At 39.8% G+C, this 61,407-nt stretch overlaps 9 protein-coding genes across 9 annotated transcripts in view; all 9 read left to right on the top strand.

Annotated features, from left to right (window-relative positions):
* The first annotated feature begins 2,519 nt into the window (after positions 1–2,519).
* Positions 2,520–5,913, top strand: LOC113109039 (cell wall protein DAN4-like). The gene is made up of 3 exons (XM_026272555.1): positions 2,520–2,965; positions 3,395–3,843; positions 5,903–5,913. The coding sequence occupies exons 1-3, from the start codon at positions 2,520–2,522 to the stop codon at positions 5,911–5,913; spliced, it is 906 nt and encodes a 301-aa protein (XP_026128340.1).
* Positions 5,914–13,006: 7,093 nt separating this feature from the next.
* LOC113109778 (cell wall protein DAN4-like) lies at positions 13,007–14,144 on the top strand (the record flags this gene model as incomplete). The annotated part of the gene is made up of 1 exon (XM_026273541.1): positions 13,007–14,144. A coding segment is annotated over exon 1 (1,134 nt), but the record flags the coding sequence as incomplete, so codon positions are not given.
* Positions 14,145–17,545: 3,401 nt separating this feature from the next.
* LOC113109036 (cell wall protein DAN4-like) lies at positions 17,546–19,216 on the top strand. Its single transcript, XM_026272541.1, has 2 exons — positions 17,546–18,700; positions 19,174–19,216. The coding sequence occupies exons 1-2, from the start codon at positions 17,550–17,552 to the stop codon at positions 19,214–19,216; spliced, it is 1,194 nt and encodes a 397-aa protein (XP_026128326.1). The 5' UTR covers positions 17,546–17,549.
* A 2,830-nt stretch (positions 19,217–22,046) lies between these two features.
* Positions 22,047–23,388, top strand: LOC113109033 (mucin-5AC-like; the record flags this gene model as incomplete). Its single annotated transcript, XM_026272526.1, has 2 exons — positions 22,047–23,239; positions 23,349–23,388. Coding segments are annotated over 2 exons (1,233 nt in total), but the record flags the coding sequence as incomplete, so codon positions are not given.
* On the top strand, positions 23,243–25,591 carry LOC113109028 (mucin-5AC-like). Its single transcript, XM_026272511.1, has 2 exons — positions 23,243–24,466; positions 25,549–25,591. The coding sequence occupies exons 1-2, from the start codon at positions 23,439–23,441 to the stop codon at positions 25,589–25,591; spliced, it is 1,071 nt and encodes a 356-aa protein (XP_026128296.1). The 5' UTR covers positions 23,243–23,438.
* A 1,944-nt stretch (positions 25,592–27,535) lies between these two features.
* On the top strand, positions 27,536–28,996 carry LOC113109021 (serine-rich adhesin for platelets-like). The gene is made up of 2 exons (XM_026272498.1): positions 27,536–28,514; positions 28,952–28,996. The coding sequence occupies exons 1-2, from the start codon at positions 27,597–27,599 to the stop codon at positions 28,994–28,996; spliced, it is 963 nt and encodes a 320-aa protein (XP_026128283.1). The 5' UTR covers positions 27,536–27,596.
* Positions 28,997–31,809: 2,813 nt separating this feature from the next.
* Positions 31,810–33,100, top strand: LOC113109013 (mucin-5AC-like). Its single transcript, XM_026272486.1, has 2 exons — positions 31,810–32,984; positions 33,077–33,100. The coding sequence occupies exons 1-2, from the start codon at positions 31,890–31,892 to the stop codon at positions 33,098–33,100; spliced, it is 1,119 nt and encodes a 372-aa protein (XP_026128271.1). The 5' UTR covers positions 31,810–31,889.
* A 902-nt stretch (positions 33,101–34,002) lies between these two features.
* Positions 34,003–42,329, top strand: LOC113109273 (serine-rich adhesin for platelets-like). Its single transcript, XM_026272903.1, has 8 exons — positions 34,003–39,651; positions 40,103–40,166; positions 40,272–40,450; positions 40,579–40,700; positions 40,830–40,891; positions 41,044–41,147; positions 41,242–41,405; positions 41,552–42,329. The coding sequence occupies exons 1-8, from the start codon at positions 34,257–34,259 to the stop codon at positions 41,642–41,644; spliced, it is 6,183 nt and encodes a 2,060-aa protein (XP_026128688.1). The 5' UTR covers positions 34,003–34,256; the 3' UTR covers positions 41,645–42,329.
* Positions 42,330–59,351: 17,022 nt separating this feature from the next.
* Positions 59,352–61,407, top strand: part of LOC113109348 (myb-like protein U) — a 972,647-nt gene continuing 970,591 nt past the window's right edge. Inside the window, exons 1-4 of the mRNA XM_026272968.1 lie at positions 59,352–59,545; positions 59,618–59,791; positions 60,878–60,999; positions 61,095–61,156. Of these exons, the coding sequence (XP_026128753.1) occupies positions 59,404–59,545; positions 59,618–59,791; positions 60,878–60,999; positions 61,095–61,156 (500 nt within the window). The 5' untranslated portion in view covers positions 59,352–59,403. The remainder of the gene's footprint in view (positions 59,546–59,617; positions 59,792–60,877; positions 61,000–61,094; positions 61,157–61,407) is intronic.

The following is a 61,407-nucleotide window of genomic DNA, read 5'->3' as shown; positions in this document are numbered from 1 at the left end:
CCACACCTCTGACATCGACAACTATAGCACCAGTATCAACAACTGATGCAGCAACCACAACTCTGTCTGGCACCACTACAACTACTGATGCAACAACATCTTTTGATTCCAAAACCAGCACTCTAATGTCAACCACTGACACATCGACTACAACTCTGTCTGACACAACTACAAATACAGATACAACTACAATTTTTGCTTCCACAACCACAGCTGTGAAACTGACAACTATAGCACCAGCATCAACATCTGATGCAGCAACATCAAGTATGCCTGACACCACAACAACTATTGATACAACAACAATTTGGCTTCCTCATCTAGCAACCCAACATCCTCAACTACAGCAGCAGCGTCAACAACAACTGATGCAGAAACAACAACTCTGTCTGACACCACTACAACTACTGATGCTACAAGTTTGACTTCCACAACCACCCCTTCAGCATCTACGACTGTAGCAACAACTTCAACAAAAATAGACGAATCAACTACAACTTTGTCTGAACCCACAACAGCAACTGATGCAACCACAATCTTGGCTTCCACAACCATACCTGTGACATCGACAACTATAGCACCAGTATCAACAACTGATGCAGCAACCACAACTCTGTCTGACACAACTACAACTACTGATGCTACAACAACTTTTGATTCCACAACCACCCATGTAATGTCAACCAATGATGCGTCAACCACATCTCTGTCTGACACCACTACAACTACTGATGGTACAAGTTTGACTTCCACAACCACCCCTTCAGCATCTACGACTGTAGCAACAACTTCAACAAAAATAGACGAATCAACTACAACTTTGTCTGAACCCCCAACAGCAACTGATGCAACCATAATCTTGGCTTCCACAACCACACCTGTGACATCGACAACTTTAGCACCAGTATCAACAACTGATACAGCAACAACAACTATGCGTGACACCACAACAACTATTGATACAACAACAATTTTGGCTTCCACATCCAGCGCCCCCAACATCCTCAACTACAGCTGCAGCGTCAACAACAACTGATGCAGAAACAACAGCTCTGTCTGACACCACTACAACTACTCATGCAACAACATCTTTTGATTCCACAACCACCACTCTAATGTCAACCACTGACTCATCATCTACAACACTGTCTGACACAACTACAACTACTGATGCTACAACAACTTTTGATTCCACAACCACCCATGTATTGTCAACCACTGAAGCATCAACCACATCTCTGTCTGACACCACTACAACTACTGATGCAACAAGTTTGACCTCCACAACCACCCCTTCAGCATCTACGACTGTAGCAACAACATCAACGAAAATAGACGAATCAACCACAACTTTGTCTGAACCCACAACAGCAACTGATGCATCCACAATCTTGGCTTCCACAACCACACCTCTGACATCGACAACTATAGCACCAGTATCAACAACTGATGCAGCAACCACAACTCTGTCTGGCACCACTACAACTACTGATGCTACAACATCTTTTGATTCCAAAACCAGCACTCTAATGTCAACCACTGACACATCGACTACAACTCTGTCTGACACAACTACAAATACAGATACAACTACAATTTTTGCTTCCACAACCACAGCTGTGAAACTGACAACTATAGCACCAGCATCAACATCTGATGCAGCAACAACAAGTATGCCTGACACCACAACAACTATTGATACAACAACAATTTTGGCTTCCTCATCTAGCAACCCAACATCCTCAACTACAGCAGCAGCGTCATCAACAACTGATGCAGAAACAACAACTCTGTCTGACACCACTACAACTACTGATGCTACAAGTTTGACTTCCACAACCACCCCTTCAGCATCTACGACTGTAGCAACAACTTCAACAAAAATAGACGAATCAACTACAACTTTGTCTGAACCCACAACAGCAACTGATGCAACCACAATCTTGGCTTCCACAACCATACCTGTGACATCGACAACTATAGCACCAGTATCAACAACTGATGCAGCAACCACAACTCTGTCTGGCACCACTACAACTACTGATGCAACAACATCTTTTGATTCCACAACTACCCATCTTATGTCAACCAGTGACGCATCAACTTCAACTCTGTCTGACACAACTATTGATGCAACAACATCTTTTGATTCCACAAGCACCCCGCTAATGTCAACAACTGATGCATCAACCACAACTCTGTCTGACACCACAACAACTACTGATGCTACGACAACTTTTGATTCCACAACCACCCCTCTAATGTCAACCACTGATGCATCAACTACAACTCTGTCTGACACAACTACAACTACTGATGCAGCAAGTTTGACTTCCACAACCACCCCTTCAGCACCTACGACTGTAGTAACAACACCAACAAAAATAGACGAATCAACCACAACATTGTCTGAACCCACATCAACAACGGATGCAACCACAATCTTGGCTTCCACCACCACACCTTTGACATCGACAAGTATAGCACCAGTATCAACAACTGATACAGCAACATCAACTATGCGTGACACCACAACAACTATTGATACAACAACAATTTTGGCTTCCACATCCAGCGCCCCAACATCCTCAACTACAGCTGCAGCGTCAACAACAACTGATGCAGAAACAACAGCTCTGTCTGACACCACTACAACTACTCATGCAACAATATCTTTTGATTCCACAACCACCACTCTAATGTCAACCACTGACTCATCATCTACAACACTGTCTGACACAACTACAACTACTGATGCTACAACAACTTTTGATTCTACAACCACCCATGTATTGTCAACCACTGAAGCATCAACCACATCTCTGTCTGACACCACTACAACTACTGATGCAACAAGTTTGGCTTCCACAACCACCCCTTCAGCATCTACGACTGTAGCAACAACATCAACGAAAATAGACGAAGCAACCACAACTTTGTCTGAACCCACAACAGCAACTGATGCATCCACAATCTTGGCTTCCACAACCACACCTCTGACATCGACAACTATAGCACCAGTATCAACAACTGATGCAGCAACCACAACTCTGTCTGGCACCACTAAAACTACTGATGCAACAACATCTTTTGATTCCAAAACCAGCACTCTAATGTCAACCACTGACACATGGACTACAACTCTGTCTGACACAACTACAAATACAGATACAACTACAATTTTTGCTTCCACAACCACAGCTGTGAAACTGACAACTATAGCACCAGCATCAACATCTGATGCAGCAACAACAAGTATGCCTGACACCACAACAACTATTGATACAACAACAATTTTGGCTTCCTCATCTAGCAACCCAACATCCTTAACTACAGCAGCAGCGTCAACAACAACTGATTCAGAAACAACAACTCTGTCTGACACCACTACAACTACTGATGCTACAAGTTTGACTTCCACAACCACCCCTCCAGCATCTACGACTGTAGCAACAACTTCAACAAAAATAGACGAATCAACTACAACTTTGTCTGAACCCACAACAGCAACTGATGCAACCACAATCTTGGCTTCCACAACCACACCTGTGACATCGACAACTATAGCACCAGTATCAACAACTGATGCAGCAACCACAACTCTGTCTGGCACCACTACAACTACTGATGCAACAACATCTTTTGATTCCACAACTACCCATCTTATGTCAACCAGTGACGCATCAACTTCAACTCTGTCTGACACAACTATTGATGCAACAACATCTTTTGATTCCACAAGCACCCCGCTAATGTCAACAACTGATGCATCAACCACAACTCTGTCTGACACCACAACAACTACTGATGCTACAACAACTTTTGATTCCACAACCACCCCTCTAATGTCAACCACTGATGCATCAACTACAACTCTGTCTGACACAACTACAACTACTGATGCAGCAAGTTTGACTTCCACAACCACCCCTTCAGCACCTACGACTGTTGCAACAACATCAACAAAAATAGAAGAATCAACCACAGCCTTGACTGAAACCACAACTGCAAATGATGCAACCTCAGCTTTGGCTTTTACAACCACCTTTCCAACATCCTCAACTGTTGAACCAACATCAACAACATCTGATGCAGCAACCACTACTCTGTCTGACACCACATCAACAATTGATGCAAACACAATCTTGGCTTCCACCACCACACCTTTGACATCGACAAGTATAGCACCAGTATCAACAACTGATACAGCAACATCAACTATGCGTGACACCACAACAACTATTGATACAACAACAATTTTGACTTCCACATCCAATGCCGCAATATCCTCAACTACAGCAGCAGCATCAACAACAGCTGATGTAGAAACAACAACTCTGTCTGACACCACTACAACTACTGATGCAACATCATCTATTGATTCCACAAGCAGCCCGCTAATGTCAACCACTGACACATCAACTACAACTCTGTCTGACACAACTACAAATACAGATACAACTAAAATTTTTGCTTCCACAACCACAGCTGTGAAACTGACAACTATAGCACCAGCATCAACATCTGATGCAGCAACAACAAGTATGCCTGACACCACAACAACTATTGATACAACAACAATTTTGGCTTCCTCATCTAGCAACCCAACATCCTCAACTACAGCAGCAGCGTCAACAACAGCTGATGCAGAAACAACAACTCTGTCTGACACAACTACAACTACTGATGCTACAAGTTTGACTTCCACAACCACCCCTTCAGCATCTACGACTGTAGCAACAACTTCAACAAAAATAAACGAATCAACTACAACTTTGTCTGAACCCACAACAGCAACTGATGCAACCACAATCTTGGCTTCCACAACCATACCTGTGACATCGACAACTATAGCACCAGTATCAACAACTGATGCAGCAACCACAACTCTGTCTGACACAACTACAACTACTGATGCTACAACAACTTTTAATTCCACAACCACCCATGTATTGTCAACCACTGAAGCATCAACCACATCTCTGTCTGACACCACTACAACTACTGATGCAACAAGTTTGACCTCCACAACCACCCCTTCAGCATCTACGACTGTAGCAACAACATCAACGAAAATAGACGAATCAACCACAACTTTGTCTGAACCCACAACAGCAACTGATGCATCCACAATCTTGGCTTCCACAACCACACCTCTGACATCGACAACTATAGCACCAGTATCAACAACTGATGCAGCAACCACAACTCTGTCTGGCACCACTACAACTACTGATGCAACAACATCTTTTGATTCCAAAACCAGCACTCTAATGTCAACCACTGACACATCGACTACAACTCTGTCTGACACAACTACAAATACAGATACAACTACAATTTTTGCTTCCACAACCACAGCTGTGAAACTGACAACTATAGCACCAGCATCAACATCTGATGCAGCAACAACAAGTATGCCTGACACCACAACAACTATTGATACAACAACAATTTTGGCTTCCTCATCTAGCAACCCAACATCCTCAACTACAGCAGCAGCGTCAACAACAACTGATGCAGAAACAACAACTCTGTCTGACACCACTACAACTACTGATGCGACAAGTTTGACTTCCACAACCACCCCTTCAGCATCTACGACTGTAGCAACAACTTCAACAAAAATAGACGAATCAACTAGAACTTTGTCTGAACCCACAACAGCAACTGATGCAACCACAATCTTGGCTTCCACAACCATACCTGTGACATCGACAACTATAGCACCAGTATCAACAACTGATGCAGCAACCACAACTCTGTCTGGTACCACTACAACTACTGATGCAACAACATCTTTTGATTCCATAACTACCCATCTTATGTCAACCAGTGACGCATCAACTTCAACTCTGTCTGACACAACTATTGATGCAACAACATCTTTTGATTCCACAAGCAACCCGCTAATGTCAACAACTGATGCATCAACCACAACTCTGTCTGACACCACAACAACTACTGATGCTACGACAACTTTTGATTCCACAACCACCCCTCTAATGTCAACCACTGATGCATCAACTACATCTCTGTCTGACACAACTACAACTACTGATGCAGCAAGTTTGACTTCCACAACCACCCCTTCAGCACCTACGACTGTAGTAACAACATCAACAAAAATAGACGAATCAACCACAACATTGTCTGAACCCACATCAACAACGGATGCAACCACAATCTTGGCTTCCACCACCACACCTTTGACATCGACAAGTATAGCACCAGTATCAACAACTGATACAGCAACATCAACTATGCGTGACACCACAACAACTATTGATACAACAACAATTTTGGCTTCCACATCCAGCGCCCCAACATCCTCAACTACAGCTGCAGCGTCAACAACAACTGATGCAGAAACAACAGCTCTGTCTGACACCTCTACAACTACTCATGCAACAATATCTTTTGATTCCACAACCACCACTCTAATGTCAACCACTGACTCATCATCTACAACACTGTCTGACACAACTACAACTACTGATGCTACAACAACTTTTGATTCTACAACCACCCATGTATTGTCAACCACTGAAGCATCAACCACATCTCTGTCTGACACCACTACAACTACTGATGCTACAAGTGTGACTTCCACAACCACCCCTTCAGCATCTACGACTGTAGCAACAACATCAATGAAAATAGACGAATCAACCACAACTTTGTCTGAACCCACAACAGCAACTGATGCATCAACAATCTTGGCTTCCACAACCACACCTCTGACATCGACAACTATAGCACCAGTATCAACAACTGATGCAGCAACCACAACTCTGTCTGGCACCACTACAACTACTGATGCAACAACATCTTTTGATTCCAAAACCAGCACTCCAATGTCATCCACTGACACATCGACTACAACTCTGTCTGACACAACTACAAATACAGATACAACTACAATTTTTGCTTCCACAATCACAGCTGTGAAACTGACAACTATAGCACCAGCATCAACATCTGATGCAGCAACAACAAGTATGCCTGACACCACAACAACTATTGATACAACAACAATTTTGGCTTCCTCATCTAGCAACCCAACATCCTCAACTACAGCAGCAGCGTCAACAACAACTGATGCAGAAACAACAACTCTGTCTGACACCACTACAACTACTGATGCTACAAGTTTGACTTCCACAACCACCCCTCCAGCATCTACGACTGTAGCAACAACTTCAACAAAAATAGACGAATCAACTACAATTTTGTCTGAACCCACAACAGCAACTGATGCAACCACAATCTTGGCTTCCACAACCACACCTGTGACATCGACAACTATAGCACCAGTATCAACAACTGATGCAGCAACCACAACTCTGTCTGGCACCACTACAACTACTGATGCAACAACATCTTTTGATTCCACAACTACCCATCTTATGTCAACCAGTGACGCATCAACTTCAACTCTGTCTGACACAACTATTGATGCAACAACATCTTTTGATTCCACAAGCACCCCGCTAATGTCAACAACTGATGCATCAACCACAACTCTGTCTGACACCACAGCAACTACTGATGCTACGACAACTTTTGATTCCACAACCACCCCTCTAATGTCAACCACTGATGCATCAACTACAACTCTGTCTGACACAACTACAACTACTGATGCAGCAAGTTTGACTTCCACAACCACCCCTTCAGCACCTACGACTGTTGCAACAACATCAACAAAAATAGAAGAATCAACCACAGCCTTGACTGAAACCACAACTGCAAATGATGCAACCTCAGCTTTGGCTTTTACAACCACCTTTTCAACATCCTCAACTGTTGAACCAACATCAACAACATCTGATGCAGCAACCACTACTCTGTCTGACACCACATCAACAATTGATGCAAACACAATCTTGGCTTCCACAACCACACCTCTTACATCGACAACTTTAGCACCAGTAACAACAACTGATACAGCAACAACAACTATACGTGACACCACAACAACTATTGATACAACAACAATTTTGGCTTCCACATCCAGCGCCCCAACATCCTCAACTACAGCAGCAGCGTCAACAACAACTGATGCAGAAACAACAACTCTGTCTGACACCACTACAGCTACTGATGCAACAACATCTTTTGATTCCACAACCACCACTCTAATGTCAACCACTGATGCATCAACTACAACTCTGTCTGACAAAACTACAACTACTGATGCAACAAGTTTGACTTCCACAACCACCCCTTCAGCACCCACGACTGTAGTAACAATATCAACAAAAATAGACGAATCAACCACAACATTGTCTGAACCCACATCAACAACGGATGCAACCACAATCTTGGCTTCCACCACCACACCTTTGACATCGACAAGTATAGCACCAGTATCAACAACTGATACAGCAACATCAACTATGCGTGACACCACAACAACTATTGATACAACAACAATTTTGACTTCAACATCCAATGCCGCAACATCCTCAACTACAGCAGCAGCATCAACAACAGCTGATGTAGAAACAACAACTCTGTCTGACACCACTACAACTACTGATGCAACATCATCTATTGATTCCACAAGCAGCCCGCTAATGTCAATCACTGACACATCAACTACAACTCTGTCGGACACAACTACAAATACAGATACAACTAAAATTTTTGCTTCCACAACCACAGCTGTGAAACTGACAACTATAGCACCAGCATCAACATCTGATGCAGCAACAACAAGTATGCCTGACACCACAACAACTATTGATACAACAACAATTTTGGCTTCCTCATCTAGCAACCCAACATCCTCAACTACATCAGCAGCGTCAACAACAACTGATGCAGAAACAACAACTCTGTCTGACACAACTACAACTACTGATGCTACAACAACTTTTGATTCCACAACCACCCATGTAATGTCAACCAATGATGCGTCAACCACATCTCTGTCTGACACCACTACAACTACTGATGGTACAAGTTTGACTTCCAGAACCACCCCTTCAGCATCTACGACTGTAGCAACAACTTCAACAAAAATAGACGAATCAACTACAACTTTGTCTGAACCCACAACAGCAACTGATGCAACCATAATCTTGGCTTCCACAAACACACCTGTGACATCGACAACTTTAGCACCAGTATCAACAACTGATACAGCAACAACAACTATGCGTGACACCACAACAACTATTGATACAACAACAATTTTGGCTTCCACATCCAGCGCCCCAACATCCTCAACTACAGCTGCAGCGTCAACAACAACTGATGCAGAAACAACAGCTCTGTCTGACACCACTACAACTACTGATGCTACAACAACTTTTGATTCAACAACCACCCATGTATTGTCAACCACTGAAGCATCAACCACATCTCTGTCTGACACCACTACAACTACTGATGCAACAAGTTTGACTTTCACAACCACCCCTTCAGCATCTACGACTGTAGCAACAACATCAACGAAAATAGACGAATCAACCACAATTTTGTCTGAACCCACAACAGCAACTGATGCATCCACAATCTTGGCTTCCACAACCACACCTCTGACATCGACAACTATAGCACCAGTATCAACAACTGATGCAGCAACCACAACTCTGTCTGGCACCACTACAACTACTGATGCAACAACATCTTTTGATTCCAAAACCAGCACTCTAATGTCAACCACTGACACATCGACTACAACTCTGTCTGACACAACTACAAATACAGATACAACTACAATTTTTGCTTCCACAACCACAGCTGTGAAACTGACAACTATAGCACCAGCATCAACATCTGATGCAGCAACAACAAGTATGCCTGACACCACAACAACTATTGATACAACAACAATTTTGGCTTCCTCATCTAGCAACCCAACATCCTCAACTACAGCAGCAGCGTCAACAACAACTGATGCAGAAACAACAACTCTGTCTGACACAACTACAACTACTGATGCTACAACAACTTTTGATTCCACAACCACCCATGTAATGTCAACCAATGATGCGTCAACCACATCTCTGTCTGACACCACTACAACTACTGATGGTACAAGTTTGACTTCCAGAACCACCCCTTCAGCATCTACGACTGTAGCAACAACTTCAACAAAAATAGACGAATCAACAACAACTTTGTCTGAACCCACAACAGCAACTGATGCAACCATAATCTTGGCTCCCACAACCACACCTCTGACATCGACAACTTTAGCACCAGTATCAACAACTGATACAGCAACAACAACTATGCGTGACACCACAACAACTATTGATACAACAACAATTTTGGCTTCCACATCCAGCGCCCCAACATCCTCAACTACAGCTGCAGCGTCAACAACAACTGATGCAGAAACAACAGCTCTGTCTGACACCACTACAACTACTCATGCAAAAACATCTTTTGATTCCACAACCACCACTCTAATGTCAACCACTGACTCATCATCTACAACACTGTCTGACACAACTACAACTACTGATGCTACAACAACTTTTGATTCCACAACCACCCATGTATTGTCAACCACTGAAGCATCAACCACATCTCTGTCTGACACCACTACAACTACTGATGCAACAAGTTTGACTTCCACAACCACCCCTTCAGCATCTACGACTGTAGCAACAACATCAACGAAAATAGACGAATCAACCACAACTTTGTCTGAACCCACAACAGCAACTGATGCATCCACAATCTTGGCTTCCACAACCACACCTCTGACATCGACAACTATAGCACCAGTATCAACAACTGATGCAGCAACCACAACTCTGTCTGGCACCACTACAACTACTGATGCAACAACATCTTTTGATTCCAAAACCAGCACTCTAATGTCAACCACTGACACATCGACTACAAGTCTGTCTGACACAACTACAAGTACAGATACAACTACAATTTTTGCTTCCACAACCACAGCTGTGAAACTGACAACTATAGCACCAGCATCAACATCTGATGCAGCATCAACAAGTATGCCTGACACCACAACAACTATTGATACAACAACAATTTTGGCTTCCTCATCTAGCAACCCAACATCCTCAACTACAGCAGCAGCGTCAACAACAACTGATGCAGAAACAACAACTCTCTCTGACACCACTACAACTACTGATGCTACAAGTTTGACTTCCACAACCACCCCTTCAGCATCTACGACTGTAGCAACAACTTCAACAAAAATAGACGAATCAACTACAACTTTGTCTGAACCCACAACAGCAACTGATGCATCCACAATCTTGGCTTCCACAACCACACCTGTGACATCGACAACTATAGCACCAGTATCAACAACTGATGCAGCAACCACAACTCTGTCTGGCACCACTACAACTACTGATGCAACAACATCTTTTGATTCCACAACTACCCATCTTATGTCAACCAGTGACGCATCAACTTCAACTCTGTCTGACACAACTACTGATGCAACAACATCTTTTGATTCCACAAGCACCCCGCTAATGTCAACAACTGATGCATCAACCACAACTCTGTCTGACACCACAACAACTACTGATGCTACGACAACTTTTGATTCCACAACCACCCCTCTAATGTCAACCACTGATGCATCAACTACAACTCTGTCTGACACAACTACAACTACTGATGCAGCAAGTTTGACTTCCACAACCACCCCTTCAGCACCTACGACTGTAGTAACAACATCAACAAAAATAGACGAATCAACCACAACATTGTCTGAACCCACATCAACAACGGATGCAACCACAATCTTGGCTTCCACCACCACACCTTTGACATCGACAAGTATAGCACCAGTATCAACAACTGATACAGCAACATCAACTATGCGTGACACCACAACAGCTATTGATACAACAACAATTTTGACTTCCACATCCAATGCCGCAACATCCTCAACTACAGCAGCAGCATCAACAACAGCTGATGTAGAAACAACAACTCTGTCTGACACCACTACAACTACTGATGCAACAACATCTATTGATTCCACAAGCAGCCCGCTAATGTCAACCACTGATGCATCAACTACAACTCTGTCTGGCACCACTAAAACTACAGCTGCAACAACATCTTTTGATTCCACAACCAGCACTCTAATGTCAACCACTGACACATCAACTACAACTCTGTCTGACACAACTACAAATACAGATACAACTAAAATTTTTGCTTCCACAACCACAGCTGTGAAACTGACAACTATAGCACCAGCATCAACATCTGATGCAGCAACAACAAGTATGTCTGACACCACAACAACTATTGATACAACAACAATTTTGGCTTCCTCATCTAGCAACCCAACATCCTCAACTACAGCAGCAGCGTCAACAACAACTGATGCAGAAACAACAACTCTGTCTGACACAACTACAACTACTGATGCTACAACAACTTTTGATTCCACAACCACCCATGTAATGTCAACCAATGATGCGTCAACCACATCTCTGTCTGACACCACTACAACTACTGATGGTACAAGTTTAACTTCCAGAACCACCCCTTCAGCATCTACGACTGTAGTAACAACTTCAACAAAAATAGACGAATCAACTACAACTTTGTCTGAACCCACAACAGCAACTGATGCAACCACAATCTTGGCTTCCACAACCACACCTCTGACATCGACAACTATAGCACCAGCATCAACATCTGATGCAGCAACAACAAGTATGCCTGACACCACAACAACTATTGATACAACAACAATTTTGGCTTCCTCATCTAGCAACCCAACATCCTCAACTACAGCAGCAGCGTCAACAACAACTGATGCAGAAACAACAACTCTGTCTGACACCACTACAACTACTGATGCAACAACATCTTTTGATTCCACAACCAGCACTCTAATGTCAACCACTGACACATCGACTACAACTCTGTCTGACACAACTACAAATACAGATACAACTAAAATTTTTGCTTCCACAACCACAGCTGTGAAACTGACAACTATATCACCAGCATCAACATCTGATGCAGCAACAACAAGTATGACTGACACCACAACAACTATTGATACAACAACAATTTTGGCTTCCTCATCTAGCAACTCAACATCCTCAACAACAGCAGCAGCGTCAACAACAACTGATGCAGACACTACTCTGTTTGACACCACATCAACAACTGATGCAAACACAATCTTGGCTTCCACAACCACACCTCTGACATCGACTACTTTAGCACCAGTATCAACAACTGATACAGCAACAACAACGATGCGTGACACCACAACAACTATTGATACGACAATTTTGGCTTCCACATCCAGCGCCCCAACATCCTCAACTACAGCAGCAGCGTCAACAACAACTGATGCAGAAACAACATCTCTGTCTGACACCACTACAACTACTGATGCTTCAAGTTTGACAACCAGAACCACCCCTTCAGCATCTACGACTGTAGCAACAACATCAACAAAAATAGATGAATCAATTACAACTTTGTCTGAACCCACAACAGCAACTGATGCAACCACAATCTTGGCTTCCACAGCCACACCTCTGACATCGACAACTATAGCACCAGTATCAACAACTGATGCAGCAATCACAACTCTGTCTGGCACCACTACAGCTACTGATGCAACAACATATTTTGATTCCAAAACTACCCATCTAATGTCAACCAGTAGCGCATCAACTACAACTCTGTCTGACACAACTAAAACTACTGATGCAACAACATCTTTTGATTCCACAAGCACCCCGCTAATGTCAACAACTGATTTATCAACCACAAGTCTGTCTGACACCACAACAACTACTGATGCTACAACAACTTTTGATTCCACAAACACCCCTCTAATGTCAACCACTGATGCACCAACTACAACTCTCTCTGAGAGAACTACAACTACTGATGCAACAAGTTTGACTTCCACAACCACCCCTTCAGCACCTACGACTGTAGCAACAACATCAACAAAAATAGACGTATCAACCACAGCATTGTCTGAACCCACAACAGCAAATGATGCAACCTCAGTTTTGGCTTTTACAACCACCTTTCCAACATCCTCAACTGTTGAACCAACATCAACAACATCTGATGCAGCAACCACTACTCTGTCTGACACCACATCAACAACTGATGCAACCACAATCTTGGCTTCCACAGCCACACCTCTGACATTGACAACTATAGCACCAGTATCAACAACTGATGCAGCAATCACAACTCTGTCTGGCACCACTACAACTACTGATGCAACAACATATTTTGATTCCACAACTACCCATCTAAAATCAACCAGTGACGCATCAACTACAACTCTGTCTGACATAACTACAACTAATGATGCAACAACATCTTTTGATTCCACAAGCACCCCGCTAATGTCAACAACTGATTTATCAACCACAAGTCTGTCTGACACCACAACAACTACTGATTCTACAACAACTTTTGATTCCACAACCACCCCTCTAATGTCAACCACTGATGCATCAACTACAACTCTCTCTGACAGAACTACAACTACTGATGCAACAAGTTTGACTTCCACAACCACCCCTTCAGCACCTACGACTGTAGCAACAACATCAACAAAAACAGACGTATCAACCACAGCATTGTCTGAACCCACAACAGCAAATGATGCAACCTCAGTTTTGGCTTTTACAACCACCTTTCCAACATCCTCAACTGTTGAACCAACATCAACAACATCTGATGCAGCAACCACTACTCTGTCTGACACCACATCAACAACTGATGCAACCACAATCTTGGCTTCCACAGCCACACCTCTGACATCGACAACTATAGCACCAGTATCAACAACTGATACAACAACAATTTTGGCTTCCACATCCAGCGCCCCAACATCCTCAACCACAGCTGCAGCGTCAACAACAACTGATGCAGAAACAACAACTCTGTCTGACACCACTACAACTACTCATGCAACAACATCTTTTGATTCCACAACCACCACTCTAATGTCAACCACTGACTCATCATCTACAACACTGTCTGACACAACTACAACTACTGATGCTATAACAACTTTTGATTCCACAACCACCCATGTATTGTCAACCACTGAAGCATCAACCACATCTCTGTCTGACACCACTACAACTACTGATGCAACAAGTTTGACTTCCACAACCACCCCTTCAGCATCTACGACTGTAGCAACAACATCAACGAAAATAGACGAATCAACCACAACTTTGTCTGAACCCACAACAGCAACTGATGGATCCACAATCTTGGCTTCCACAACCACACCTCTGACATCGACAAATATAGCACCGGTATCAACAACTGATGCAGCAACCACAACTCTGTTTGGCTCCACTACAACTACTGATGCAACAACATCTTTTGATTCCAAAACCAACACTCTAATGTCAACCACTGACACATCGACTACAACTCTGTCTGACACAACTACAAATACAGATACAACTACAATTTTTGCTTCCACAACCACAGCTGTGAAACTGACAACTATAGCACCAGCATCAACATCTGATGCAGCATCAACAAGTATGCCTGACACCACAACAACTATTGATACAACAACAATTTTGGCTTCCTCATCTAGCAACCCAACATCCTCAACTACAGCAGCAGCGTCAACAACAACTGATGCAGAAACAACAACTCTCTCTGACACCACTACAACTACTGATGCTACAAGTTTGACTTCCACAACCACCCCTTCAGCATCTACGACTGTAGCAACAACTTCAACAAAAATAGACGAATCAACTACAACTTTGTCTGAACCCACAACAGCAACTGATGCATCCACAATCTTGGCTTCCACAACCACACCTGTGACATCGACAACTATAGCACCAGTATCAACAACTGATGCAGCAACCACAACTCTGTCTGGCACCACTACAACTACTGATGCAACAACATCTTTTGATTCCACAACTACCCATCTTATGTCAACCAGTGACGCATCAACTTCAACTCTGTCTGACACAACTACTGATGCAACAACATCTTTTGATTCCACAAGCACCCCTCTAATGTCAACAACTGATGCATCAACCACAACTCTGTCTGACACCACAACAACTACTGATGCTACGACAACTTTTGATTCCACAACCACCCCTCTAATGTCAACCACTGATGCATCAACTACAACTCTGTCTGACACAACTACAACTACTGATGCAGCAAGTTTGACTTCCACAACCACCCCTTCAGCACCTACGACTGTAGTAACAACATCAACAAAAATAGACGAATCAACCACAACATTGTCTGAACCCACATCAACAACGGATGCAACCACAATCTTGGCTTCCACCACCACACCTTTGACATCGACAAGTATAGCACCAGTATCAACAACTGATACAGCAACATCAACTATGCGTGACACCACAACAGCTATTGATACAACAACAATTTTGACTTCCACATCCAATGCCGCAACATCCTCAACTACAGCAGCAGCATCAACAACAGCTGATGTAGAAACAACAACTCTGTCTGACACCACTACAACTACTGATGCAACAACATCTATTGATTCCACAAGCAGCCCGCTAATGTCAACCACTGATGCATCAACTACAACTCTGTCTGGCACCACTAAAACTACAGCTGCAACAACATCTTTTGATTCCACAACCAGCACTCTAATGTCAACCACTGACACATCAACTACAACTCTGTCTGACACAACTACAAATACAGATACAACTAAAATTTTTGCTTCCACAACCACAGCTGTGAAACTGACAACTATAGCACCAGCATCAACATCTGATGCAGCAACAACAAGTATGTCTGACACCACAACAACTATTGATACAACAACAATTTTGGCTTCCTCATCTAGCAACCCAACATCCTCAACTACAGCAGCAGCGTCAACAACAACTGATGCAGAAACAACAACTCTGTCTGACACAACTACAACTACTGATGCTACAACAACTTTTGATTCCACAACCACCCATGTAATGTCAACCAATGATGCGTCAACCACATCTCTGTCTGACACCACTACAACTACTGATGGTACAAGTTTAACTTCCAGAACCACCCCTTCAGCATCTACGACTGTAGTAACAACTTCAACAAAAATAGACGAATCAACTACAACTTTGTCTGAACCCACAACAGCAACTGATGCAACCACAATCTTGGCTTCCACAACCACACCTCTGACATCGACAACTATAGCACCAGCATCAACATCTGATGCAGCAACAACAAGTATGCCTGACACCACAACAACTATTGATACAACAACAATTTTGGCTTCCTCATCTAGCAACCCAACATCCTCAACTACAGCAGCAGCGTCAACAACAACTGATGCAGAAACAACAACTCTGTCTGACACCACTACAACTACTGATGCAACAACATCTTTTGATTCCACAACCAGCACTCTAATGTCAACCACTGACACATCGACTACAACTCTGTCTGACACAACTACAAATACAGATACAACTAAAATTTTTGCTTCCACAACCACAGCTGTGAAACTGACAACTATATCACCAGCATCAACATCTGATGCAGCAACAACAAGTATGACTGACACCACAACAACTATTGATACAACAACAATTTTGGCTTCCTCATCTAGCAACTCAACATCCTCAACAACAGCAGCAGCGTCAACAACAACTGATGCAGACACTACTCTGTTTGACACCACATCAACAACTGATGCAAACACAATCTTGGCTTCCACAACCACACCTCTGACATCGACTACTTTAGCACCAGTATCAACAACTGATACAGCAACAACAACGATGCGTGACACCACAACAACTATTGATACGACAATTTTGGCTTCCACATCCAGCGCCCCACCATCCTCAACTACAGCAGCAGCGTCAACAACAACTGATGCAGAAACAACAACTCTGTCTGACACCACTACAACTACTGATGCTTCAAGTTTGACAACCAGAACCACCCCTTCAGCATCTACGACTGTAGCAACAACATCAACAAAAATAGATGAATCAATTACAACTTTGTCTGAACCCACAACAGCAACTGATGCAACCACAATCTTGGCTTCCACAGCCACACCTCTGACATCGACAACTATAGCACCAGTATCAACAACTGATGCAGCAATCACAACTCTGTCTGGCACCACTACAGCTACTGATGCAACAACATCTTTTGATTCCAAAACTACCCATCTAATGTCAACCAGTAGCGCATCAACTACAACTCTGTCTGACACAACTAAAACTACTGATGCAACAACATCTTTTGATTCCACAAGCACCCCGCTAATGTCAACAACTGATTTATCAACCACAAGTCTGTCTGACACCACAACAACTACTGATGCTACAACAACTTTTGATTCCACAAACACCCCTCTAATGTCAACCACTGATGCACCAACTACAACTCTCTCTGAGAGAACTACAACTACTGATGCAACAAGTTTGACTTCCACAACCACCCCTTCAGCACCTACGACTGTAGCAACAACATCAACAAAAATAGACGTATCAACCACAGCATTGTCTGAACCCACAACAGCAAATGATGCAACCTCAGTTTTGGCTTTTACAACCACCTTTCCAACATCCTCAACTGTTGAACCAACATCAACAACATCTGATGCAGCAACCACTACTCTGTCTGACACCACATCAACAACTGATGCAACCACAATCTTGGCTTCCACAGCCACACCTCTGACATCGACAACTATAGCACCAGTATCAACAACTGATGCAGCAATCACAACTCTGTCTGGCACCACTACAACTACTGATGCAACAACATATTTTGATTCCACAACTACCCATCTAAAGTCAACCAGTGACGCATCAACTACAACTCTGTCTGACATAACTACAACTAATGATGCAACAACATCTTTTGATTCCACAAGCACCCCGCTAATGTCAACAACTGATTTATCAACCACAAGTCTGTCTGACACCACAACAACTACTGATTCTACAACAACTTTTGATTCCACAACCACCCCTCTAATGTCAACCACTGATGCATCAACTACAACTCTCTCTGACAGAACTACAACTACTGATGCAACAAGTTTGACTTCCACAACCACCCCTTCAGCACCTACGACTGTAGCAACAACATCAACAAAAACAGACGTATCAACCACAGCATTGTCTGAACCCACAACAGCAAATGATGCAACCTCAGTTTTGGCTTTTACAACCACCTTTCCAACATCCTCAACTGTTGAACCAACATCAACAACATCTGATGCAGCAACCACTACTCTGTCTGACACCACATCAACAACTGATGCAACCACAATCTTGGCTTCCACAGCCACACCTCTGACATCGACAACTATAGCACCAGTATCAACAACTGATACAACAACAATTTTGGCTTCCACATCCAGCGCCCCAACATCCTCAACCACAGCTGCAGCGTCAACAACAACTGATGCAGAAACAACAACTCTGTCTGACACCACTACAACTACTCATGCAACAACATCTTTTGATTCCACAACCACCACTCTAATGTCAACCACTGACTCATCATCTACAACACTGTCTGACACAACTACAACTACTGATGCTACAACAACTTTTGATTCCACAACCACCCATGTATTGTCAACCACTGAAGCATCAACCACATCTCTGTCTGACACCACTACAACTACTGATGCAACAAGTTTGACTTCCACAACCACCCCTTCAGCATCTACGACTGTAGCAACAACATCAACGAAAATAGACGAATCAACCACAACTTTGTCTGAACCCACAACAGCAACTGATGGATCCACAATCTTGGCTTCCACAACCACACCTCTGACATCGACAAATATAGCACCGGTATCAACAACTGATGCAGCAACCACAACTCTGTTTGGCTCCACTACAACTACTGATGCAACAACATCTTTTGATTCCAAAACCAACACTCTAATGTCAACCACTGACACATCGACTACAACTCTGTCTGACACAACTACAAATACAGATACAACTACAATTTTTGCTTCCACAACCACAGCTGTGAAACTGACAACTATAGCACCAGCATCAACATCTGATGCAGCATCAACAAGTATGCCTGACACCACAACAACTATTGATACAACAACAATTTTGGCTTCCTCATCTAGCAACCCAACATCCTCAACTACAGCAGCAGCGTCAACAACAACTGATGCAGAAACAACAACTCTCTCTGACACCACTACAACTACTGATGCTACAAGTTTGACTTCCACAACCACCCCTTCAGCATCTACGACTGTAGCAACAACTTCAACAAAAATAGACGAATCAACTACAACTTTGTCTGAACCCACAACAGCAACTGATGCATCCACAATCTTGGCTTCCACAACCACACCTGTGACATCGACAACTATAGCACCAGTATCAACAACTGATGCAGCAACCACAACTCTGTCTGGCACCACTACAACTACTGATGCAACAACATCTTTTGATTCCACAACTACCCATCTTATGTCAACCAGTGACGCATCAACTTCAACTCTGTCTGACACAACTACTGATGCAACAACATCTTTTGATTCCACAAGCACCCCGCTAATGTCAACAACTGATGCATCAACCACAACTCTGTCTGACACCACAACAACTACTGATGCTACGACAACTTTTGATTCCACAACCACCCCTCTAATGTCAACCACTGATGCATCAACTACAACTCTGTCTGACACAACTACAACTACTGATGCAGCAAGTTTGACTTCCACAACCACCCCTTCAGCACCTACGACTGTAGTAACAACATCAACAAAAATAGACGAATCAACCACAACATTGTCTGAACCCACATCAACAACGGATGCAACCACAATCTTGGCTTCCACCACCACACCTTTGACATCGACAAGTATAGCACCAGTATCAACAACTGATACAGCAACATCAACTATGCGTGACACCACAACAGCTATTGATACAACAACAATTTTGACTTCCACATCCAATGCCGCAACATCCTCAACTACAGCAGCAGCATCAACAACAGCTGATGTAGAAACAACAACTCTGTCTGACACCACTACAACTACTGATGCAACAACATCTATTGATTCCACAAGCAGCCCGCTAATGTCAACCACTGATGCATCAACTACAACTCTGTCTGGCACCACTAAAACTACAGCTGCAACAACATCTTTTGATTCCACAACCAGCACTCTAATGTCAACCACTGACACATCAACTACAACTCTGTCTGACACAACTACAAATACAGATACAACTAAAATTTTTGCTTCCACAACCACAGCTGTGAAACTGACAACTATAGCACCAGCATCAACATCTGATGCAGCAACAACAAGTATGTCTGACACCACAACAACTATTGATACAACAACAATTTTGGCTTCCTCATCTAGCAACCCAACATCCTCAACTACAGCAGCAGCGTCAACAACAACTGATGCAGAAACAACAACTCTGTCTGACACAACTACAACTACTGATGCTACAACAACTTTTGATTCCACAACCACCCATGTAATGTCAACCAATGATGCGTCAACCACATCTCTGTCTGACACCACTACAACTACTGATGGTACAAGTTTAACTTCCAGAACCACCCCTTCAGCATCTACGACTGTAGTAACAACTTCAACAAAAATAGACGAATCAACTACAACTTTGTCTGAACCCACAACAGCAACTGATGCAACCACAATCTTGGCTTCCACAACCACACCTCTGACATCGACAACTATAGCACCAGCATCAACATCTGATGCAGCAACAACAAGTATGCCTGACACCACAACAACTATTGATACAACAACAATTTTGGCTTCCTCATCTAGCAACCCAACATCCTCAACTACAGCAGCAGCGTCAACAACAACTGATGCAGAAACAACAACTCTGTCTGACACCACTACAACTACTGATGCAACAACATCTTTTGATTCCACAACCAGCACTCTAATGTCAACCACTGACACATCGACTACAACTCTGTCTGACACAACTACAAATACAGATACAACTAAAATTTTTGCTTCCACAACCACAGCTGTGAAACTGACAACTATATCACCAGCATCAACATCTGATGCAGCAACAACAAGTATGACTGACACCACAACAACTATTGATACAACAACAATTTTGGCTTCCTCATCTAGCAACTCAACATCCTCAACAACAGCAGCAGCGTCAACAACAACTGATGCAGACACTACTCTGTTTGACACCACATCAACAACTGATGCAAACACAATCTTGGCTTCCACAACCACACCTCTGACATCGACTACTTTAGCACCAGTATCAACAACTGATACAGCAACAACAACGATGCGTGACACCACAACAACTATTGATACGACAATTTTGGCTTCCACATCCAGCGCCCCAACATCCTCAACTACAGCAGCAGCGTCAACAACAACTGATGCAGAAACAACAACTCTGTCTGACACCACTACAACTACTGATGCTTCAAGTTTGACAACCAGAACCACCCCTTCAGCATCTACGACTGTAGCAACAACATCAACAAAAATAGATGAATCAATTACAACTTTGTCTGAACCCACAACAGCAACTGATGCAACCACAATCTTGGCTTCCACAGCCACACCTCTGACATCGACAACTATAGCACCAGTATCAACAACTGATGCAGCAATCACAACTCTGTCTGGCACCACTACAGCTACTGATGCAACAACATCTTTTGATTCCAAAACTACCCATCTAATGTCAACCAGTAGCGCATCAACTACAACTCTGTCTGACAGAACTAAAACTACTGATGCAACAACATCTTTTGATTCCACAAGCACCCCGCTAATGTCAACAACTGATTTATCAACCACAAGTCTGTCTGACACCACAACAACTACTGATGCTACAACAACTTTTGATTCCACAAACACCCCTCTAATGTCAACCACTGATGCACCAACTACAACTCTCTCTGAGAGAACTACAACTACTGATGCAACAAGTTTGACTTCCACAACCACCCCTTCAGCACCTACGACTGTAGCAACAACATCAACAAAAATAGACGTATCAACCACAGCATTGTCTGAACCCACAACAGCAAATGATGCAACCTCAGTTTTGGCTTTTACAACCACCTTTCCAACATCCTCAACTGTTGAACCAACATCAACAACATCTGATGCAGCAACCACTACTCTGTCTGACACCACATCAACAACTGATGCAACCACAATCTTGGCTTCCACAGCCACACCTCTGACATCGACAACTATAGCACCAGTATCAACAACTGATGCAGCAATCACAACTCTGTCTGGCACCACTACAACTACTGATGCAACAACATATTTTGATTCCACAACTACCCATCTAAAGTCAACCAGTGACGCATCAACTACAACTCTGTCTGACATAACTACAACTAATGATGCAACAACATCTTTTGATTCCACAAGCACCCCGCTAATGTCAACAACTGATTTATCAACCACAAGTCTGTCTGACACCACAACAACTACTGATTCTACAACAACTTTTGATTCCACAACCACCCCTCTAATGTCAACCACTGATGCATCAACTACAACTCTCTCTGACAGAACTACAACTACTGATGCAACAAGTTTGACTTCCACAACCACCCCTTCAGCACCTACGACTGTAGCAACAACATCAACAAAAACAGACGTATCAACCACAGCATTGTCTGAACCCACAACAGCAAATTATGCAACCTCAGCTTTGGCTTTTACAACGACAACCACCTTTCCAACATCCTCAACTGTTGAACCAACATCAACAACATCTGATGCAGCAACCACTACTCTGTCTGACACCACATCAACAACTGATGCAACCACAATCTTGGCTTCCACAGCCACACCTCTGACATCGACAACTATAGCACCAGTATCAACAACTGATACAACAACAATTTTGGCTTCCACATCCAGCGCCCCAACATCCTCAACCACAGCTGCAGCGTCAACAACAACTGATGCAGAAACAACAACTCTGTCTGACACCACTACAACTACTCATGCAACAACATCTTTTGATTCCACAACCACCACTCTAATGTCAACCACTGACTCATCATCTACAACACTGTCTGACACAACTACAACTACTGATGCTACAACAACTTTTGATTCCACAACCACCCATGTATTGTCAACCACTGAAGCATCAACCACATCTCTGTCTGACACCACTACAACTACTGATGCAACAAGTTTGACTTCCACAACCACCCCTTCAGCATCTACGACTGTAGCAACAACATCAACGAAAATAGACGAATCAACCACAACTTTGTCTGAACCCACAACAGCAACTGATGGATCCACAATCTTGGCTTCCACAACCACACCTCTGACATCGACAAATATAGCACCGGTATCAACAACTGATGCAGCAACCACAACTCTGTTTGGCTCCACTACAACTACTGATGCAACAACATCTTTTGATTCCAAAACCAACACTCTAATGTCAACCACTGACACATCGACTACAACTCTGTCTGACACAACTACAAATACAGATACAACTACAATTTTTGCTTCCACAACCACAGCTGTGAAACTGACAACTATAGCACCAGCATCAAGTTCTGATGCAGCAACAACAAGTATGCCTGACACCACAACAACTATTGATACAACAACAATTTTGGCTTCCTCATCTAGCAACCCAACATCCTCAACTACAGCAGCAGCGTCAACAACAACTGATGCAGAAACAACAACTCTGTCTGACACCACTACAACTACTGATGCTACAAGTTTGTCTGACACAACATTGTCTGAACCCACATCAACAACGGATGCAACCAAAATCTTGGCTTCCACCACCACACCTTTGACATCGACAAGTATAGCACCAGTATCAACAACTGATACAGCAACAACAACTATGCGTGACACCACAACAACTATTGATACAACAATTTTGACTTCCACATCCAATGCCGCAACATCCTCAACTACAGCAGTAGCATCAACAACAGCTGATGTAGAAACAACAACTCTGTCTGACACCACTACTACTACTGATGCAACAACATCTATTGATTCCACAAGCAGCCCGCTAATGTCAACCACTGATGCATCAACTACAACTCTGTCTGGCACCACTAAAACTACAGCTGCAACAACATCTTTTGATTCCACAACCAGCATTCTAATGTCAACCACTGACACATCAACTACAACTCTGTCTGACACAACTACAAATACAGATACAACTACAATTTTTGCTTCCACAACCACAGCTGTGAAACTGACAACTATAGCACCAGCATCAACATCCGATGCAGCAACAACAACTCTGTCTGACACCACAACAACTACTGATGCTACAACAACTTTTGATTCCATAACCACCCCTCTAATGTCAACCACTGATGCATCAACCACAACTCTGTCTGACACCACTACAACTACTGATGCAACAAGTTTGACTTCCACAACCACCCCTTCAGCACCTACGACTGTTGCAACAACATCAACAAAAATAGACGAATCAACCACAGCCTTGACTGAAACCACAACTGCAAATGATGCAACCTCAGCTTTGGCTTTTACAACCACCTTTCCAACATCCTCAACTGTTGAACCAACATCAACAACATCTGATGCAGCAACCAATACTCTGTCTGACACCACATCAACAACTGATGCAACCACAATCTTGGCTTCCACAGCCACACCTCTGACATCGACAACTATAGCACCAGTATCAACAACTGATGCAGCAATCACAACTCTGTCTGGCACCACTACAACTACTGATGCAACAACATATTTTGATTCCACAAGCACCACGATAATGTCAACAACTGATGCATTAACCACAACTCTATCTGGCACCACTACATCTACTGATGCAACAACATCTTTGAATTCCACAACCAGCACTCTAATGCCAACCACTGACACATCAACTACAACTCTGTCTGACACAAATACAAATACAGATACATCTACAATTTTTGCTTCCACAACCACAGCTGTGAAACTGACAACTATAGCACCAGCATCAACATCTGATGCAGCAACAAGTATGTCTGACACCACAACAACTATTGATACAACAACAATTTTGGGTTCCTCATCTAGCAACCCAACATCTTCAACTACAGCAGCAGCGTCAACAACAACTGATGCAGAAACAACAACTCTGTCTGACACCACTACAACTACTGATGCTACAAGTTTGACTTCCATAACCACCCCTTCAGCATCTACTACTGTAGCAACAACTTCAACAAAAATAGTCGAATCAACTACAACTTTGTCTGAACCCACAACAGCAACTGATGCAACCACAATCTTGGCTTCCACAACCACACCTGTGACATCGACAACTATAGCACCAGTATCAACAATTGATGCAGCAACCACAACTCTGTCTGGCACCACTACAACTACTGATGCAACAACATCTTTTGATTCCACAACTACCCATCTGATGACAACCAGTGACGCATCAACTTCAGCTCTGTCTGACACAACTACTGATGCAACAACATCTTTTGATTCCACAAGCACCCCGCTAATGTCAACAACTGATGCATCAACCACAACTCTGTCTGACACCACAACAACTACTGATGCTACGACAACTTTTGATTCCACAACCACCCCTCTAATGTCAACCACTGATGCATCAACTACAACTCTGTCTGACTCAACTACAACTACTGATGCAACAAGTTTGACTTCCACAACCACCCCTTCAGCACCTACGACTGTAGCAAAAACATCAACAAAAATAGACGAATCAACCACAGCCTTGACTGACACCACAACTGCAAATGATGCAACCTCAGCTTTGGCTTTTACAACCACCTTTCCAACATCCTCAACTGTTGAACCAACATCAACAACATCTGATGCAGCAACCACTACTCTGTCTGACACCACATCAACAATTGATGCAAGCACAATCTTGGCTTCCACAACCACACCTCTTACATCGACAACTATAGCACCAGTATCAACAACTGATGCAGCAATCACATCTATGCGTGACACCACAACAACTATTGATACAACAACAATTTTGGCTTCCACATCCAGCGCCCCAACATCCTCAACTACAGCTGCAGCGTCAACAACAACTGATGCAGAAACAACAACTCTGTCTGACACCACTACAACTACTCATGCAACAACATCTTTTGATTCCACAACCACCACTCTAATGTCAACCACTGACTCATCATCTACAACACTGTCTGACACAACTACAACTACTGATGCTACAACAACTTTTGATTCCACAACCACCCATGTATTGTCAACCACTGAAGCATCAACCACATCTCTGTCTGACACCACTACAACTACTGATGCAACAAGTTTGACTTCCACAACCACCCCTTCAGCATCTACGACTGTAGCAACAACACCAACGAAAATAGACGAAACAAGCACAACTTTGTCTGAGCCCACAACAGCAACTGATGCATCCACAATCTTGGCTTCCACAACCACACCTCTGACATCGACAACTATAGCACCAGTATCAACAAATGATGCAGCAACCACAACTCTGTCTGGAACCACTACAACTACTGATGCAACAACATCTTTTGATTCCACAACCACCACTCTAATGTCAATCAGTGACGCATCAACTACAACTCTGTCTGACACAACTACAACTACTGATGCAAAAACATCCTTTGATTCCACAAGCACCCCGCTAATGTCAACCACTGATGCATCAACCACAACTCTGTCTGGCACCACTACAACTACTGATGCAACAACATCTTTTGATTCCACAACCACCACTCTAATGTCAATCAGTGACGCATCAACTACAACTCTGTCTGACACAACTACAACTACTGATGCAAAAACATCCTTTGATTCCACAAGCACCCCGCTAATGTCAACCACTGATGCATCAACTACAACTCTGTCTGGCACCACTACAACTACTGATGCAACAACATCTTTTGATTCCACAACCAGCACTCTAATGTCAATCACTGACACATCAACTACAACTCAGTCTTACACAACTACAAATACAGATACAACTACAATTTTTGCTTCCACAACCACAGCTGTGAAACTGACAACTATAGGACCAGCATCAACATCTGATGCAGCATCAACAAGTATGCCTGACAACACAACAACTATTGATACAACAATAATTTTGGCTTCCTCATCTAGCAACCCGACACCCTCAACTACAGCAGCAGCGTCAACAACAACTGATGCAGAAACAACAACTCTGTCTGACACCACTACAACTACTGATGCTACAAGTTTGACTTCCAGAACCACACCTTCAGCATCTACGACTGTAGCAACAACATCAACAAAAATAGACGAATCAACTACAACTTTGTCTGAACCCACAACAGCAACTGATGCAACCACAATCTTGGCTTTCACAACCACACCTCTGACATTGACAACTATAGCACCAGTATTAACAACTGATACAGCACCAACAACTATGCGTGACACCACAACAACTATTGATACAACAACAATTTTGGCTTCCACATCCAGCGCCCCAACATCCTCAACTACAGCAGCAGCGTCAACAACAACTGATGCAGAAACAACAACTCTGTCTGACACCACTACAACTACTGATGCAACAACATCTTTTGATTCCACTACCACCACTCTAATGTCAACCACTGATGCATCAACTACAACTCTGTCTGACACAACTACAACTACTGATGCAACAGGTTTGACTTCCACAACCACCCCTTCAGCACCTACGACTGTAGCAACAACATCAAGAAAAATAGACAAATCAACCACAACATTGTCTGAACCCACATCAACAACGGATGCAACCACATTCTTGGCTTCCACCACCACACCTTTGACATCGACAAGTATAGCACCAGTATCAACAACTGATACAGCAACAACAACTATGCGTGACACCACAACAACTATTGATACAACAACAATTTTGACTTCCACATCCAGTGCCGCAACATCCTCAACTACAGCAGCAGCATCAACAACAGCTGATGTAGAAACAACAACTCTGTCTGACACCACTACAACTACTGATGCAACAACATCTATTGATTCCACAAGCAGCCCGCTAATGTCAACCACTGATGCATCCACCACAACTCTGTCTGGCACCACTAAAACTGCAGCTGCAACAACATCTTTTGATTCCACAACCAGCACTCGAATGTCAACCACTGACACATTAACTATAACTCTGTCTGACACAACTACAAATACAGATAAAACTACAATTTTTGCTTCCACAACCACAGCTGTGAAACTGACAACTATATCAGCACCATCAACATCTGATGCAGCAACAACAAGTATGCCTGTCACCACAACAACTATTGATACAACAACAATTTTGGCTTCCTCATCCAGCAACCCAACATCCTCAACTACAGCAGCAGCGTCAACAACAACTGATGCAGAAACAACAACTCTGTCTGACACCACTACAACTACTGATGCTACAAGTTTGACTTCCAGAACCACCCCTTCAGCATCTACGACTGTAGCAACAACATCAACAAAAATAGACGAATCAACTACAACTTTGTCTGAACCCACAACAGCAACTGATGCAACCACAATCTTGGCTTCCACAACCACACCTCTGACATCGACAACTATAGCACCAGTATCAACAACTGATACAGCAACAACAACTATGCGTGACACCACAACAACTACTGATGCAAAAACATCTTTTGATTCCACAACCACCACTCTAATGTCAACCAGTGATGCATCAACTACAACGCTGTCTGACACAACTACAACTATTGATGCTACAAGTTTGACTTCCAGAACCAACACTTCAGCATCTATGACTGTAGCAACAACATCAACAAAAATAGACGAATCAACTACAACTTTGTCTGAACCCACAACAGCAACTGATGCAACCACAATCTTGGCTTCCACATCCACACCTCTGACATCGACAACTATAGAACCAGTATCAACAACTGATACAGCAACAACAACTATGCGCGACACAACAACAACTACTGATGCAACAACATCTTTTGATTCCACAACCACCACTCTAATGTCAACCACTGATGCGTCAACCACATCTCTGTCTGACACTACTACAACTACTGATGCAACAAGTTTGACTTCCACAACCACCCCTTCAGCATCTACGACTGTAGCAACAACATCAACAAAAATAGACGAATCAACCACAACTTTGTTTGAACCCACAACAGCAACTGATGCATCCACAATCTTGGCTTCCACAACCACACCTCTGACATCGACAACTATAGCACCAGTATCAACAACTGATGCAGCAACCACAACTCTGTCTGACACCACTACAACTACTCATGCAACAACATCTTTTGATTCCACAACCACCACTCTAATGTCAACCACTGACTCATCATCTACAACACTGTCTGACACAACTACAACTACTGATGCTTCAACAACTTTTGATTCCACAACCACCCATGTATTGTCAACCACTGAAGCATCAACCACATCTCTGTCTGACACTACTACAACTACTGATGCAACAAGTTTGACTTCCACAACAACCCCTTCAGCATCTACGACTGTAGCAACAACATCAACGAAAATAGACGAATCAACCACAACTTTGTCTGAACCCACAACAGCAACTGATGCATCCACAATCTTGGCTTCCACAACCACACCTCTGACATCGACAACTATAGCACCAGTATCAACAACTGATGCAGCAACCACAACTCTGTCTGGAACCACTACAACTACTGATGCAACAACATCTTTTGATTCCACAACCACCACTCTAATGTCAATCAGTGACGCATCAACTACAACTCTGTCTGACACAACTACAACTACTGATGCAAAAACATCCTTTGATTCCACAAGCACCCCGCTAATGTCAACCACTGATGCATCAACCACAACTCTGTCTGGCACCACTACAACTACTGATGCAACAACATCTTTTGATTCCACAACCACCACTCTAATGTCAATCAGTGACGCATCAACTACAACTCTGTCTGACACAACTACAACTACTGATGCAAAAACATCCTTTGATTCCACAAGCACCCCGCTAATGTCAACCACTGATGCATCAACCACAACTCTGTCTGGCACCACTACAATTACTGATGCAACAACATCTTTTGATTCCACAACCAGCACTATAATGTCAATCACTGACACATCAACTACAACTCTGTCTTACACAACTACAAATACAGATACAACTACAATTTTTGCTTCCACAACCACAGCTGTGAAACTGACAACTATAGGACCAGCATCAACATCTGATGCAGCAACAACAAGTATGCCTGACAACACAACAACTATTGATACAACAACAATTTTGGCTTCCTCATCTAGCAACCCAACATCCTCAAATACAGCAGCAGCATTAAAAACTGATTCAGAAACAACAACTCTCTCTGACACCACTACAACTACTGATGCTACACGTTTGACTTCCACAACTACCCCTTCAGCATCTACGACTGTAGCAACAACATCAACAAAAATAGACGAATCAACTACAACTTTGTCTGAACCCACAACTGCAGCTGATGCAACTACAACCTTGGCTTCCACAACCACATCTCTGACATCGACAACTATAGCACCAGTATCAACAACTGATGCAGCAACCTCATCAACAAAAATAGACGAATCAACTACAACTTTGTCTGAACACACAACAGCAACTGATGCAACCACAATCTTGGCTTCCACAACCACATCTCTGACATCGACAACTATAACACCAGTATCAACAACTGATAAAGCAACCACAACTCTGTCTGACACCACATCAACAACTAATGCAACCACAATCTTGGCTTCCACAACCACACCTCTGACATCGACAACTATAGCACCAGTATCAACAACTGATACAGCAACAACAACTATGCATGATGCCACAACAACTATTGATACAACAACAATATTGGCTTCCACATCGGGCGCCCCAACATCCTCAACTACAGCAACAGCGTCAACAACAACTGATTCAGAAACAACAACTCTGTCTGACACCACTACAACTACTGATGCTATACGTTTGACTTCCACAACTACCCCTTCAGCATCTACGACTGTAGCAACAACATCAACAAAAATAGACGAATCAACTACAACTTTGTCTGAACCCACAACTGCAACTGATGCAACCACAATCTTGGCTTCCACAACCACATCTCTGACATCGACAACTATAGCACCAGTATCAACAACTGATGCAGCAACCACATCAACAAAAATAGACGAATCAACTACAACTTTGTCTGATCACACAACAGCAACTTATGCAACCACAATCTTGTCATCCACATCCACACCTCTGACATCGACAACTATAGCACCAGTATCAACAACTGATAAAGCAACCACAACTCTGTCTGGAACCACTACAACTAATGATGCAACAACATCTTTTGATTCCACAACCACCGCGCTAATGTCAACAACTGATGCATCAACCAAAATTCTGTCTGACACCACAACAACTACTGATGCTACAAGAAGTTTTGATTCCACAAGCACCCCTCTAATGTCAACCACTGATGCATCAACTAAATCTCTGTTTGACACAACTACAACTACTGATGCAACAAGTTTGACTTCCACAACCACCCCTTCAACATCTACGACTGTAGCAACAACATCAACAAAAATACACAAATCAACCACAACATTGTCTGAACCCACAACAGCAAATGATGCAACCTCAGTTTTGGCTTTTACAACCACCTTTCCAACATCCTCAACTGTTGAACCAACATCAACAACATCTGATGCAGCAACCACTACTCTGTCTGACACCACATCAACAACTGATGCAACCACAATCTTGGCTTCCACAACCACACCTCTGACATCGACAATTATAGCACCAGTATCAACAACTGATAGAGCAACAACAACTATGCATGACGCCACAACAACTATTGATATAACAACAATTTTGGCTTCCACATCCAGCGCCCCAACATCCTCAACTACAGCAACAGCGTCAACAACAACTGATTCATCAACTACAACTCTGTCTGACACAACTACAACTACTGATGCAACAACATCTTTTGATTCCACAAGCACCCCGCTAATGTCAACCAGTGATGCATTAACCACAACTCTGTCTGGCACCACAACAGCAACTGATGCAACCACAATCTTGGCTTCCACAACCGCACCTCTGACATCGACAACTATAGCACCAGTATCAACCACTGACACATCAACTACAACTCTGTCTGACACAACTACAAATACAGATACAACTACAATTTTTGCTTCCACAAACACAGCTGTGAAACTGACAACTATAGCACCAGCATCAACATCTGATGCGGCAACAACAAGTATGCCTGACACCAAAACAACTATTTATACAACAACAATTTTTGCTTCCTCATCTAGCAACCCAACATCGTCAACTACAGCAGCAGCGTCAACAACAACTGATGCACAAACAACAACTCTGTCTGACACCACAACTACCGATGCTACAAGTTTGACTTCCACAAGCACCTCTTCAGCATCTACGACTGTAGCAACAACATCAACAAAAATAGACGAATCAACTACAACTTTATCTGAAACCACAACAGCAACTGATGCAACCACAATCTTGACTTCCACAACCACACCTCTGACATTGACAACTATAGCACCAGTATCAACAACTGATGCAGCAACCACAACTCTGTCTGGCACCACTACAACTACTGATACAACAACATCTTTTGATTCCACATCCACCACTCTAATGTCAACCAGTGATGCATCAACTACAACTCTGTCTGGCACCACTATAACTACTGATGCAACAACATCTTTAGATTCCACAAGCACCCTGCTAATGTCAACAACTGATGCATCAACCACAACTCTGTCTGACACCACAACAACTACTGATGCTACAACCTTTGATTCCACAACCACCCATCTAATGTCAACCACTGATGCATCAACAACATCTCTGTCTGACACCACAAAAACTACTGATGCAACAAGTTTGACTTCCACAACCACCCCTTCAGCATCTACGACTCTAGCAACAACATCAACAAAAATAGACGAATCAACCACAACTTTGTCTAAACCCACAACAGCAAATAATGCGACCGCAGTTTTGGCTTTAACAACCACCTTTCCAACATCCTCAATTGTTGAACCAACATCAACAACATCTGATTCAGCAACCACAACTCTGTCTGGCACCACAACAACTACTGTTGTAACAACATCTTTTGATTCCACAACCACCACTCAAATGTCAACCACTGATGCATCAACCACAACTCTGTCTGACACCACAACAACCACTGATGCAACTACAATTTTGGCTTCCACAACCACAGCTCTGAAACTGACAAGTATAGCACCAGCATCAACAACTATGCCTGACACCACAACAACTATTGATACAACAACAATTTTGGCTTCCACATCCAGCTACCAAACATCCTCAACTAAAGCAGCAGCATCAACAACAATTGATGCAGAAACAACCAGTCTGTCTGACACCACTACAACTACTGAAGCTAGAACAACTTTGGATTCCACAAGCACCCCGCTAATGTATACAACTGATGCATCAACCACAACTCTGTCTGAAACCACTCCAACTACTGATGCTACAACAACTTTGGATTCCACAACCACCCATCTAATGTCAACCACTGATGCGTCAACCACATCTCTGTCTGACACCACAACATCTACTGATGCAACAAGTTTGACTTCCACAACCACTCCTTCAGCATCTACTACTCTAGCAACAACATCAACAAAAATAGATGAATCAACCACAACTTTGTCTGAACCCACAACAGCAAATCATGAGACCTCAGTTTTGGCTTTCACAACCACCTTCCCAACTGTTGAAGCAACATCAACAACATATGATGCAGCAACCACCACTCTGTCTGGCACCACAACAACTACTGTTGTAACAACGTCTTTTGATTCCACAACCACCACTCTAATATCAACCACTGACGCAACAACTACAACTGTGTCTGACACCACAATAACCACTGATGCAACTACAATTTTGGCTTCCACAACCACAGCTCTGAAACTGACAACTATAGCACCAGCATCAACATCTGATGCAGCAACAACAACTATGCCTGGCACCACAACAACTATAGATACAACAACAATTTTGGCTTCCACATCTAGCAACCCAACATCCTCAACTACAACAGCAGCATCAACAACAACTAATGCAGAAACAACAAGTCTGTCTGACACCACTACAAGTACTGATGCTAGAACATCTTTCTATTCCACAACCACCCATCTATTGTCAACCACTGATGCGTCTACCACATCTCTGTCTGACACCACAACAACTACTGATGCAACAAGTTTGACTTCCACAACCACCCCTTCAGCATCTACGACTGTTGCAACAACATCAACAAAAATAGACGAATCAACCAAAACTTTGTCTGAACCCACAACAGCAAATGACGCAGTTTTGGCTTTCACAACCACTTTTCCAACATCCTCAACTGTTGAACCAACATCAACAACATCTGATGCAGCAACCACAACTCTGTCTGACACCACATCAAGAACTGATGCAACCACAATCTTGGCTTCCACAACCATACAACTGACATCGACTACTATAGCTCCAGCATCAACCACTGATGCATCAACCACAACTCTGTCTGACACCACAACCACCACTGATGCAACTACAATTTTAGCTTCCACAACCACAGCTCTGAAACTGACAACTATAGCACCAGCATCAACATCTGATGAAGCAACAACAACTATGCCTGACACCACAACAACTATTGATACAACAACAATTTTGGCTTCCACATCCAGCAACCCAACATCCTCAACTACAGCAGCAGCATCAACAACAACGGATGCAGAAACAACAAGTCTGTCTGACACCACTACAACTACTGATCATAGAGCATCTTTTGATTCCACAACCATCAATCTATTGTCAACCACTGATGCGTCAACCATATCTCTGTCTGACACCACAACAACTACGGATGCAACAAGTCTGACTTCCACAACCACCCATTCAGCATCTATGACTGTAGCAACAACATCAACAAAAATAGATGAATCAACCACAACTTTGTCTGAACCCACAACCAGAAATGATGCAACCTCAGTTTTGGCTTTCACAACCACTTTTCCAACATCCTCAACTGTTGAACCAACATCAACAACATCTGATGCAGCAACTACAACTTTGTCTGACACCACATCAACAACTGATGCAACCACAGTCTTGGCTTCCACAGACACATCACTGATATCGACTACTATAGCACCAGTATCAACCACTGACCCAGCAACTGCAACTCTGTCTGACACATCTACAACTACTGTTGCAACAACATCTTTTGATTCCACAACCAACACTCTAATATCAACCACTGACGCATCAACTACAACTCTGTCTGACACAACTACAACTACTGAAGAAACAACATCTTTTGATTCCACAAGCACCCCAATAATGTCAACCACTGATGCATCAACCACAACTCTGCCTGACATAACAAAACCCACTGATGCAACTACAATTTTGGCTTCCACAACCACACCTCTGACATTGACAACTATATCACCAGCATCAACTATACCCAACATCACAAAATCTATTTACACAACAACAATATTGGCTTCTACAACCAGCACCCCAACAACTTCAACTACAACAGCAGATTCCACAACCACCCATCTAAGTTCAACAACTGATGAATCAACCACATCTCTGTCTGACACCACAAGAACTACTCATGCAACAAGTTTGACTTCTACAACCACCCCTTCAGCATCTTCGTCTGTAGCAACAACCTCAACAAAAATGTATGAATCAACCACAACTCTGTCTGACACCACAACAACAAATGATGGATCCTCAATTTTGGCTTCCACAACAATTTTCCCAACATTCTCAACTGTTGAACCAACGTCAAGAACATCTGATGCAGCAACCACAACTCTGTCTGACACCACAACAACAGATGCCACAACAATCTTTGCTCCTATGTCCACACCTCTGACATTGACCACTATAGCACCAGAATCAACAGCTGATGCAGCAACAACAACTATGCCTGACACCACTACCACTACCATTGCAACAACATCTTTTGATTCCACAACCACCCATCTAAGTTCAACCACTGATGAATCAACCACATCTCTGTCTGACACCACAACAACTACTGATGCAACAAGTTTGACTTCTACAACCACCACTACAGCATCTTCAACTGTAGCAACAACCTCAACAAAAATTTATGAATCAACTACAACTCTCTCTGACACCACTAAAACTACTCATTCATCTACAATTTTGGCTCCTACAATCACAGTTCTGACACTGACACCTATAGCACCAGCATCAACATCTGATGCAGCAACCACGGCTATGCCTGACACCACAACAAGTATTGATACAACAATGATTTTGGCTTCCACAACCATCTTTCCTGCATCCTCATCTGTTGAAACTACATCTAATTCAGCAACTGTAGCAGTAGCGACAACATCAAAAAAAATTGATGAATCAACCAGAACTTTGTCTGGCACCACAACAGCAAATAATGCAACCTCAAATTTGGCTTCCACATCCATACCTCTGACATTGACAACTATTGCACCATCATCAACAACTGATACAAAAACAACCACTCTGCCTGAAATCGCAACAACTGTTTACGCAACAACAGATTTTGCTTCCACAACTACCGCTACAAGATCCTCAACTGCTGCAACCAAAACTATGCTTGACACCACAACAGCTGCTGATGCAACAACAACTTTGGCTTCAAAAACCACCTCTACAACATCCTCAACTGTAGCACAATCACTAACAACTCATGCAACCATGACAAATATATCTGATAGCACAACTATTGATTCAACAACAACTTTGTCTTTCACAGCCACCCCTCCAACATTATCAACTGCAGTACCAACCTCAACAAGTGATGCAGCGATATCAACAATGCCTGACACCACAACAACAATTGATGCAATAACAATTTTGGATTCCACAACATCATCAACATTCTCAGCTGCATCAAAAATTTTGACCTCTGATGCAGCAACCAAAACTATGCTTGACATCACCACAGCTGCTGATGCAATAACATCTTTGGCTTCCACAACCAACCATCCAACATCCTCAACTGTAGCAACAGCATCAGCAACCACAAATGTGACAGACATTGCAACAACTATTGAAGCAACATCTATGGTTTCCACAACCCCCCCTCCAACATCCTCAACTGCAGTACCAACATCGACAACTGATGCACCAGTGTCAACCACTAATGAAGCAACAACCATTATGCCTAACACCACAAAAACTACTGATGCAACAACAATTTTGACTTCCACAACAACTCCTCCAGCATCCTCAACTGTAGAAAAAATGTTGACAACTGAAACAGCAGCAACAACCATGTCTGATACCACCAAAACTACTGATGCAGAAACAACTTCCACAGCTACCCCTCCAAAGTTAACAAGCCATCCAACGACAACAACTATGCCTGACACAGCTAAAAATATTTACGCAACAACTTTGGCTTCCATAACCACCCATCCAACATCCTCAATTGTGGCACCAATGTCAACAACAAATGTTGAATCAACCACAGGTATGCTTGATACCACAGCAACTACTGGTGTGACAACAACTTTGGCTTCTACAGCCACTCCTCCAGAATCCTCTACAATCAATCCTGCCACAATTGCTGTGGGTGAATCCAAAACAACACTTCCAATGACAGCTGCTGTTAAAACTAATACGACTTTGGTTTCTGAAACAATTCTGACTACAAGTCATCCAAAAACCATTATTGTGCCTGAAGATACAACACTTCCAACAACAACTACAGGTACAGCTTTGGCTAACACAACCACAATATTTTCAACTACAGGCCCAACCACTTTAACTGATGTATCATCTACAACTATGCCTGACACCACAACAGCTATTGGTGTTACAACAACATCTTTGGCTATCCCAAGCATCCCTCCAGTATCCTCAACTGTAGCATCAATGTTGACAACTGATTCAGCAACCACAACTATGCCTGAAACTACAAATACAACTTTATCTGAAACCGCAACAATACTTTCAGTAACAACAGTTAATGCAACAATAACAACTTTGGCTGCCCAAAGTACCCCTCCAGCATTCTCATCTGTAACACCAACAACTAATGCAACAACAACAACTATGCCTGAAACAACAACAGTCCTACCAACAACACCTATTGGTGCAACAACAACTTTGACTACAACAAGCAACCCTCAAACATCATCACATCTAAAACAACTGTTGACATCTGATGCAGAAACCACAGCTGTGCCTAAAACAACAGTTCTGGAAACAACAATTTTGTTTAACTTAAGCACCCCTGCAAAATATTCAGTTGCAGCACCAATGTTGACAACTGATGGAGCAACCACAACTATTGGTGCAAGAACAACAAATATTGCCAACTCAAGCATCCCTCAGTCATTCTCATCTTCAGCACCCTTATCGACTCCTGATTTAACAACCACCACTATGTTTGAAACAACAACAGTACGTCCAGTAACAACTACTGGTGTAACAACTTTGGCTGGCACAAATAAACTTCCAGCAGCAACTATAGGTGAGACAACTATAATCTTGGGTCTCATTCTCAACTATCACACTAAACATCATAACTCATCCAGAAACTATAACTATGCCTGAAATTAATACAAGTATTGGTGAACGAACTAAAAAGATTTAACCCCATAAACACCACAACCCCTCCAACTCTGGTGGAGGAGTCCGTGACAACATCATCCATGAATATTCATCCAACAAGCACAATTGCTGAGATAAAAATTACTACCTTTGGTGCATTAAATACAGATATAACTTATTCAACAACCACACCTTATTCTAAAATCACAACAACTAGTAGTGAAACAATTACAACATGAATGTCCTCTTCAACATTAGTTGGAAGACCTATCTATTTGATATATTTATGATATTATGATAATAATTAATTTACTTTATGCATTCTTCTTTTCCTTAAATATATCTCCTAAAATATTGTTTTTGCACTGCAGGCTTAACAACTCCTGCTCCAACATGGAATAAAACAACTCTGAAACCTGTACAACCACCAGATGTGTAAGAACACAATTTTAAGAATAAATTGTATTGTGTAAATTGTTGTATTGTGTAATCTTATTTATTATCTCACTCAGCATTGTAACTCTTTAATTTCTTTTTCAGGATTGGGAGGGTGATTATTTACATTCGGCTCATATTTATTACACGGGGCCCTGTACCAAGTGCTGAAAAAATATTACAATTGGCAAACTCTCTGCTGGCCGAACGTTTCAGAATTAAACGAGAACTGAGGGCACAAAGCTTAAGTACCCCTGTGAGCTTTGTGAATGTCACTTACACAAGTGAGTTTTCTCTTCTCTGTTCAGTCACCAGTAAACAAATTTCAATACTGCAGTAAAAAGATGTATGCACACACAATATCAGCTAAGATGTATTATTATTATTAATTCATGTTTTTTTTTTTTTTAAGAACTTTCTGATACGTCATATGCCCTGAATTTTGGATTTGAAATCAACAATGTTACCATGTCTCAGAAATTTGATCTCAGGGACACCACATATAAATTAATTCAGGACTCTATCAATAAATTGGTAAGTCTGAAAAAAATTTGTATTTAAAATGCTTATATTATTAAGTTTTGGGTTAAGCTCAACTATTAAGCCCAAATTCTATCACCTTTAATTTTTAATATAAAATTGTTTCATTGCTGACCTGTTTAGCTGAACGAGATGCTAACTGAGCCCACAGCCACTCCATTTGTGTTCAAAGATACCAATTTCACGTAAGATTTAAACATTTATTAGAATAGAAATAAATCAGTTGATTCAAAGATATCTAGTTTATATGTGCTTAGATCATATGTAAAGGAAGAAGCACATTGAGATCTTTCTGAAGGGTTCATTTGCATCATTGTATATTTTTATTTCTCCCCAGGGGTAATTCCACCACTATTCAGGCTGATGTACAGTATGTTTTCTCAGAAAGCGACTTCCAGAAACCCAGTGCCTTTCTCAATGCACTTATTGTGGTTAATAGTGGTATGTACTTCTGCATAGAAACATTGTTGTTAACTTTATAGTTATTTGAGATTTTGTTTTAAGTCTTAATTATTTTACACATTATCATCTACAGAGACTATTACAACAACTACACCTGCTGCAACTAGAACCACCTTTTACTCCACAGTGCTGAGCACTACAGTCACAAATAACAGCACTAGTGCAGCATGGGTTGTGGCCATTATTGTACCCTGTGCTATTGCTATCATCCTCGTACCTTGCTGGATTCTCCTTTGTGTAAGTATCATAAAGATTTAGTAAGAAACATGCATATTATAACTGAAGTGATTAGTGATAACATTTGATATAAAAATGTACCCAAAACCTATCAATGTCACAAATGTTTATTCCAGTCTAACTAGGCTCTCTCTCTCTGTCCTCAGTGTTTGCTGTGTGGTTGCTGTACAGCATTGAGAAGAAGGTGGTCCAGAAGACGGTCATACAATGTACAATACACCACTCACAGCCTATTCTAGAGAGCTCAAGACACATCAGGAACATTTTCTAACACTAACTGATTACTTATTATACTAATCCAAATTGTGATGGTGGTACTTTAAAGTTTACATTTAACTTTCCATAATGATTATGATATCTTACAGCTTTTACAATACACTATTTATTTTATTGTGCCTGTATTGCTGGACAGACAGGATCTTAAATTGTGATTAATGTAATTTATTTTCAGAATTGTTTAATGGACAAAAAATGTAAGATTTCATTAGACATTATTTACATGTTATATAATATTTTTGGATTTCCAAATAATTAATTTATTTGATTTTACACATTTCATTTTAAGGGGCAATGTTGGTAATGTTAAACTTATTTATACTTCATGCACTTTAGTTCCATGTAACTCCATGAAAATCCTTGTGTGCTTTACACACAGTTGTAGATGTAAAACAGCAGCAAAACCAATCAACAGTTATTTTATCTGCATAATTTCAAATCTTGTTTTTAATGATCACTTCTGTTCTGACAAGATTGTCCTGCAGCTGCTGACAGGAAATGTTTGTTTTAGTTAGGCATCACACAAAAAGCTTTTATTCACCTTTTAAATCATAACAACATTAATAAATGTAAGAACAAATGTATATATAACCAAATGACAATGATCTAGCAGGACCCTGCATGCATAAAAAATAAAATAAAATCCTTACACTGTTGAAAAATACACAAATTCTGTTTATTTAGATTTTTTTTCCCCACATGTATATCATATTCATCCACTATTTTTCCACACATTTCTAAATATAGAATTTGTTTGCTCACACAGCACAGAAGTCATCATACAATCTTTTAAAATTACATTTAAATGTGCATTTCAATATAATCTGACACCCATTTTTAAATTAATACTATAACTAATTTAACCCAAATCAGTCATGTCCACATAATTTGTTGAGTAGTTGTTAAATAAACGGAATACATTACAGTAAGTTGTTACTCAATGTACAACGTGTCAGTTTTTAATGCAAAATGAACCAAGACTGGGTCATAATGACATATATGTGTTCATGCATTCACATTCATAGCCTCAATACAAAACCTGTAAAAAGTTAAAAAAATGAAAATAAAAGGTGGGATATGATTTGCCCATCATAGTGCATTACAAACCTGTATCCTGATTTGAAGTAGCAGATTAAGTCTGGTGAATGACATTAATACAACAACAGACAAAACCAGAATGAGAAGCTAGATAAAAAAGTTGGTTAAGACAAATTTTAGGTTGTCTTGACCAAAACCTGAAGCCTGAAAGTTTGAAAAAGTTGTAAAAGCTTAAAATTTGAAGCAGTTTTGAAGTTTGAAAGTTTAGATAAAGAGAGCTGCTGAAAAATAAATGAATGAATAAATAAATAAAAACAATCACAGAAAACATTACAAATCATCAACCATTAACCATTACAACCATTAAAAGGTTAGTGTATTTTGGAACAAATTCCATTAGGATTATGTGGTTTTAACAAGCCACAAATAGAAGGCAACACATTACCATGAGAACCACAGGGAACATTACAGTTTCCGTTAAAAACATTACAAATTCTGTGATGGTTGCTATTGTTTTTCAGCAGGGAGAGAAACATAGATAGGCTTCGATGGAAATTATCAGATGATAGAAAGATTGAATTATTCATGCCTGATGGACTAATTGTTAATGCTTCTTTTGTGAAAATTCATGAAGGGATAATAGTTAATCAAATTTGCAAGGCAGGCTCTGTTTGAGGAACAGGGAGTGAATACCCTATTAAGGAAGGAGGCCATCGAGATTTCATATCTCATATCAGGTCCGACTGGTTTGTCACGATAGATCTTAAAGACGCATATACTGTACTTCCATGTCTCCATCCAGTGTTGGGGTAGTTACTCAAAAAATGTAATTAGTTACAAGTTACTAGTTACTTCTGTAAATTGTAATGAGATTACTTTACTAGTTACTGCATTTGAAAAGTAACTTCATTACTTATTACTTATTACTATTTCTTAGGGCCCTATAAAATCAGTTTTATTTTTTCTCAACTCCTTTTTAATGGTTACATTTAATTTTATTAATCAAAAATCATGTCTAATTAATTTAATTCATAACATTTATACATTTTCACAGCAATTTATTAAAAGTTTAACAAAAATTACATGTTTAGGGCCCTATGAAATGTTTTATTTTTTCTTCACCATATGTTTTATTTTTTTAGCATGTGTAATTATTTAAACGCATAAAAACAACTTAATTTATTACATTTTCTTAAAATAGCCTTGTGAAATGTTTTTTTTCCCCCTCAGAAATGCTGTTGTGTATTTACATTTTTCTGGTTATCAAATGAAGGAATGAAACTTTAATTTAGATTTTCTTTTAAATATAAATTGCATTTCTTTTTTCTTCTTGTGAGAAATATATTTTCAATCTGAGTATGAACAACAAACACAAACTATGCAGCATATACTGTAGTAAAAACAATTGCACAAATTGTCTTCAACAATACAGTGCAAAAACAGTGCAAATGATTCACAAACTACATACAAAATGAGTGAGAAATATTCACAGTGTAACAGAAAAAAAATAGTGCAACTATATTTATGAACTGTATAATTATATAATGATTTACATAGTATACATAATATAAATGATCGATCCATTGGCTGTAATCTTTCAGAATCTGTTATTTTTACCGGGACCCAATACATAAATTCCAGTGCTTTATCAGATATGTACCACTGTTTCATCCTTGTTTTTTCCATACTTTCACTATGTTAAGTAGTAGTTCAAAAGACTACTTATTAGTTTAATATGGGAGATTCTGAACCAATCTGGGCACGGGGACTAGCGTCACCAATAATTTCTGTTTGGCTCAGAGGAACGAAAGCATTGGTTTCTTCTGCCGAATCAATGGCCGCATTTCCACTGTCGGGCCAGTGCGAGCCAGGGTTTAAAAGGGGCGTGCAGGGCTAATAGCCTCGGGCAGGCACCGAGGCCAGAATAGAGCATCAAAGTCCCGCCCACAGCCCGAGAGAGCTTTGGTGCCGGAAGTAAATTTTCCATTCATTTCTCCCATTGACTTTCGGAAAAATCCGTATCTAAAGAATTTTAGAGCATGTCTGAGGATAACCAGCTATGGCTGAACTCATAAGCATATAACATATCATTTCGAGTGAAAAAATTAAGAGAAAATCCCAAAAAAGTAAAAGGTACATATTTTCATTTCGAGCGAAGGAACTACTCATCCCATAAACCACTGCGCCTCACTGAATTCGACTGAAGCCAAAACCGCGAACGATCCTTTTGATCGACTTCCAAATCTGAGGTTGCGCGAACTTTTTCCTCCAGTGAATTTTATTTTATATAGTGAATGTGCAGTAATAGCAGTTCTTTCAGTATTAATCGTGTAAATAAATAGTGTTTTATACAGGTATTGTGTATTGATTTTTATAATTATCATCGTGTATTTTATATATTGTGTGCGTGTTTGAAAGCGGTTAACGTCAGCAACATTGTGCTGTGCTTTGTATCTGACTTGCAATCACGTCAACACATGTCGTTGCCATTACACAAATGTTCAGTAAATGCACAAAAAGCCTATGCCTAGGCTAAATATTGTTTTGACAGTGGCATCATAAAATGCTTGATATGACACATACCGTATGAAGGCTACAGTAGCCTAGCTAAAGTGGACGATAATGCTATGTTACCATCCTCCCTTAACCAGACAGTTACACGAGTTCCACCAATCAGATGCATCACTGTGGGATTGTTCAGGATTGTGGGTAATGAAGTATTTATCCAAGACATTGCGAATAAAAGGCATTTATCTCAAAACAAGGTTAGTGCCCCATGAACCTTTGCCGTTTATATGAGCTACTATTATGGGTTAGTACAGCCGTAGCTGGTTTTAAGTCTACCATGTATGGTTACGTTTTTATGGCTTATACCCCAAATGTCAATGCAGAAATTGCACTGAATTTTCACTTCTGGCACCAGCTGTGGGCGGGACTGTGATGCTCTATAGCGCAGGGTTTCCACAGTCAGGGGGTGTTTCTCAATGTCAAGGAAGGATCCTCAGAAGCCAGTATTTCGGGGATGCTACGTCATCGACATCTGTCGAAGGACTGTTCCAATGTCGAGGATCCTCGGAATTTCAACCAAGGACTGAGTCCTTCGTTTGAATAATATATCATACACAGGAAAGGATGCATATGTGTATCCTTCGCGCTCTTCGTGCTCTCAAATCACCCACAATCCTATGCGCGCAGCTTTGCTATCTAACGTTAGTTCAAAAATGTCGTACGTTAACGTAGTCGGAGTGTTAACAGTTTTTATTTACGTTACCAAAAATTTGTTATAACTGTAGTAAATATAAGTAAAGTTTGACGTTTAAATGCCAGTACAAATTACTACCGTATTGATATTGTAAATTATACAAATACAAATGGTTAACTGAACCGGACCTGTCATTTAACAATTGGTTGCGTCATCGGCATTTCTTTTATAAATAACTAGTTAAGTTGTCCAAAGTAATTTAATGATACCATTCACAGTGTTATTCAAACGGACCTTTTCACTGACGTAATGACGCAATTACGTGCACTTGCTAGCCTGTTCCATTTATGTGTTCACCGTATGCTAAAGAGGAGTCTCACCTAGCCTCTGAAGGAAGTGACTTGGAAGGATCAGTCCTACCAAGGAAGTATCCTTGACATTGAGAAACGCCTAGGGCCTGAAGCTCCGCTGCGCATCACTAAAACACGCCCTTTACATGCCTCTCTGGAACAACGTCACTCACGAAACGCCTTCATTTCATCAACAAAGAGAAGTTATCAGAAAACTAAGAAATAAATCACTGAAACATGCGCGATCACACTCGAACATGATAAAAGCGGCTGTTTGTTTGCATGCTTTGGTAAATATCCAAATTCAAAGGCATCGATGTTTTACTATAGTAGAATAAGTGATACATTGATCGTAATGAATTACTTTATCAGGACTCAGAATTAATCACACAGAAATACATTTATTTTTATTTTATTTATTTATTTTCTAAAATAGCCTGCTTATTCAGTCGAGTCTGTTTCTATTTATTTGTAGCCAAAGTGTCCTATACGTCACATTTAGAATGAATGAGAATATCTTTATTTTTATAAAAGCTCCCAAACATAAAACATTATTATATTTTTATGATAGGCTACGTGGAGCTAAACTCTCGAGACGAGACTTATGACAGATAATATAAGTTACTAAATAATTACACAATTGTGATAGAGAATAAGAAGCTGACATCTGATTTCCTCAAACGGTTATATTTACCATGCTTACTATGGTAATGTTAATGTCCAGCGTGCATAGTCTTTTGCATCGTTTATAAATATTTCTGCCTTGTAAGGTGATTGTAATTCACATCCTCCTGCTGACTGAAAGTGATGCAAAAATGCTGGTGTTATAGAAATGATCCACAGTGCAGACTCTATATTTTATGAAAGCTCCCGAACAAAAATCATTATAATATTTTGATGATAGGCTATGCTACGTGGAGCTAAACTCTCGAGACAAGATGACAGATAAATATATTACTAAATAAAAGTTATAAATAAAAGTAAAAGTGGTTGCATTTAACATGTTTACTATGGTAACTTTTATTGTGCATAGTCTTTACATAGCTTATAAATATTTTATCAAGTTATTTCAATCACTCGCTGCTGACTAAGAGTGAGTTTTGATCTCAAATTATTTTAAAAAGTCTTTAATACTGGTGTTAAAGCTGTTATCTTTCTGAAATGATCTGCAGCGCAGACGCTCTAGACACGGAGAAACTCCACCTTTGTCATAACTCCTCCTCTAGCCCCAGCTGGCACGATCAAGCCCCGGAAGTGACAGTGGAAACGCGATTGGCCCTGGCACGCACTAGCACGCCCGGTTTAAGCTCGCCAGTGGAAACGCAGCTAATGTTGTCAAAATGCGATATCGTAATCACGTACACTATGGCGCATCTAAGCGCAAAGATCAATCGTTATTGGGAAACCTGGCCCAGAACTTTACACACAGGCAAACACGGCTTGTGTAACGCAGGAAAGTGCATTCCTATAGTCTAGTAAAGTAGTGTAGTTACCAATATTATTAGTGTAATGCGTTACTTTACTTCGTTACCCAAAAAAGTTATATCGTTACTGTAATCCGTTACTTTGTAACTCGTTACCCCAACACAGGAAGTTTCTGAGGTTTGCTTTTGGGGGGCGAAGCATACCAATATCGAGTACTTCCGTTCTACTTTCTGTAGACTCATTTAAAATAATGTAATCATCTTGTTTTAGCCAGTTTTCTGTCAAACACAGCACATGTACATTATATTCAGTGTTTATATCACTTACAAATAGTGCTTTCATAGAAAGGGACACAATATTCAATAAGCCAAGCTTTATTATTTGTTTATCCGTATTACATCTGTCTTTTATTTGTTGAATATCAATTAATTTGTTACTCTTAAATTGGTTTGGAAGTTTTTTATTTTATTTTCTAGTTTAGTGAACAGACACTATAGTGTGTCTCTATCTAGGTGAAAGATTCATGTGCTGAGAATTAACTGATTTGGTTAAATGTGTGATGATTGGGTGAAGGAGAAGCTGGAAACATTGCGAGTATGAACCATTTAATGAAAAACAAAGCTGAAAACATCTCTATGTTTGTAAGGACTACACAGTCCTTATAAACTGTGTTATTCCTCTTAACACAGAAGTTTGTTGAAACCTTTTACACACTAATGCAGAGTTCATGCTGCACGATTTTAGCCGGGAGACGGGAGCCGGGAGCCGGGAGTGTGAATTAGGCTAAATCTGTGCATCCCTCAACCGTGTTCTGCTTCAGCATCTCTAAACAGTGCTGTTATTACTGACAACACCTTTTTGTGCAAACTGCATAACCATTATTACAGTTAACTATGCAAAGTGATATGGAACTGTAATGTGGTCAAGTTATCTGCCTGGAAATACATTTACCATGCGTTTCCCTGAAAATAATTGACACGTTTGTCAGCCCATCAGATTCAAGCATTCAATGGCCCCATGGTATAAAGTTACACAACTTGTGACAGATACTGTATATGTTATTTTTGGTCAAACTAAACAGAACTTGAATCTGTCAAACTTTAGATTTTGGCGGGAACAAAAGGCAAAATAAAATCTACTGAAGATAAATGACTTTAAATCTCTGAATATCTCGGCAGATGTTTAAACAACAAAAACAGCTTTACCAGCTTCAGTTACTACTAACCAAATTTATTTCTGTCAGACATCTAAAGAAGTTCTTATTGAGAATTAAAATTGAGGTTTAGATGTTGATGTTTAATTGAATGTTAAAAGAAAATGTTATAAAAAGTCATCATGATCAGTGGCACGGCACATTTATTTTTTCTAAAGGTGTTTTTATTAAATTTTCTCTGATTGATGTGTTTTTTTAAAAGTAAATTTATTATGGCAAGAACAAATATGATCAGATGTTTGTTCATTATGACATAATCATTGAGTTCTGATCAAGTTTTGAGTATATTAATTATAAGATGATAATTATAACAATAATTCGAAACTATCAGGTTATCCAACAGTGAATAATTATTTTTTATTAATAATAAAAAATACTTCATAGAGTTTTGAGCTACAACATGATTTAGAGAATAACAGACATCAAGACATTAATCCCACATTAATTTCAACAATGGTGACAATCAACAACATATTCATATAAACATCAAATCTGTACATCACAAAAATAAACAAGTCACTACAAAAATAAAAGCTGGTGACTTCAAATGAAATATTCAATGAAACATCAGCAACTGAACCTCTGTTAATTCTAAATTAGAACTCCTGTATATGTCTGACAGAAATAAAATTAGTCAGTGCATTTTCCAAAAGCAACTATGGTAGCAAGTTCCGTCGTTTCCAACAGAGTTTTGTGGAACTAACGACCAGATTTAGGCAACCCTATTTATGTTCATTATGAGTGAAAAGTGGTGAATGCATAATTGGAACAAACAAACAAACAAACAAAAAAAAAAGTAAAAAAAACAAGGCATATTGTGATTGGCTTCCCACCCCACCCCAAAATAAAAACAACAAAAAAACTGCAATCTTTAAGGCTACGTCCACACAAAGCCAGAGCTTTCCCTATGTATCTTTTTTTCTCCTCGTCTCAAGAAATATCTGCGTCAACACAAAACCACAAAACCGGCACATAACAATGTAGTTACATGTCCAAGAAGACTTGGACTATGCATAAACCTTCTGCATTGGGATACAAACGAACATGGAGCAATATCTGTGTTAATGTTAGTTAATTAAAAGACAATCGTTCAGTGTTCATCTTTTGAATTCTGTTATGTGACATAGTCGTGTGTGACTAGGGGCGAGATGTGGGCTGATGACGTCATTGTTTCAGAAAAAAATACAGATTCTTTGTCCAGACGAAAACAAAAGGTCGACGTTTTCAGATTTATCCACTCTGGGACCCGCTTTCAAAAAATATTGGTTTCACTCTCCCAAAACGCTGGATCCATGTGGACAAAATGCCTATATGATACAATATTTATGCATATACAGCAAACATGTCTCCATGTGGATGGGACCTAAGCCTTTATCAATTTTTACTTTTATTTATTTCTTAATTATAGAGCTTTTTATGGGCTACCATATAAAATATATTTTTTTCCCCCATAAACACAAATTGCCCTCCACCCAGTGGTATTCTATCCAGAGTTACATATTTTAAAATTATACACAACATTTCAAAATGCCATCAAATCATAATGTGTCATCCGTCTCGTTTTATGGAGAGTTGGCTCCCCATACAGAGCTAAATGGACTGTAACAAATATCATTCCCAAGAGAAGATGGACATTCATCATCACAAGTTTCAGGATTGTGAGTATTGAGCACTGAAATCATTCTCCAAAGTTGCAGTACTGACAACAGGACTGCAGTTGCATAAAGGGTTGACTTGACTTGATAGTATAGGGAACCACCCCGAAGACAGACTACCTAACAGGCTGAACGGACCGGAGGAGAGCAAACTACTGGCAGCAGGTAACTGGGAGACTGGGCAGAAATCCAGGTAAGTCACATGACAGGAAACTACTTGACAATACAGGGTTGGATTCAATTAGATTGCACATTGGTGGGTTTTTGTTAAATGTGAGCCAAAATCATCACAATTAAAAAGAACAAAAGACTTGAACTACTTCAGTCTGTGTGCATTGAATTTATTTAATACACAAGTTTCACAATTTGAGTTGAATTACTGAAATAAATCAACTTTTCCATGACATTATAATTTACTGAGATGCACCTGTACAGTATGTATTGCTATGAAACTTTTATTGCTTTACATCGAAACTTTCTAAATAATTGTGTGCACTTATATTTTCAGTTCCATTCATTTGTTTCGCTGGAACAGTTTTTTATAGGAACTGAATATTACACAACACTCGTCTACACAAGAAGGCAAGTCCATTCTTTGAATTCTTGGAATTGTGAAACAATCCAAGAAAGTTATCACCTGCCCATCAAAGTAAAGTTGAAACGTTTCTGTTTACTTTTCCGTTTTTTTTTCTTTTTCTTTTTTTAAATAGGACCTACATAAACATTCTCCTGGCATACTCCATTCAGAGTAAATAATTTGTTGAATGAAATCTAAATCATAGTCTCTATATTTCACCAATATACGAAAAAATTATAGATTTTAGTTTGTATGGAGTTTGTCCGAAGATATAGCCTATTTGCTAATTTGCTTTCTTTTATTAAAAAAGTTTGTTTTTGTTGTTTGTTTCTAACAAATTCTTTGCTATTTGAAAGTCGTTTTTCTGCTGAAATTTCTGCTAAAAGTAAGCATTTGTTTCTGTTATAATGTTGTTTATATATGGTAGATATGTAATATCTTTATCCCGAAACCTCTGTGAATGTACTATCCAATAAAAAGTTCAGTGTACAAATAGGTTTCAAAACAGGTTTATCACAAAAGTAGTTACGATTAGGCCTATTTGGTATTATCAAGCCTGAGTGACGACTTGTGGTGGTTAACTAACTAACAGGGGCGTGTCTAAAGCATTTTAAATGGTGTGTGTGTGTGTGTGTGTGTGTGTGTGTGTGTGTGTTTGTGTGTGTGTTTTTGTGTCATATAAGGACACAACTCTGTATAATGACATGGGTATGAAACAGGTATTACAAGGAGAGGGTGACTTATGAGGACATAACCCATGTTCCCATTTTTCAAAACTCTCATAAATCAAAGAATACAGTGTTTTTTTGAGAAAGTAAAAATGCACAAAATTTCCTGTGAGGGTTAGGGTTAGGTGTAGGGCTGACTTCCAGTCAATAAGAGAGGACGGTTAAACACAGTGTTTTTTTCTCTCTGCTATTTGTATTTAGTTAACTTTATCCATTATATTTTTTACTTTTAATCCATTATTGATAGATTTATAGTTCTATTAATTTACCAGATATACACTATGTGATTATTAAAATGCAGACAAAACAGTGGAGCATCCTGAGAATTATGTTCTGAATTATTATTATTGTTTTTTTTAATGCTAGGACAATAGTAGTGAAAGTGGCAGGAAGGGAAGCCGGGACATAATCTTACTTTGACCAAAGTAATATAGGGCCTATATTGTACAGTGCTTGAAGCAATGCAGTAGCTCTGTCATCAGTTCTTTATTTTATACCTTAGTTTTTTGACCTGGTTGTTCTTTGTCTCCAACGCACCTATCCATTGCCAGTTTATATTATACCTTAAAAATAAATCATCCCAATTTTCAGCAACTAGTCATTAAAAAAAATAGTAAAGAGTGGACACTGTTTATTCAGGGATTTATTTATTTTTGTAATGAATCTCATTGTCAGCTGATAATAATCAAGATCTAAGGCGATCACTGTTGATTCATAGCTTATTCTTTACCTGCTCACCAGCATTCATAGAATTCAATTACAAAACCATGAAACCTGGTCAGACTGATTCAAAAAGAAAGAAAATAAATAAAAATAATAATAAGCAAAATAACATATCTTTACTCCACCTTCACTTAATTTCTGAGCCAATTACTTAGTTTTATTTATTTAAATAATACAGTCAATAACATGACTATACCATTCATTAATAAACAGTTAATGAAGACTGTAATGAAGAGTTTTCAGTATAATTTTTTTTTCAGAAGTTATTAGACCATAATGGTAAAATGGATTACTGTGAATATTAAATAGTAAAACATGCGCACTGAATAATTAGTCAGAAGCAATTAATTTCCTGAACATAAGTCATGTAACAAAGTAACTGTTATAGTGGAAATCAGTAATATAATGTCAATTTGAACATAATTCAAAATTCACACAAGATAAGGCATTACAGGGATGGGTGTGTTTGCCAACACATACAATTAAAAATATGTTTGTTTAATAATTAGTTATAATGTATTAAACATGAGCATATATCAAAAAACAACAGTGAATCTGTAATTCTACATTTGCCAAAATTATATAAAATTTGAAATCGGCAGATTATCTAGCTTTTACTGATATATATTATTTATAATTATTTTTATTTTTTTTACCAAGTTGCCACAAGATGCTGTACAAACAGAAAGGATGTGATTAAAAATTACAGATGATTATTTATTAGTAATTCAAATTAAATTTTTTATCTCGCTTTAAACAACTAAACTTAAATAGGGGTTTGCGTTACAAGTCAGTTGAGATACACGCTGTTGTATTGTTTGATAGCTGCATAGGCTAAATTAGGATTTTAGTGATTGTTCATTTTGAATAACCTCAAAAGTTGTCTACGTAAGTTACTGTGCTGTTGTTAGTTTGTGCATTGCTGAACATTTCAAGACACACCCTATACCAGTATAACAATAAATCACGAGGGCAATCACATATTTATGTGATAGACGTTCTTGCACATGCATCAAAGAGATTTCGAAACATTGAGGTTCACACCCAAAATCTATTATTATAAGAAAGAATGCTGAGATTAGTTTGTGGCTAAGCATTTTTCTGTGCAATTTTTTCAGTATCATCTTGCGCACATAATTATTAAATCAATACTTTTAATTTTATATTACTTCTTATCCTAAAATGAAATTGACTGGAAAACATATTATCAAATTCAAAATTGATTCAATTGAACATTTGGTGAATTTCATGTCACCAAATTTCACTTTCTGTCTACTGTCAAATCCACAAAAGATGATAAGTTTGGGCAGAGAAGGTTTTCAGTTGGCAGAAAGTGGAGGGGTCCTATGATAGTCTACAGTGACAAAATATTTCCTGTAGAAACAATTTTCACTCAACAATTGCAAGTAAATTTCACAAACAGTTACAAAAAATGGCAAGTAACACATTGAATAAAAGAGGTTAAACAAACAGACAAACTCTTTTTGTTGTTGTTGTTGTTTATGAAATGTTTATGGGATAATTTCTAAAAAAAAAATAAAGAAGATAGATAGGACCTTTGATTATGCAATGTATGTAGTATATAGATCAGATAATAATCAGATTTATTCTATCTATTTTATTAAGCCTTTTATAAGATTAGTTTTAGTTTACCTATTATTTCTTCATACTTTTAATTTTATTTTACATCAAAATAGGCACATCTGGTGTCCCCAAACCACCTTTTATCATCCTGACAAAAATAAATTCTTGACATTCAAGTTAGCAGTAATCAGCACTGTATTTACACCCTTAATTGTGGATAGGGAATAATACCATTATGCTTCTGTATTGTGTACTACTGGGTTCGGTCACTGAACTACACTTTTTACCACACCCTAGACGTCAACATATCTTTGATATAGTGTCGGCCAAAATTGCTCTTTTCAGTCAGTTACTTTTGAACTAAGAAGACAAATTACTCCGAGCATTGCAATACAGTTTGGTGTACATGGTTATGACTTTAAACAGCAGGAGGTAGGTGAATTATTAAACATTAAATTATCATACAACTTTTGATACTGTATTATACATGTAATATTCAATGCAACATACATGTATATGTAAAAATGTTTATATGACTTAAGTCTTAAGTCGCTGCGGTCTATAGTTTGGCAATAGCCAAACACATACTGTATGGGTTAAAATTAGTTTTTTTCTTTTATGCAAAAAATTATTAGGATATTTAGTAAAGATCATGTTTCATGAATATATATATATTGTAAATTTCCTAACGTAAATATATAAAATCTTATTTTTTTATTAGTAATTAATCATTTAGATAATTGAAAATGCCATTTTCCTCAAAATTTAGATTTTTTTTGTACCCTCAGATTCCAGAAATTCAAATAGTTGTACTTTGAGCAAATATTGTCCTATCCTAACAAACCATACATCAATGGATTTTTTATATTTATTTATTCAGCTTTCAGATTATGTATAAATCTTTTGTTTTGTTTTGTTTTTTTATTGACACTTGTCTGACTGGTTTTGTGGTCCAGGGTCACATAAGTTGACAATTGCCAGAGTGTCTGCTTGTGTGATTTGTTGTCAACTTGTATCAACTTTACATTAAAGCACTATTAAAAACTGAACTTGGAAGGTCTTTTAAACTACAATTCAATTCCTCAAGTTCAATATAGATAGATAGATAGATAGATCACATTCATACACTGGTGACCTAATGTTGTATAGAATGTTAGGTAGTCCATTAAATAGATGGCAAAAGCATGCATTGAGGCTACATATTCAGTCACAAAAGGGGGTGCTTCAGAGCAGATTTTTGAAATATAAAAAGACAAATAGGTCGGTTAAGTTGCTGGAAGGCCTCTCTTGGGGGACCGTAATGCTTGCGTTACAAAACACTTTTAGCCCAAAATTGTATTGTTCAAAGAAAAAAAGAAAGAAAAAACTTGCAAGACATTATCGAATAAAAAATGCAGCAAATATTATATTTGCTGTTTGTGTCAGTCATAGCTGCGTGTTGTGTCCACATTTGGAAATAAAGTCTAAATGACAGCCACTGACATATTTGTTTAGCTATATATATATAGTGCATTTAAATAGAGCTCTTTCCCAAGAATAGCCTATACTAAGAGAGCAGTTATTTTTTGCCAGCCCAGAACAATGCAGAAAAAACATTGGCTATATGTTTGAGTTATTTCTCAATAAACGTATTGAAAAGTTCATATTGCTCATGTTCTATTCTGTATTGTTAATATAAATCATACACTCTCCAAATAAAAAGATTGAATTTTATACATGCAACAGCCTTTTACTGGCACCTTATGACAATTAACCATGGTAAAGTGAACTTAGTTTAACTATAGTATATGTAGATTTCCTTGGTTACCACTACAGTAAACATGTTTTAACCATGTATAAACAAAAATATAACCTTGTACGTTAGAATTAAGGCATATTGAATGTTAAAATGCATTTCAAATGTAAAGTTAAGTAACGTTAGGTATTATTACCCATTATACTTAAAATAATTAACTGGCCATTAAAAGTATCGGTATCATATCGAATACAAAATATGTGGTATCGCCCATCCCTACTTTGTATTGTGTGGCGTAGTCCAGTGAAGGCGTGTTAGGGCGGGATAATTGCATGACGCGGGATGATTTCTGCCTCTGTGCTCGGGGTCCGAGGCTATTAGCTCCACCGGAGTCACTGTTAGCCCCAGCTCGCAATGGCCAGTGGAAAAGCGCCTAATGTGTGAAGAAGGCAGAACACAATTGCATATGGCAGTACAGTTTACATATAGTCCCCTGTCTAATATGAACAAACCCAAAAATTCACAGATACCTCTGATAGATATAATCACTTTACCTTTACCATATCAACAGACTTGGCAAATCGCGCTAAGTTTTAGCTGCGCAGCACGGACCGTTTCTCAGCTCGGACCGCGTCGCGAACAAACTTGTCCGAGCTGAGCACAGCTTTACTCTGGGGTCGGGACTCCAAAGTGGATTTTGCGACACTGTTACTGCACAGATGCAACAGTCCTGCGAGATCACGTGAGAAGTGTCTGAATTCAACGCACTTTTTCTCTATATTTTGAAATAATAAAATCACTATAAAATCAAAAATCATCAAACATAATTTTACACTTTTAAAAGTGTAATAAAAGTCACACACTTTTCTTTAATTTGCTACTAAATCATACATAATCATTGAAGTTGGTCAGTTCCATATAAGAGTGGAATACATATATTTTCTGTATATATAAAGTAGAAGTAAAAGGACATTTTGTACAGTATGCATCTTAACTCAAGCTTAGTGCTTTACTGTTAAATCTGTATTAACAATAAACAAAATAAAAAATAAACAAGACTTATTAATGCAAAACAATGCTATTTTTTTTAAATTAAATTATCCTATTTTGAATACCCCACACACCAGCCCCAGTGCTACTAAATCTACCCATTCAACTTTATAAACTAACGACTAGTTAAACATGTAACGGGAACTGAACTGAACAGATGATTCCTTGTGCTTTTGAATCGCTCTTGCGGTACTTTGATGTCATACACCGATCGGTCTATGCAACGCCACTTCAAAGCCAACGCATATGCCAATGGTTCAACGCACCAAATTCGTTCAAAACGTGGATTAGGAAATGAAATGCTGCTGTGGGTTGCTCGGAGATGAACAGTTCTGCTTTGTCTTTATTTTCTGGTTGGCAAGATTTAGCAAAACAGACAACATTGTGTCAAAAATATATACTATATATTTACAATATAAACTTCTTAATGAACTGATGTATAAGATGAGTATCACATTTGCACTAGTGTGATATTGCCTTCTTTTTGTGTGATATTTCTTAACTATGGGATGTAAATATGAGACACAATCTCAAACAGGCGTTTTGCCCCATATTTTAAATTTTAGGGACACATTCTTTACCAGCCCTAGTTTTGACATAAACATATGTGTATATGAGAGTTTAAGCACAATAAGACATTAAAGGTAACTTAGTTTAGTACACACATGCCGTGTGACATATGTTTTCTGTGTGCTTGGTTCTGATGTGTGCACTCAGAAAACACTATATCAAAAGTTGAAACTAATATGGCCTTAAAAGGCATGATTAAAAGGCATGATTTCAGCTCGATTAACATGATGATAAAAACCTACCTTTTTTTGCCTATTCTGGAAAAAGGGGTGGGGAACAGCAGCTCATGTGCATTTAAAGTTACAGGCACAAAAACAGCATGTTTCTGCTTCCACTTAATATAATATAATAAATATTAATCTGTGGGATATTTTGAGCTGAAACTTCATTCTGGGCACCCTTTATACTTTTATTACATATTGTGAAAAAGGAGCATAATAGTTATGCTTTAAATTTTAGTGTCTAAAAAAATCTAGGCCTATGTGCTTTTCCTGTGACACAAACAACAGAACATGGCATTAACAACACTAAGGTTTTGAGTTTAATTCCCAGGGAATGCAAGAACTGATACATTTTAAATACCTTGAATGCAAAGTCCAAGGTAATAGCAATAACAAATGCTGCTCCAACACCATCTTCAAATACAGAAGGTAAAAGTCCAACTGGTCCCTAACGCAGAATGTAAACTGGGTTGATGGAAAACTTTGTCTCAACTAAGAGTGGTTATTCATATAATTATACTTCTTAAATACAGCTACTTTATTTAATAATAACTCAGTGATTAAGAAGCTGCTTTCAGTATCATGAACACATGAATGTTCTGTAATTTATTAAAGACATTATAAATTATTGATCTTCTATTTAAGGTGGTGTTTCGTTTCAAAATATGATGCCAGATGGACAGTTTTCCTCACCATATGTATGTATACTCTACACCTGATCTATATTATGTGTTGCAAAAATAGCTACATAATAATGTTGTGGATGTTTTCTAAAAATGTATTCTAAAAATTCTAAAGCTGCTGAAATTGTTCTTGGAAATTAACAATAGTCTAAACTGAATTTTAAATGGTCAAAAGGTAATGATGAAACATCTTTCTTTCTTTTTTCTTGATAGTATACATATGGTGCATTGTTTGTGGAGGTACATCCTCCATAACTACAACTTCACCAACAACACCCGTTTCAACAGCCAGTGAAGTTTGTATAATAAGAACTAAACCATCTATTACCACAGCTATGACCACCAAACAAAATACATGCAGAGTTGTGACTTTCACAACTACATCTCCTACAACTACTGATTCAACATCAATGGCATCTTCAAGAACAACGGAAGCTTTTACAGAAAATGCATCTTCAACAACAGCTACAGGTCAAACATCAGCATCATCTTTGATGACAACAGAAACTGAAGCTTCCACACCCTCTTCAACATCAATGTATGGAGATTTTACAACTACAGCTGTAACCCCAACAACCACACTCATATCCTCGCCAAGTACAACTGCACCTTCAACAGCAACAAATGCTGCTTCAAAAACAACAACACCATCTTTAACAACTGAAGCTTCAACAACTGCAGATATGAACCCCACAAACATGCTTATATTCTCTGCACCTCCCGCAACAGAAAATGTTGCTCCAGCGACAACTTCATTGTCTTCAACAACTGAAGCTTCTACTACCACAGCTGCGAACCCCTCAACCAATCGTATATCCTCAGCAACAATAGCAATAACAAATGCTGCTCCAACACCATCTTCAAATACAGAAGGTTATACAGGAACAGATGTGAGTTCTACAACAACAAATGCTGCTCCAACTGCAACAGCTCAATCTTCTACAACTGCAGCTGTGAACCCCACAACAATGCCTGTATTCTCTGCACCTCCAACAGAATTTGCATCTCAAAGCACAAAAACGTTGTCTTTAGCAACCACTGAAACGACTGCGCCAACAATTATAATTGTAACTCAAGAAACCACTATGCCATTGTCAATGTCAGCAGCTGGTGCTTACCTTACTACAAGTGTGACTCCACTGACTATATCTGGAGCTACCAAAAGTATGCCTATAACGTCAGCTGCTACAATTGCATCAACTCAAACAACAGCAGTCGTGGCAAGCAAACTGATATTCAACTCCTCATCTCCAGTGCCAAGTGAATCTCTGGTCCTCAGTGCTATCAATACTCTCCGTAATTCTAGAGAATCAGAGCTCAATGAATTGGTAAAGGTGGTGAATGTCACCTATGAGAGTAAGTGTCAAAATATTCTCTTCACTTTCAAATAAGATTAAGTTATACAATGTACATATAATACAATGATGTATTACAAGCTTCTGACAAATCTACAAACTATCATTTCCTTCCAAACAGAAATCTCAGAAACCTCCTATGCTGTGGTCTTTACATTTAACCTGGTTAATATCATCATCCCGGAAGACCCTGATCTAAGAGGTGACACCTACCAGCAAGTGCAAGATGCCATCAATAATGAGGTAAACTACAAAAATGAAGAGTATGTAAAGGCTTAGTTCCAATGTCGGTCTTCAAACTGATGAATGGTTTGATTTTTCTCTTTCAGCTGAACACTCTTCTGAATGAACCTGGCAGTCCAACTTTACAACCCAAAACATCCAACTTCACGTAAGATGCAGATGGACATTGCAATCTTCACTTTGTCTCAATATATTTTAGCTAATTACATTAATACAAATAATTTAGTAGTAGTAGAAGTAGTGTCAGCTGTGAAATTTCCATGAATTATGTTTCAATATGGATTGAAGTCCTTTAACAACACATTTTGTTTGTTCTGCAGGAGCACTTCAAACCAGATTGATGGCAAGATGGAATACAGCTTCCAGGATGGAGATGTCATACAACCAGTCAGCTTCCTCAATGAGCTACGTCAACCAACCACTACAACAGTTTTTCCAGAAACAACAGCCAGTGTTTCTGTTACTACTCCCAACCTCATGTAAAATTTGGTTTTCTATTTTGAGCGAAATCATAAATGTACAAGTCATCATTTCAATAGAAAAAATGGATGTACATTAAACAAAAGTGGTTATATTTACAGATCTGGTTCAGCAGTGGTCACAAGCAAGCTGGTGTTCAACTCCTCATCTCCAGTGCCCAGTGAATCTCTGGTCCTCAGTGCTATCAATACTCTCCGTCATTCCAGAGAGTCACAGCTCAATGAATCGGTGAAGGTGCTGAATGTCACCTATGAGAGTAAGTGTCATAATTTTCCCTCCAAAAGATTTGAAATGTGATTAAGTTATACAATGATGTATAATGGGCTTTTGACAAATCCTCAAACTACCATTTCCTTCCAAACAGAAATCTCAGAAACTTCCTATGCTGTGGTCTTTACTTTCAACGTGATTAACATCAGCATGCCAGAGGACCCTGTGTCTAGAGGCAAAACCACCCAGCAAGTGCAAGATACCATCAATAATGCGGTAAACTTAAAAAAAAAATAAACAGTATAATATGTCTTAGGTCCAATGCCAGTCTTCTCCAGAAGCTTATTAATTGTTTGATTTTCCCCGTTCAGCTGAACACTCTTCTGAATGAACCTGGCAGTCCAACTTTACAACCCAAGACCGCCAACTTCACGTAAGATGCAAATGGACATTGCAAACTTCACTTTGTCTCCATATATTTTAGCTTATTAAATTAATCCAAATCATTTAGTAGTAGTAGAAGTAGTGTCGGCTGTGCAATTTCCATGAATTATGTTTCAATATGGATGGAAGTCCTTTAACAACACATTTTGTTTGTTCTGCAGGATCACTTCAAACCAGATTGTTGGACAGATGGAATACAGCTTCCAGGATGGAGATGTCATACAACCAGTCAGCTTCCTC

This window comes from Carassius auratus, chromosome 1, assembly GCF_003368295.1.
Source record: "Carassius auratus strain Wakin chromosome 1, ASM336829v1, whole genome shotgun sequence".
In the NCBI taxonomy this organism is placed as follows: domain Eukaryota; kingdom Metazoa; phylum Chordata; class Actinopteri; order Cypriniformes; family Cyprinidae; genus Carassius; species Carassius auratus.
Note: the sequence above shows the minus strand (reverse complement) of the source record. Positions and strands in the feature narration are given on the sequence as shown.

Bases quoted from the DNA above. Each gene is read 5' to 3' on its own strand.
- LOC113109036 (XM_026272541.1), top strand. From the start codon at position 17,550: ATGACTGACACCACAACAACTATTGATACAACAACAATTTTGGCTTCC. The intron at 18,701-19,173 runs AACTATAGCACC...ATGCAACCTCAG, and splicing joins GCCACACCTCTGACATCGAC to TTTTGGCTTTTACAACCACC.
- LOC113109013 (XM_026272486.1), top strand. From the start codon at position 31,890: ATGCATGATGCCACAACAACTATTGATACAACAACAATATTGGCTTCC. The intron at 32,985-33,076 runs GCAACAGCGTCA...TGATTCCACAAG, and splicing joins CCCCAACATCCTCAACTACA to CACCCCGCTAATGTCAACCA.
- LOC113109273 (XM_026272903.1), top strand. From the start codon at position 34,257: ATGTCAACCACTGATGCATCAACCACAACTCTGTCTGACACCACAACA. The intron at 40,892-41,043 runs GTAAGATTTAAA...ATTTCTCCCCAG, and splicing joins TTCAAAGATACCAATTTCAC to GGGTAATTCCACCACTATTC. The intron at 41,406-41,551 runs GTAAGTATCATA...CTCTGTCCTCAG, and splicing joins CTTGCTGGATTCTCCTTTGT to TGTTTGCTGTGTGGTTGCTG.
- LOC113109021 (XM_026272498.1), top strand. From the start codon at position 27,597: ATGTCAATCAGTGACGCATCAACTACAACTCTGTCTGACACAACTACA. The intron at 28,515-28,951 runs GCCCCAACATCC...TTCCACATCCAG, and splicing joins TTTTGGCTTCCACATCCAGC to TGCCGCAACATCCTCAACTA.
- LOC113109039 (XM_026272555.1), top strand. From the start codon at position 2,520: ATGCGTGACACCACAACAACTATTGATACAACAACAATTTTGGCTTCC. The intron at 2,966-3,394 runs ATCCACAATCTT...CACCACTACAAC, and splicing joins CCCACAACAGCAACTGATGC to TACTGATGCTACAAGTTTGA.
- LOC113109028 (XM_026272511.1), top strand. From the start codon at position 23,439: ATGTCAACAACTGATTTATCAACCACAAGTCTGTCTGACACCACAACA. The intron at 24,467-25,548 runs GTCAACCACTGA...ATGCAACCTCAG, and splicing joins TCCAAAACCAACACTCTAAT to CTTTGGCTTTTACAACCACC.